The following is a 70,880-nucleotide window of genomic DNA, read 5'->3' on the forward strand; positions in this document are numbered from 1 at the left end:
CAGTAAACAGAAGTAAATGTTTCCATGAGTTATGTGAGCTGTTATAGCAAAAAATTGAATCTGAAGAGGGGGTTGTGGGGACCCCCAATTTATTGTCAGTTGGTCAGAAGTACAGGAGGCCCTGACTTGCAATTGGCACCTGAAGTGGGGTCAGTCTTGAGGGACTGAGCCCTTAACCCAAGGAGTATGCCAGAAGGGGTAGTGTCAGAATTACTTGGTGTGAGGGAAAAGCCCACAATTTGGTTGTGGGAGCACCCGGCTGGTTCAGTCAGTTAAGTATCCAACCCTTGATTTCGGCTCAGGTCATGATCTCAGGGTCGTGAGCCCCGCATCAGGCTCTGCACTCAGTGGGGAGTCTGCCTGAAAGTCTCTCTTCCTCTCCCTCTGCCCCTCCCCCGCAAATAAATCAATCTTTTTTTTTAAAAGTGTTGTGAGTGAAGTAGAGGAAATAAGTGTTTTCCCTTAAAACTCAGAAGTCCTGGGGCACCTGGGTGGCTCAGTCGGTTAAGCCGCTGCCTTCGGCTCAGGTCATGAGCCCAGGGTCCTGGGATCGAGGCCCGCATCTCTCCCTCTGCCTCTGCCTGCCTCTCTGCCTACTTGTTCTCTCTCTCTCTGTCAAATAAATAAATAAAATCTTTAAAAAAAAAAAAACTCAGAAGTCCTTCAACAAAATTAAAAAATTTTTAAAAACTTCAAAGACCTTCAACAGGTGAGTGGTTGAACAAACTGGTACATTCCTACCATGGAATACTAGTCAGCAATAAAAAAGAATACATACTGATACACACAACAATCTGGATGGGTCTCCAGAGAATTACACTGAGTGAAAAAAAAAAGCCAGTCTCCAAAAGTTTATACTGTGCGATTTGATTTATATAACATTCTTGAAACGACAAAATTATAGAAACGGAGAACAAATGAATGACTGCCAGACAGCGGGAGGTTAGGGAGGGAGGGAGGTGGCTGTAGCTATAAAAGGAAAACATGGGGATCCTGGTGTTAAAGTTCTCTATCTTGAGTATATATATCAATATCAGCATCCTGTTTGTGGTATGGTAACACAGACCAGCCCAAAAGTTTTCAATGAAGTGTGTCAGAACCATCTGGGGAGCTTTAAATACACGCACACCCTTCCATAGAGGTCGGGGAGGCTGGGAGTGCAGGTATTTTCAAAAAGCTCATCAAGTGATTTTTTATTCACATATTCCCACATGGCCCCAGGGCTGTAGGCCTTCAGAGACATTAGATAAGGAAGGGTGAGCAGGAGAGATCTGTGTTAGGGGAATGGCAAAATGAAGTATTGGACTGGGGAGGGATAGCTGGGTGGCTCAGATAGTTAAGCATCTGCCTTCGGCTCAGGTCATGATCCCAGGGTCCTGGTATAAGCCCCACATCTGGCTCCCAGCCCAGCGGGGAGTCTGCTTCTCCCTCTCCCTCTGCCTCATTCTCTCTCTCTCTCTCACAAATGAATAAATACAATCTTAAAAAAAAAAAAAAAAGAATTGGACTGGGGGAAAACCAAGCAAGGAAACCTTTTTTTTTTTTTAAGGTTTTATTTATTTATTTGACAGAGAGAGATACAGTGAGAGAGGGAACACAAGCAGGGGGAGTGAGAGAGGGAGAAGCAGGCTTCCAGCCGAGCAGGGAGCCCGATGCAGAGCTCGATCCCAGGACCCTGGGACCATGACCTGAGCCGAAGGCAGACGCTTAACGACTGAACCACCCAGGCACCCCAAGCAGAGGAAACCTTAGGAAGATGTCCCAATAGTGCAAACAAGGGATGATGCAGATCTGTACTAGCTGTGCTAGCTGTGGGGGCAGAGGTCTGTTAGTCAGGTTTACATCATGAAAAAGAAGCTTACTCTCGATACTTTTAACTCACTATTGACAATAATCCCTAATGTCCACAAGTGGATAAAGGATACATTTCTAGGTCTGCAACAAAATAATTACATGTTCTTGCCTTGTGAAATTAGCAGGTGTCTCCACCACATCCATTTCTGAATGATCCATGCACTTTCTCTGAGGCATAGTTAGTTCCAGAAGCACCTGATGAGACTTTTATCAATGGCTTTTCCTGCCCGATCTCCCACATCCCCCATTTTCCCCAAAAAGTACTTGGAACTCAGATTTAAACCACTCATCTAGACAAGGCTGCTAAACAGGTGTTTTTCCCCTGGTCTTGAAGGCCTAACATCCCCCCTGCCTGGAGTCCGGAAGGCATACCAGCATGGGGACAAAGCAGGACACTCTGCTGTGCCCTCTCTGGCTACAGTCTCTCACCAGGAAGTGGTCACCTGTCATGAGCACTATTCAAAACCAGGAACCAAGGTGTGGTCTGAGCTCCTTTAAGCTCAAGAGTTTGGGGGCTCCTGGTGTGTCCCCAGAGAAGAGTCCAGAAGAGGACGATGGAAGGGGGGTGGCCTGTGGAGGGGGAAGTCCTCCTCTACCTCACTGTCAGCCTTCTGCTTCCAGGTAAGATGAGGCAAGAACAAGGAAAGATGGGAATGCTGTTCTGGGCAAAATACAGGAACCCTCTCATTCTGCAGAACTAGAAAGCATCTAAAATAACTGGGTTAAACATTTTCTTTCTCTGTAGGATCTATGTTATGGCTTCCTTGGAAACAGACAAAAACCCCATTTCACTGATTAGTACACACAGCCCCTCTTTCATCTGCCCGCCTAGGCATCTACTGAACTGCCTTTCCATTTGCCACCTCTCCAATGCCACTCCTTTACAGTGTCCCACTTTTCCTTTCTACCAAGACATAGTAACTATGAACAGGGTGGTTTTGGTCCTGGTGACAGGAACATAGCTCTTTTCCCACCTCACTCAGGAAGATCTTGCAGAGGAGGTGATGTAGAGGGGAAAGGACAACATTTTCTTCCCTTGCGATGTGTTTCTCCTTGGTTTGGAGATGTACCTTATGAGTTAGCTGGCACGGGGGAGTAATGGACAAGGCACAAGGACTTGTTGGGCTGTAGTTACAGGAATAAGCACACAGTCATCTGTCGCTGGGATGAGGGTCAGAGGAGCCAAAGGGCTTCTACATTTCATTGCCTGGCTCCACCAAGCACATGGTAGATGATCAGTGAGATCCTCTCAGAATGGTGACCATGAAGCTGGTTCCCATGGGTCTTAGAGGAAGCCACTGAGCTGGAGAAGGGCACAGAGCACAGCACATAGTGGGTAGCCAGTAAATTCACATTCAGGGCAACAGTAAGTCCCCACATATTTCAGGTTGCACTCAGGTTGACTTCTTCCCAAATTTTTCCTTCCAGGAAATGGGAAAACATGAAAGCTGGAAGGGGTAATTAAGAAACAAAATTTTAGGGAAATTTTGTTCAGTGACTAGGAGAATAAGTCAAAATAGAGCTAGAAAGAAAACAGTATGGTCAAACAAAAGCCAAAACTTCAGGGTTGGGACTACGGAAGGACTAGGACTCCCCAGAGAGGCTGTTCGCATACAAATTTGGGGAGGCTTTATATGGGAGTAAAGCACAGGAAGAAAGGTCTGAGCCCTGGTTCAGCTCATCACATCAACTTCCCCCGTTTGCCTACCAAACCAGCCCATGCTCCCCAGTCCTGGCAGGAAGGGCTTGGATTTCAGAAGTCTTGGCCCAGGAAGGAGGGGCTCACGTGCTTCACCCCGTGTCCACATTTTCTTTCTCTGCAGAGAGGCTCTCAGGCTTCAGCCCTGGTACTCCTCTTACATAGGACACACAAAAGTCCTATTCCCATCTCACAGGGTCTCTGCTCTCTACAAGAAGGTCAAACACTTTCACCGTCAATTACTCAGGTTTTGACCAGCACGGGGTGGACCCTGCTGCCTTCCAGACTATATTTAACCAGAAGGACTTCCGTCCGGTCATCAACTACAGCATCCCCACTCAGGTCAACATCTCCTTCACTTTGTCTGCCATCCTGGAAGTGGTGAGTTCTGACTCCTGCATTCTTTCCATTGGCTGCTAGTAGGGAACAAGGAGTCTTCCCCCTGGCAACCCAACCTTCCACTGGTCCAGTGGCGAGCAATCCATCCCCAGATGCTCTACAAGTCAGATGTCCATCCTATGGGATGGAGAGACGTGAAGGGGAACATGGCAGCGACGTTTCTGCAGGGAATATTTGTCCTGAGTTCTGTCCCTATAGGCAGATAAAACATATTTCCAGTGGGCCCCCGTGCTGTCTTTCCCCCTACATTTTCCATGTAACCTGCATTTTTTGGACCCACGTTTCTTTTGAGACTTGTGACTGAAAAGCTGAACAGTCCCATGAGACCACGTAGGAAACAAAGTCAAGCGCTGGACTGGGACCTGATCTCAGGGCATTAATCATCCTGCATGAGGACTTCTTTTTGTCAGGATGAACAACTTCAGCTGCTGACATCATTTCTGTGGTTAAAGTTGGTACGTAAGTCCAGCTTAGTTCTCTTCCCTCTTTTTCCCCTTTTTTCTGGGCTTGTTTGCAAAAATCACATTTGTTGAAATTGGCAGTGCCTGAGGGAGTAGATAAATCCAACCAAAATAGGGCCCATGCTGATGACAAATAGCTTTCTGAGCTGCCAAACAACTTTGAAAGACATAGATGGAAAATGCAGGAAGAAGGGGGAGGTACCGTTGAAATCCCCTAAGTAAGCTCCAAGGCCCAAAGGTATCCAGCACCCAGTTTCCGATTTCCCTTGAGTGTGAAGTGAAAGGCCAACAAGACTTTGTTAGCTAGACAAGGGGGACATTATCACCAGGAGAGAAGAGGAATCAGAGTTTAAAAGGAAATGAGGTTTTAAAAAAAAAAAGTGACATGCATAACAATGTGCAAAGTATGAGTTTATCTATGTAAGTAAAAATGAATGCTGGAACATGTATTAATTTTTTTTTCTAGAAAGATACCCAAGAAACTGTTAATAAGGAGACTGAGTTGGGGATATGAGCTGAATTGGAGTGAACTGAGGAGGGAGAAGCTTGTTTTTTATGTTATACCTTTCTGGAATGGTTAAATTTTATCATATGCCTGTAGTACATACATTTAGAAAAAAAATACATACACGTGTATATATGTATGTGTGTGTGTGTGTGTGTGTGTATGGAAGGGTATATGCTGACATAAACTAGCTCCAGGTTTCAGCCATAACCATCCCTCTGTGCTCTGTGCTCTAGATCTGGAATAACCCATTCATCAGCTGGGATCCAGAAGAATGTGGTGCCATCAGTAAACTCACTGTGACAACTGAGAGCCTGTGGCTCCCAGACATCTTCGTCATGGAATCGTGGGTACCAGGGCTAGGGAAAGCTGGAGCAGAGACCCTTCTGCAAGGGGCAGGCCAGGGCGGTAGAGGGGAAACCCATTCAGTGGGACCACCAAAAACTTATTTCAGAGGAGCACAGTCATGGCTCATCAACCGTCTCTTATTTCTAAAAGATGTTTCTTCTAGAAATGAGAAAGTGATGGGCAGAAAAGATGGCAGAATGGCCATAGTGAGTAATGTTGGGAAGCCCCACCTTAAAAGAGAAGCTTAAGCTGATGTGGAACCCAAAGCATCTGCCTCTCTCCCCTTCTACCACTTAGCATGGATGTGGATCAGACCCTGGAAGGCCTCTCTGCATATGTGACCAATGACGGTCACGTTGTGTATAACAAACCAATGCGGGTGACCAGCATCTGTAGCCTGGACATCTTCTACTTCCCCTTTGACCAGCAGAACTGCACACTCACCTTCAGCTCTTTCCTCTACACAGGTGAATTGAGGTGGGGGTTCCGGGATGGGGTAAAATGAGATCAATGAGTGGGGCAACAAAACAGCACACACAGCAAGGTTATCTTTTTAAATGCCTAAAAAGGGACAGTGGAGTATTTGCTGATCGGGGTGTGTGGGTGGTGGGGTGGGGGAGTTGAACTGAGGAGACAAGACTTCTGAGAAAGCCCAGAATTGAAAGGAGGTGACTGAGGAGCGAGGAAGCCATGTTACTGGGCAGCTAGAGAGAGGGAGCTAAAGCAGTTTTCTAGCTCATCTCTCTGAGCCCCGCACAGAGCAGGGGCTAAACAGTGTGTTGAATTAATGTTTGTCTCCCTCTGCAGTGAAAAACATGTTGCTGGGCCTGGAAAAGGAAGTGTGGGAGATAGTGGACACCTCACGTGACATTGTCCGCACACAAGGGGAGTGGGAGCTCCTGGGCATCAACAAGGCCACCCCAAAGCTGTCTGTGGGCTCCAGTCTTTTTGACCAAATCATGTTCTACGTAAGCCCAGAGACTGTGAGATGTGTCTGTCCCCCTTATCTCCCTCATCAGGTCTTTCTAAATGCCTGAGCCTCTCACTTCCTGTCCCAAGACCAGAAAGCCACTGGGTGCCACAACCCTCACAGCCTTCCTCTCTCCCAAGGCCCCCAGAGCAGCCCCCTTTCTGAACCTGCCGGCTCAGGCATAGGTTTTCTTTCGTGGATATGGCAGAATCTTTTTAGTCATGTGAAGGCTGCTTCTTAACCAGCCCCAGAAAGAGCTCCTATTGGGCTGAGGACACCAAGGGAGGGACTGGAATCATCCCCCAGGCTCCCCTCAGTCCTAGCTTCACCTGGTTCTCTCCTCCCCCCAGGTGGCCATCAGGCGCAGGCCCAGCCTCTATGTCATAAACCTCCTGGTGCCCAGTAGCTTTCTGATCGCCATTGATGCCCTCAGCTTCTACCTGCCGGCAGAAAGCGGGAATCGTGTCCCATTCAAGATAACCCTTCTGTTGGGCTACAACGTCTTCCTGCTCATGATGAATAAACTACTTCCTGCTAATGGCACCCCCTCATCAGTATGCCCACCTCCTCACTGTTGGAAAGTGGAGGGGGGGAATAAGGCAAGGTAGACACTGCTAGACCTGCTCAGACAGCTAAGGCAGAAGGGAGAAAGCAGGCATCTCAGAAAGGGCTCTCTGTGCGAGACAGAGAAAAGGGGGGATTGCTGGTTCTTCTGGACTTCTCTCATGCATGCTCCTCACCCCCATCCCAGGTGTCTACTTTGCCCTGTGTCTGTCCCTGATGGCGGTCAGCCTGCTGGAGACCATCTTCATCACCTACCTGCTGCACCTGGCCACCACCCAGCCCCCACCCATGCCTCGGTGGCTCCACCCTCTGCTCCTCTACTGGGCCAGCCCAAGGAAATGTTGCTCCACTGCACTCTGGAAGGAGAATGTGAGCACCGGCCTCATGCCCACTCACCTACCTGGTAAGGAAAATCTGCACTGCCTATACTGTCTACACTGGGCCCAGCCTACCCAGCCCCCCACTTCCCCAATCCTGTCTCCTTCCCACTTCACGGCTGAGTCTCTGTCTTCCCTACAGGACCGAAGGAGCCAGGGCAGTTGGTAGGGAAGGAGCTGGGACCCAGAGAGGCAGAGCTGAATGGGGCTTCAGGATTGACAAGCACCCAGCTAGCTGACCTGTGGATGCAGTTCAGCCACATGATGGACACCTTCCTCTTCCACCTCTACCTGCTCTTCTTGGCCTCCTCCATCATCACGGTCATCGTCCTCTGGAACACCCAGGAGTTGAATTCTAACGGTGCAAGAGCAAGCCAGTGTTCAGGTTTCTCCAGCTTCAACTGACCATCCCAGACCCCGTTCCTCTGCTCCAATTTGCATACACAGTTCCAGATATGCCATGATCCCTGCTGCAGGGCTTACATAGAACCTCTGCAGACTCTCTCAGAAATAGGACTATATTTCTAAAACATAATGAATTCAGAATTTACACATTTATGTTAGAAATATAACTTTTACTGGAAAAGGAAGGCTTTATAATAAATGACTGCAAGTATTTACCAAAAAAACTAACTCACTGGTATAGAGGAAAGGGATTAAACCTCTTTTTACATATAGGCTAACATATTTATTTATTCTTTTAATAAATACTTATTGAGCACCTACCATGTGCTAGGCACTGTTCTGAGTGCTGAGGGTACAGCAATGAGTCAAGCTGACAAAAATCTCTACCCTCATGGAGGGTGGGTGGAGACTGACTGACAATAAAGAAGATAATAAGTGAAACATAGAGCATGTGCTAAGCACCAAGGGGAAAAAGCAAATTAGGGAAGGAAGAATGGGAGGTGGGGGAGGAGGAGACTGCAAGTTTAGGTGGGTGGCCAGGGAAGGCTTCGTGATAATTTGCTGCCCGGCGGGCTCCTATGCATTACTCCAGAAAAGCACCAGGAGCATAGGTGGTGCTATAAACAGATGTCCCTTGACAGATGGAGACTTGAGGATGAATCAAACACAGCTCTGTCCTCAAAGAGCTTGTGGCCCAGCTGGACAAATAAAATATATATTTTAAATAATTGCAATTAAATGTAGAATCTGTTTTTAAAGTTTTGGGGAGTGCCATTGAAAAGAAACTGCTGTGAAGTTCAGAGAAGAAAGGATTCTTCTAGTGGGAGCAGAACTGTGGTGCTCGATCCTGTCTGCACATTAGAATCATCTGAAGAGACTTCTATTTTTTTATTTTTTTTAAGATTTATTTATTTATTTATTTATTTATTTTTAAAGATTTTATTTATTTATTTGAGACAGAGAGAATGAGAGACAGAGAGCACGAGAGGGGAGAGGGTCAGAGGGAGAAGCAAACCCCCCGCTGAGCAGGGAGCCCGATGTGGGACTCGATCCCGGGACTCCAGGATCATGACCTGAGCCGAAGGCAGTCGCTTAACCAACTGAGCCACCCAGGCGCCCAAGATTTATTTATTTATTTGAGAGAGCGAGTGCACGCATGAGTGGGGCGAGGGGCAGAGGGAGAGACTCCTCAAGCAGACTCCCAACTGAGCGTGGAGCCCTACACGGGGCTCTACATGGGGCTCCACACGGGGCTCGATCTCACGACCCATGAGATCATGACCTGAGCCAAAACCAAGAGTCGGATGCTCAACCGAACAGACTGAGCCACCCAGGCACCCCTGAAGAGCCTTTTAAATAATCCTAGCCCCCAGGCCTTCTCCCAGACCAATTAAATTAGACCTTTGGTGTGGACCCTGGATTTGGTATATTTGAAAGCTCCCCATGAGATTCTAATGTGCAGTCAGAATTGAAACAACGGAGGTAGCAGAGGAGGTAGTGTTAACTTGGACTCTGAAGGGTGACTAATGCATGAACAGATGGAGGGCTTGCTGGGACTGACTAATCACAGTACACCTCTGGGGTTACATTAGTACATTAGTACATTAGAATCACTGCAGGTTGGGCCTCAGGGGGCCAGGGGTTTGTGCAGCAGTAGTTGAACGGCAGGATCCAGGCAGAATGACGACACACTCGTTCTCCTGGTACTCAGATGGTTCAAGTGTCCAGAACAAACTCATAAAATCATCTACCAGAAATAGCCCCACAATAGAACACAAAATAGCATAGACGCTTTGGGAAACAATTTGGCAGCTCCTCAAAGTGTTGAACATAGGGTGACCCTATAACCCAGCAATTCCACTCCTAGATACATGCCCCAGAGAAATGAAAACCTATGTCCACACAAACACTTGTGAGCAAATGTTCATAGCAACATTATTCAAAATAGCTGAAACAACCCAAATGTCTATTAACCGATGAACATATAAATAACACTTTTTTATATCCATGCAGTGAAATATTATTATTTGGCTATAAAAAGGAATGAAGCACTCATACATGCTACAACATGGATGAACCTTGAAAACATTATGCTAAGTAAGAGAAAAGCCAGTCACAAAAGACCACATATTATATAATCCCACTTGAATGAAATGTCCAGAATGTGCTAATCTACAGAGACAGGAAGTAGATTAGTGGTAGCCTAGGACTTGGAGGAGAAAAGGGCAGGTGAATGAGGAATGACACTAAGGGGTATAGGATTTCTTTGGGAGATGATAAAAATGTCCTAAAATTAGACTGGTGATGATTGCATAACTTTGTAAATATACTAAAAACCATGGAACTATATACTTTAAATACGTGAATTTTGTGGTATGTAAATTATATCTCAATAAAGTTGCCAAACAATAACAAAAAATACATAACCCACCACACAATTCTCTGTGCCTACCACTTCCTTCCTGCTTATTCTCTCATTCCCCCGCTCCCTGCTGCCATCTCCCTGACTCTCTGACTCCTGACTCCATATATTTAGTTTTCATCAATGTCTGTCCCTGGCCCTCCTCCACCATATGACTCACCAGGAGCCCACGGACTGCAGCTCCCCACTCACCTGTCAGCTCTGCACGCTTCCTTGATTTGGAAATCACCCACGACTTCAGGTCAGACACAGTTTCTACTCTGAGTCAGACCAACTCAGAGATCCTTGATAGAAGATGGGAATTCAGACATTATGTACATGGGGCATGCCATCAGGCTCAAAGGAGAACTTCTGCCTCTATGGATCATCAAGTCATCTGGTCCCCAGAACAGCACCATGGAATAAATGGAATGAGTGAAGCATTCATTTACTCATGTATCCAATCTTTACTAAGTGCTTATTTATGTGGTAGACATTTTATCTAAGAGCTGGGGATAAATAAGTAAGACAGATACTTGATCTTCTCAAGTAACAAACTGATGATTTCATATACTGATAATTACTCCAAAGAAAATAAAACAGGGTAATAGGACAGAGAGTGACACACAGATTAACAGGATGTTCTAGGAAGGCCTCTCTAAGAAAGTGACATTTGGGGTGCCTGGGTGGCTCAGTCGGTTAAGCGACTGCCTTCGGCTCAGGTCACGATCCTGGAGTCCCAGGATCGAGTCCTGCATCGGGCTCCCTGCTCAGCAGGGAGTCTGCTTCTCCCTCTGACCCTCCCCCCTCTCATGCCCTCTGTCTCTCATTCTCTCTCTCAAATAAATAAATAAAATCTTTAAAAAAAAAACCAAACCAATTAATTTAAAAAAAAAAAAAAAGAAAGTGACATTTGTGCCAGCCAAGAAACAGATAATCATATCATGATGAGATATGTCCTGGGATTCGTACTGATGTATTCATATGGGGAGGCTGGGATGAAACATGACAGACAAGCACTACAATTATAGAAGTAGATCTGGATAGCCAGGGTCTTTAGATGAGCAAGGTGAGAAATTGGAAAGAAGTCCCATATTGATTATTTTGATGCTCCTGTGTAATGTTTAAGGATTGTGAGGGTAAACATTTATAATCCACTCAAAGGGTTTAGAACAGAAACTTTCAAATGGCTTTGATCATAAAAACTATTTTACTCACCCATGCATACGGCCTTACTCGAAAAAGCACTGGTGGTAATATAGAATTAAAAAGGAACAAAATTAAAAGTTGCAGAAAAGTTATTGCTAGAGTTGCTCACTACATACTTACTATATACCATATGAGAGACTGTGAGTTTACCCATTTAATTATAAAACAATGTCCTATAAACTTTAAAGTAGGTAATACTTTTACAACACTTGTCTTGATATTATAAATTATTTAACTAGCTTTTATTCTCTGAAAGAACATCACCAATGCACTGTCACAAGCAGATTTTGAGGGAATTTGTATATGTCCACTTTAACAATAAGATAGACATCTGAAACACAAAGTGAAATTACTTTTGATGCAAATGCATCACAACACCCTGAAGGGGAGAATCAAACAATCCATGTGATGTTGAAGAGATGATGATGATGAAACAAAGCTAGCAGTTGATTAAAGAGCATGAATAGCAATTCGACCACCTCAGACCAATGCTGCTGATGCTCTGATGAGAAAAAGCTCAGGAAATTGAAAGAATCCCAACAAGCCCCATGTTTGCTTGCAGGTAGGAGCTTTGTGACTTTCTCACAGGCTGCAGGATCATAGTAGAATGCCAAATTGGATTCTGGGGGACATTGAGTAATGTGCAAATTTTAGTTTACAAATGCCTCATTTTTAGCAATCCTGAATTAACAGGTCCTTAGTGATGTGTAAAGCTGAAAGGAAGACCTGAAGTGTTTGTGTTTGTCAGTCCTTTGGGAGATCCATACCGCCCTCTAGTGGGCACCCTACTCAGACCCTTCTGAGATTGGTTACCTTAGGATTTGGCAAAAGAACATACTACGGATACTACATTATCCATATTTTCCTGACTAAATTTTGGACACATTGTCAGATGATTTGTAAATGTGAACAGGCCTATAAAAACCTACAAATAAAATTACATTCATAGACTTAGTGAATTGCTTTTATTAAAAAACAGTTACATGAGGGGTGCCTGGGTGGCTCATTTGGTTAGGTGTCTGACTCTTGATCTCAACTCAGGTCTTGATCTCAGGGTCATGAGTTCAAGCCCCACACTGGGCCCCACACTGGGCTCCACACTGGGCAGTGGGGCATACTTTAAAAAAAAAAACAAAGTTACATGAAAGGAAATATGAAAGTTGCAAAAACAAACCAACCAACCAAAGAACACATATCAACATGCACTTGTGGTTTTCATCATTGACCTACTGTTGAAGTTGACAAGTTGATGAACTATTATTCCATCTGTCCTTGTTGAGCAAGAACTCTGCTTGTCTGAGTATTAATGGGTCTGAAGTAAAATAGAGATGTGGATCTAAAACTAATGATGTAATGTATGGTGATTAACATAACAATAAAAAATTTTAAAAAATAGAGATGTGGTGGCTTCTACAGTTTTCATGAAAGATTGTTAGTTTAGGCGTTTCTTTGGTTTGAACATAGAAAAGTTATTTTTTTTTTTAAAGATTTTATTTATTGGGGCTCCTGGGTGGCTCAGTCTGTTAAGCCTCTGCCTTCGGCTCAGGCCATGATCCCAGGGTCCTGGGATCGAGCCCCATATCAGGCTCCCTGCTCGGCGGGAAGTCTGCTTTTCCCTCTCCCACTCCCCCTGCTTGTGTTCCCTCTCTCGCTGTCTCTCTCTCTGTCAAGTTAATAAATAAAATCTTAAAAAAAAAAGATTTTATTTATTTATTTGAGAGAGAGAGAGCACAAGCAGGAGGGTGGGGAGAGGGAGAAGCAGGCTCTTCACTGAGCAAGAAGCCCAATACAAGGCTTGATCCCAGGACCCTGGGACCATGATCTGAGCTGAAGGCAGAAGCCCAAGCGACTGAGCCACCCAGGCACCCCTAGAAAAGTTATTTTAACAATAGCCCTCACTTACTGAGTACTTTTTTTTTGTCAGAGGGAGAGAGAGAGAGAGCACGAGCAGGGGGAGCGGCAGGCAGAAGGAGAAGCAGGCTCCCCACAGAGCAAGGAGCCCGATGTGGGGCTCCCAGGACCCTGGGATCATGGCCTGAGCTGAAGGCAGACACTTAACCAACTGAGCCACCCAGGCATCCCCCGAGTACTTTCTATATGCCAAGTCTATCACATCCATGTCATTTTACCCTCACAACAATTCTATCAGGTAGGTGTTAACATTATTCCCAGTTTGCAGATAAGGACAGGGTACAGGTAGAAGGAAGTTAAGATCCTTCCCCAGGATCACACAGCAAGTAAATGATAGAACCATTTTGAACCCAATTATGTCTAACTCACTTTTATGTTTTAATATTGCCAAGGAATGCAGAAATAATAATTCTTGAATAATTCTTGAATAAACTAAGCTCTAGACTCTGAATCCAGAATGATCTCCACCAAAGGATTCATCCCACCTCACTCTGATAACTCTCAACCTCTGGATGTCAGTCTTCACTGTAGCCACCACCAGCCTTTGGACTTTCCACAGCTCTCATGATCCCCTGGCCTCTCACTGGGACCCTCAGAAACTGATCACACACACACACACACAAATGAATGCATGTTTAACTGGTGAAATCTGAATAAGCTATATGGATCATACTGTTTATTTTTTTTTTTAAAGATTTTATTTATTTGACAGAGAGAGACAGCTAGAGAGGGAACCCAAACAGGGGAAGTGGGAGAGGGAGAAGCAGGCTTCCCTCAGAGCAGGGAGCCCGATGTGGGGCTCGATCCCAGGACTCTGGGATCATGACCTGAGCTGAAGGCAGACGCTTAACGACTGAGCCACCCAGGCACCCCTGGATCATACTGTTTAAAGACAGTTTTTAGAAAGAGGCAAAATCATGACTCTTATACAAATATAAAAAGGAATACATATTGGGGCGCCTGGGTGGCTCAGTCATTAAGCATCTGGCTTCGGCTCAGCTCATGATCCCAGGGCCCTGGGATCAAGCCCCACATCAGGCTCCCTGCTCAGCGGGAAGCCTGCTTCTCCCTCTCCCACTCCCCCTGCTTATGTTCCCTCTCTCACTATCTCTCTCTCCGTCAAATAAATAAATAACATCTTAAAAAAAAAAAAAGGAATACATATTGAAGAATTGATTGAACTCATACATTATGAGAGAACCAGACAAATGTTATAACTGGTTCAAAGGAAAAGTCAAGAAGCACAGATCTATATAGAGTGAAGATACTGAATTGCAAATAGAGGTTATAAGTCCACTGGAACTCCACAGGACAAGGCAGAGTTTGCATATTGACAATGTTGAATTTTACCTGAGCCCTGTGTTCCCAGAAAACACCAACAGTTAAGAAATCTCCCCAATACTTTGCTTTCTGAGATCCCACCACCCTTTTGTGTTCCAGAAATGGCTGATAGAAAAGAACCACCTTTCCCTGAATGACTTAGATAAGACTCACTCACTGTCCATTCTTTCTCATGACTCCCGTAGGCTTTACAGGTGCCTCCCTTGTTTACTTGTGACAAGACCAAACAAACATTTCCCCTTCTGCCTAAACCCACCAGCAGGGCAAGACACAGATCCTCCAAATCCCAGTTCTTTGTCACATGAATGATTAACTGAGATTAGAGCTGTTTATCCCCTAAAACAAACCAGAGACAGAGCTAAACATTTCCTATTGAACTGACTGAGACTTCTGATTGTGAAATACTCCCAACTGTAAATCATTCCACCTATAACTTGTCCACTGCTCCCTATTAAAAGTCTAAGGCAATACTACCCTGCCGAGATACTCTGATCTATGGATCTGGGTGATCTCCCTACTGTAGCAGCCTAAATAAAATAAATCTTTCTTCATTTTTAAGATTTTATTTATTTATTTGACAGAGAGAGAGACAGCGAGAGCAGGAACACAAGCAGGGGGAGTGGGAGAGGGAGAAACAGGCTTCCCGCTGAGCAGGGAGCCTGATATGGAACTCGATCCCAGGACCCTGGGATCATGACCTGAGCCGAAGGCAGATGCTTAACAACTGAGCCACCCAGGCGCCCCCTAAATAAAATCACTCTTCTTAATTGTTTGGTTTTTGTCATTGGCAATATTCATCAGTTACCTGCAGTTTAAAAAGTTGATAAATAGCCCAGAGACAATGAACAGGGCTCTTATCAGAAAGCTGGGACCTGTTATCATAGACAATGCATACTTTCTCATTGAAGTACACATTTTTTTCTATAATCTCTTTTGATGAAAAATAATCTCAAAGGAAGATTATCCTTTTTTTATTTTTTAAATTAACATATAAGGTATTATTTGTTTCAGGGGACAAAGGAAGATCATTCTTGATTGCAAATAAGGCTGGTCTCTAACTTCAGTATTTACACTGGTGCAACAAGAGTGATAATTTGCCACTTAGGCCATCTTAAGCTTGCATTATTGAAAGGCTTCCCCAAAAGATCCCAAATTTGACTTTTAAAAGCCTCTGAGGTTAGATAGTCACACCAAGAACTCAACACCTGAATTCAGCTGTGGTAGCCATTCGGTGAATTTGTCTCTTCTTAAAGTTCCCCAAATATCCTAAGATTCCTGGGTCTGACAAGAAAGTGACCTTACCCACCCAGAAGCTGAGAACCTTGTAAGCCAGATACCAACCAAGTTTCCTGGAAGGGTTTGTAAGCATTGGCTCCATAAAGTCAACCTAGGTCCTTAGATGTGTCTGGCCATGTCTGATTAAAGGAGCATCATTCCCAAATATAACACTCCAGGCAAGGCCTTGGTTGCACACCCAGTGTTTCCAATTATGTCTTGGTAAAAAGGACAGATTCTTACTGAATCTATGCCAATAACTATATTGTCATGAAAATATGGTAATTATATTGTCATGAAATTAAGAATATTCGATAAAAGTTCCCAAATTTTAGAGGGCTCCAGGCAAAGAGAATGAGCTATCATTCACAAATGTTTCATTTTGGTGTACAAAAGCAGAGTCTGAAAAAAAAGCAGAGTTATGATTGTTAAACTGTTATGAGTTATAGCTAGCTTAAGAGGAAAGAAAAAGGGCTTCCTTAAATATCCAGAAAATAGAACATTACGAAAATATCAATAATAGTTTAAGCAAAAACAGTAATCATCCCTCATCAATGCATCAGTCCTATGTAATTAATTCTTGTTTCAGTGGGTCTTGGGCTAGCAGTCTTATGAACCTATTGGCTTCTCTAGAGTTCCAGAAATCCTGGCTCAGGTCACTAGTATGGTCTCAAAATTATTTAAGTGATGCCATCAGAAACCTGTACCCCAAAGTATCTGGCATAGTCCTTTTCCACAGAATTCTGAAACATTCCTTGGTTGAAGACGAAGTACTCTGGCTTATATTTGATTGAAAAGCTTTCAGGGAAGCATCAAATAAAAAACTATCTGTATTTGACAAAAAAAATTTTTTTAGAGTGCGCACGCATGCGAGAGAGAATCTTAAGCAGGCTTCATGCCCAGAACAGGGCCTGCTGCAGGGCTTGATCTCACAACCTTGAGATCATGACCTAAGCTGAAATCAAGAGTCAGACGCTAACCAACTGAACCACCCAGGTGTCCCAAATCTACCATCTTAGCCATTTTTTTAACCACAATGGAGCTCAAACTCTTGACCATGAGATCAAGAGTTGGACACTTACCCGACTTAGCCAGGCAGGTGCCCCTGTATATGACAAAAAATTTTAAATGGTTGTAGTTAGCCTACTAGCTTATTACTGATAATTTTAAAAAATGAAAGAGCGGATAAGAAATCATTACAAGAATTATGCAAAATGATAAGGAAATTTGTTTTTTTCTATGGCATGCAATACAAGATAATAAAGTCAATCTAAGGGTGCCTGGGTGACTCAGTCAGTTAAGTGTCTGTCTTTGGCTCAGGTCATGATCCCAGGGTCCTGGAATTGAGCCTTGCATTGGGCTCCCTGCTCAGCAGGGAGTCTGCTTCTCCCTCTCCCTCTACTGTTCCCTACTCCACCCACCCCACTTGTGTGCTCTCTCTGAAAATAAATAAATAAAATCTTTTTTAAAAAAATAAAGTCAATCTAAGAAAAGCTTTAGACAAAGTAATTATAAATATGATTAACTATTTTCAAAGAAGACAGTGAACATTACATCTAATTTATAAAAATGGATGAACACACTTTTTACAAAGAAAAACTATTGAAGGGCATCTGGGTGGCTGAGTCAGTTAAGTGTCTTCCTTCAGCCCGGGTCATGATCTTAGAGTCCTGGGATCAAGCCCCGCGTCGGGCTCCCTGCTCAGCCGGCAGCCTGTTTCTCCCTCTACCTGCCACTCCCCCTGCTTATGCTCTCTCTCTCTCTGTGTCAAATAAATAGAATCTTTAAAGAAAAAGGAAAAAATATTGAGACACAACATATAATAATCCTGACTTTATATATCATGACTATACCAAGATTTTTGTAAGAATACACCAAGAACATATCAAGAATGTCAAGTAAAGAGATTCAATAAGTCTTGAGTAAGTCCTAAACATCTGTATATTAATTAAACTACATAGATCAGTGATATGAATCCCCAGTTGGAGCCCAGAAGATGTTAGATTCAAATTTAACAAGTAAAAATGTGACCATGCTAATATTAAAAAGAAATAATAACTGATTATGAGCAAAGGCTCCAACCACATAACCAAGAGATCTGCTGCCCTCTCCTGGAGGCCAATACCCCAATTCAGTTCTGGCTTAAAGGAAAGAGGGCACAGGCAGAATGTCTAGACTTACTTTTGCTTTTTCTTCCTTTCTTCCTCTTAAAAAAAAAATGAGGTAAATTCACATAAAAATTGCAAAAACTGTACAAAGACCTCCTGTGTACATGTCACTGGGATTCCTCAATCGTGGATATTTCTAAATCATTGAGAAACAGTTGCAGAATTCATGACCCATTAACCCTGAATATTTTAGTACATATTTCTTAAAAATGAGAACGCTCTCCCATACAATCACAGTACAACCATCAACATCAAAAAATTAACATCAATCCAAGATTCCCATCTAATTTACAAGCCCTATTCAAATTTGGCTTTTGGTCCCAATAATGTCTTTCATAGATGCAGGATTAAGCCCAGAAATACACTGCATTTAGCTTCAGTCTCCTTCAATCTGGAACAGTTTCTCAATCTCCTTGTCTTTCATGATCTTGACATTTGTGAAGAGTACTGCCAGTTATTTTTTGAGGATTGTCCCTCAATTTGTATTTGTCTAATATTTACTTATAATTTATGCATTTTTTGCAGGAATACCCCAGAAGTGATACTGGGTTCTTCTCAGCACATCAAGGAAGTGCACAATGCCAATTTGTCCCTTTACTGATGCTATAACTATTAACATGTAGTTAAATGAATTTGTTGATTAGTAGTTAATTAAATTAGTAGTTAATTAGAGGTTATAATTAGCAGGTATGGCATGCTTATTAATTAATAAGTAATTAATAAGTGTTTTGCAGAAAGATGCTTTGAGACCATGTAATTATCCCATTCCTCATCATAATGATTCTTGTATGAATTACATATTCAGGGATCTTTACAAAATCATCCTTTTCTAATTCCATCAATTCTTCTATGCTTATTCATTGCCACTCTAATGTAAAGTAGAGCTTTCCCTTTTATTTTATTCATTTATATCAGAACATATTCATGGGTCATTATGTTTTTCAAAGAGTTAAATCCACTACTATCAATATTTATTTTGATGCTCAATTGTTTGGACTTACCTTAGACCAACAAAGAAGAAAGCAGTAGTTGACGATATGACAGTGCCAGGAATGTGGGGGAAATGACCATTTCATTTGTCAAGGCCCTTCTGCCAAAGACCACCAGAAACATACATGTAGTTAAACAAGTCGGCTTTACTACTCATTGCAACAAGGCAGAGCAAAAATCACAGGTAACCATGGAATATCTCAGTGAGAGATAATTACAAAGAACCTGTTACAGGACTTGGTCTTCCCTTGGGTGGTTTGGAGAGAGTATAAAGAAGCAAGGCTCTGTTCAAAATTGAATACTGTCAGAAATCAAGGGAATGACTGCATAAGGAGTAATAGTCATTCATTTAGCAAGAGAGGGGATATTTGGTATTTTGTGGTTTTATATAGTTATCTTATATGTGAGTAGACAAAATTATGAAGCAGCCTTGTTTTGTCCATTCTATCATGGTCTCAGGGTAATCATGTCTGAGGCTGGTATTCTGTAAGATTGTTTAGAATGAACAAATGGCCTGTGAGTGTTAGATCACTTTTGGACATCAGAGGCTGCTTCTTCTTCGTTTTTTTTTTTTTTGCACAATATTGTGAGCCGCATTTATTGAAGCATGTAGAGACCACCCACAGCCTGTGTCTTTCAGAGACCAGAGGACACCGCTCAGCCTCCACCTGGGAGCCACGTTGCTGGGCGCCTGCCCCACACCCTGCCCACCTGCAGCAGCTCCCAGCATTCCTGAATGGTGGAGACCCCAGGGCCCCCATGGGGGACTGTCCCAGAGGGATCTATGGTGGCAGGGGGGCCACAAGCTGGCCCCCACACCTTTTGTTCAACTAGCAGGGTTTAAGATGTTTTTTCATTAGTTGCCAACAACTTAAAAATCAGAATACTTCACATAAAAATCTAGCTTTTTGGCTTCTCCAGATTTCTCGCATTAGACTTACCTACATTCCCGCTTTACAGCAATTAGCTACAACGGAAGGACAGCCACCAATTTCAGGTGGGAATCTGTGCTTTGCCACAGTCCCCACCACATCTTATTGTTACTCAAGGCCAGTTGCCATTAGCGACTCAGACTCAATCATGCAAAATATCACAAAGAAATGTCTCTCTATATCCCATCTCCAGGAATAGTGGGAAAAATTAGAGTCGCACTGCAAAGGCCTCACAACTCAAAGGCCTACTTTATTTTTATAACCCACCTGGCCCTGAGGGCATCTAAGTTAGCGATCTGTGCACTAGCCCAAACCTCTCCTTTCATCCACAAATGCTCACTCCACACATACCCCTTTGTGCAGATCTGAGAACAGTAGCCAGACTTCCCAAATCTGAGCCAGTTTGCTCCTTTAGAAGTCTGTTAATTCCCTGAAACCCAAAGAACTAGTAAGTAGGGTGGACACATCAGGCACAGGGTTGTACCTGGGTGGGGTTGCCCTAGGAAAGCCAGATCCAGGTAAAGCTGTGCTGGCACGCCCTCTAGTGGCCAGAAGGCAACTCTCCAGGCCACCGGGAAGACTGAACTAGATTCCAAGTGAGCCTAGGAGTCAACAATCAATGGCCCCCAAACCTGGTTCCCCCTATCCCCACAGGTGCCAAGCTCAGGCTTCCAGCTTCCTCCTGCCCAAAACCTTCCTGATCTCCATCCCACCCATCAGCCACTCTTCTGGGCACATTGGCACCCATCTTAGCCCCCAGGAGGACCAGACCCTTCCCAGACTGTAGCCTCTTCCAGGCAGGCTCCAGCCTCCCCATTCTTCACTCTCCCAGGCTTTGATCCAGGTTTGGCCCATAGCAGCCTGGCAGCATTTGCAGGGGAAAACCTTGCAGAGGTGGAGGAGGCCAATTCCCAGCCCACAGGGTCAGGCAGGCAGGGCACTTAAGTGAGCAGAACAGGCCAGGCGGGTCCCTCAGAGAACGGGAAGTGCACCTCCCAGGAGCCAATGCCACCGAAGAGCCGCTGTGGCCAGACGGCCATTCTTCACAAGATGCTGGGGATCTGGACTTTTACGTGAAATATACCAAGTTTTAAAGGTTGGCTTAATGTATACACTATCCAGGCCAAGAAAACAAGTTGGCAGGGTGGGTCCAGGCCGGGGCCCCAGGAAGACAGCACTGCTGAGGCCCTGCAGCCGACAGAACCTCTGAGATGGTGGGTGTAAGCCAGCGGTTTTCAAGGTTTTGTTTATTTGAGTAGTTTGTAGCCATCATCATGTTTGATCCAGTTGGCCTTCACTGCCTTGATGTCACTCACAAGGTTCTGGGCCAGGCAGACACCAAAGATCTGGAGGAAAGTGGTGCCCACAAAGACCCCAGCCACAACGATCAGGTTGTCCTGCAACCACTTCTCAAACTGGCCCACACAGCCTTTGGTGTGGATGGAGCCCTGCTGCTTCAGCTCCAGTTTGAGCCAGACATCATAGCCACACTGGGTGTTGAGGACATCTTCCGCAGGGTCCCTGACGCAGCAGGAGAAGGGCACCCTGCAGCGCTCCCAGCTCGGGTTCAAGTCAGTGCAGTTGAAATAGATATTGAGGTTCCAGTCATTAGGCCCTCGGGCTCCGCAGCAAGACCAATATTCCTGAGCAAAGTCAATGAGGTTCTGGAGGTCAATGTCGTCCCGATAGGCCTTGACGTTATTGTTGATGAAGAAATTGAGCTGGCCTCGAATCCAGTCCTTGAATACGAAGGCCAAGATCCCTGTTGCTAGCTCCAGGAAGAAGATGAGGCTGTGGAACACTGAGAAAAACTTGAGCAGGAAGGTGTACTCCCGGAGGGCCCCGGTGCAGCCAGCAAAGCCCAGCACCAACATGACACCTCCAACCACTACAAACAGCCACAAAGGGTCGAGGCCTCCCAGATCTGTCAGCGCCGAGATATTGGAGAGAACGCCCTTCTCACCCCAGGCCCAGAGGCCAGTGGCCAGCAGCAGGGCTCCCAGCATCCCAGAGGCTGCTTCTTATTTCTTTCTCACAAAGTGAAAGTGGGAGTGTGTGAGTGTGGAATGACACACCTCAGCATTTAGATTAGCACAGCTCAACTTTCTATAGCCATATGCATCACTGACTTTATAACTTCTCAAAGTGGCAAAAATGAACATGCTTATATTGCCTCTTCATAGCATATAAAGTAAGAAGCAAGGGAGTGTGAAATGGGTGAAGGGGGTCAAAAGGCAAAAACTTCCAGTTATAAAATAAACAAGTCATGGGGATGTAATGTGTAGCATGGTCACTATAGTTAGTAATGCTGTACTGCATATTCGAAAGTTGCTCAGAGAATAGGTCTTAAAAGTTCTCATCACAAGAAAAAAATTTTGTAACTATGTATGTTAACATGTTAACTAGACTTATGGTGGTAATCATTTTGCAATATATCAAATATCAAATCATTATTTTGTACACCTGAAACTAATACAATGTCATATATCAATTACACCTCAATAAAAACAAACAAAGAAAAACAAACATATGGCCTACCTTAACAAACCAGGGGAGGAACTTACAAAGGGGTTTCAAGAGCCTAGCTAGTGGTAGTACTGCCCAAACGAAGAAAATACAGCTTTATGGTTAAGATCACATTCTCCAGGGTCAGACTACCACGGTTCACCTTCCAACTCTACTTCTTACTAACTATGTGACCTTGGGTAAGTTAAAAAGTGGAAGACTAATAGTTCCAGTTTCATAAGGTTGTTTTGAGGACTGAATGAAGTAATTCTCATAAATGTTACAGAACTCTGCACTCAATAAATGTTAGCTCTTATTACAAAACAAAAATGAAGAAGCAAAAATATATACACTTAAAATTATGTTTAGTAATCGGTGTTTCAGTTTAGAAATGACCTAAACATCCAATAAATATTCATTAACTTGATTTAGTGTCAGTCCAAAGCTTTAGGTTACCCAACCCCCTTACAAATCCTCTTCAAGTTGACATACTACAGAACACAGTTACTGTTGAAATACCATTTTCAATAAATATAATAAAATAATAAAATAATTACTGTCAGAATGATGAATCAATTTGACTAAACACAAATCCATATTTTTCATAACCTTAAAAATTAAGTAGAAGTAATGCTAGCTTATTTGGGGAGTATATCTGTATACATTTAGAAGAACTTATCTAAGTAGAATAAAAACATAAGTTTGTATTACACTTACATTAATAAATCAAAAAAATTATTCTTTTTATTAAGCCAAAAATACTAAACTGGACTAATTTGCCCAAAAAATTGCCTAAATCATGTGAACTTGAATTCTTAACAATTCTGTATCTGTTTCCGTAAGAATACTTTTTAAATCTATCACATTGAAAGTATTAGAAGTTCAACCTCCTTATTTTCTGAAATGAGGAATATTCAGTTTATATATGTGCTTATTTCTACAAACCAGTCAGAACAGAGATCCTTAAAGAGACCTTATAATCAAATTTAGTAATGCCACCTGGAGGTAGAAAATATTCCACTTTCACACAATGAGAGGTAAAAACCTTTCTGAACTATAGATATAACGACAGACAAACAAGTGCGAATAGAACTTTGAGCTTAAATTTTAAAATTTCAGCCATAGGTTAAGAGTAGACACAAAATTATAAAACTCCACGGTCCATATAAAGGACTTGTTCTGTCCACAGTGGATATAAATTCTTCATTGATATGAACTCAAAATAAACAAACACACAAACAGAAAAGATAAATAAACCAGTCTCTGACATTTTTCATCCAACAGGGACAAGCTATCTACTGACCATTAACCCATCTACAGAAATCATCAAATTGTCAGACCATTAAACCAAATTTCCAATAAGGAATAATTTATCAGCTAAAACAAATCGAAAACAAAATGAGTAGAAAACAAAATTAAAATTTGGAAAAACGGAGAGTCACCAAAGTCCTATTGCCTCTTTGAATTCACCCCTGGAAGCCAAAAGAAGATGTGCCCAGGTTTACACCACCCATGAGATTGATGAATGTTACCTGGCTCTGTCAGGTGAATCCATTGGGCATCTTGGTGGAATTTCCAAAACTGTTAAAAGACAATTTCAGAAAAAAGCAAAATCATGAATCTCACACAGATATAAAAATGAACACGTGTTAAGATTTTTATTTTCCTTATATGATATGAGGGAACCAAACAGATGTAATAGCTAGTTCAAAAGAACACACATTTGGGGCACCTGGGTGGCTCAGTCGTTAAGCGCCTGCCTTCCACTCAGGTCATGATCCCAGGATCCTGGGATCGAGCCCCGCATTGGGCTCCCTGCTCAGCTGGAAGCCTGCTTCTCCCTCTCCCACTCCCCCTGCTTCTGTTCCCTCTCTCGCTGTGTCTCTGTCAAATAAATAAATTAAAAATCTTAAAAAAAAAAAAAAGAACACACATTTATATGGAATAAAGGAATGTTGAGACGAATTGCAAATAGACACAAAATAGATTTTTCCACAGGGAGGAAGTTCATTGCATCTCTACCAGCCAGGACAAAGTTCACTTATCTATCAGCTACCTACAACTTTCAAGAGTCGCAAAATAGGGCACCTGGGTGGCTCAGTTGGTTAAGCGACTGCCTTCAGCTCAGGTCATGATCCTGAAGTCCCAGGATTGAGTCCCGCATCTAGTCCCGCATGGAGTCTCACATGGGGCTCCCGGATCAGCGGGGAGTCTGCTTCTCCCTCTGACCCTCCCCCCTCTCATGGGCGCACGCTCTCTCTCTCAAATAAATAAATAAAATCTTTACAAGCAGGGGGAGTGGCAGGCAGAGGGAGAAGCAGGCTCCCCGCTGAGCAAGGAGCCCAATGGGGACTCGATCCCAGGACCTTAGGATCACAACCTGAGCTGAAGGCAGATGCTCAACCAACTGAGCCACCCAGGCATTCCAAAAACAACTTTTATTTTTTTATACCATAAAATTCACCTATTTCAAGTGTACAATTCAGTGATTGTTGGTAACTTTACTGTGGTATAACCAATACCACAAATCAGTTTTAGAACATTTTCATCTCCCCAATAAAATCCTTCACACCCATTTACAGCTAATCCACTTTCCACATCCAGTCTCAGAAAACCACTAATCTACTTTCTGTATTTATGGACTTGCCTTTCTTGAACATTTCATATAAATGGAATGATACAATATATGGTCTGCTGTGTTTGTGAGGTTCATTCATGATATAGCATGTGTCTGTAGTTGATTTCCTTTGACTGTGAATAGTATTTCATCCTATGGATATATTACATTTATCCTTTCACGGTTGATGGACATTTAGGTTGTTTCCAAATTTTGGCTATGAACATCCATGTGCAAGTCTTTCTGTGGATATATTTTAATCTCTCCCGGGCAATTGCATAGGAGTAGAATTGTGAGGTAGTATAATAGTTTTATCTTTAACTTCTTGATGAACTTAAATTGTTTTTCAAAGTGGTTTCATCATTTTACATTCTCACCAGCAATGTATAAAGTTCTCAGCTTCTCCATGCCCCCCACACATTGGTTATTGTATGTCTTCTTTATTTTAACCATTCTAGAGGGTATAAAATGGTATCTTATTGTGGTCTTAATTTGCATTTCTCTGATGACTAAGGATATTGGGCCGGGACACCTGGGTGGCTCAGTCGTTAAGCGTCTGCCTTCGGCTCAGGTCATGATCCCAGGGTCCTGGGATCGAGTCCTGCATCGGGCTCCCTGCTCCTTGGGAGCCTGCTTTTCCCTCTGCCTCTCTCTCTCTGTCTCTCATGAATAAATAAATAAAATCTTTAAAAAAAAAAAAAAAGGATATTGGGCCAATTTTTACGCACTTCTTAGAAGTCTTTTTAAAAGAATGAGATTTTCAGGGCTCCTGGGTGGCTCAGTTAGTTAAGTGGCTGCCTTCAGCTCAGGTCATGATCCCGCCAGGTCCTGGGATCCAGCCCCGCATACGGCTCCCTGCTTAGCGGGGAGCCTGATTCTCCCTCTCCCCACAACCCCACCTCCACCCTTCATCCCCACCCCCGCTCATGCTCTCTCTTGGTCTCTCTCTCAAATAAATAAATAAAATCTTTAAAAAAAAAAAAGAATGTGATTTTCTTAAGGATACTGGTCGTGCTTGCACATGCTCCTGCTCACTCTCTTGCTCTCCCTCCCACCCACTGAGAGAGACTTTACAGCATCTCACTTAATGTTGGACTCACACACACACACACACACACACATGAAAACTTAACTCCTATCTCACATATTATTTACACAAGAATGAAATCCTTGATCTAATTCCCTTGGGTAGATATACTGTTGGAATTCAGAACTTTTCAGATTTTAGAATGATAATAGATTGCATATACCATATATTACATAATACTTCCATAGGGGCTTGGGACAGTATTCATAATCAAACACATTTCTATTTCTGCAGAAAAAAAAAATGTATGAATATTTACACTAAGAGGCATAAATACAGATCCTAAACAGCTTCAAGTTAGTTCAGGTTAGATTGTGCTGCCAAATCAGTTCAACCCAAACTAACCAAAAAAAAAATTTTATTTTCAGAACTTTCTGGATTCCAGAATTGTGAATAAAGACCTGTGGGGCTATTTATAATAATGTAAGAGTTGGGGGTACCTGGGTGGCTCAGTTGTTGAGTGTCTGCCTTCAGCTCAGGTCATGATCCCAGGGTCCTGGGATCGAGCCCTGCATCGGGCTCCCTGCTCTGCGGGAAGCCAGCTTCTCCCTCTCCCACTCCCCGTGCTTGTGTTCCCTCTCTCGCTGTGTCTCTGTCAAATAAATTAAAAAAAAAATTTTTTTAAATAATAATGTAAGAGTTGAATAGGCTACCTGACAATGTTCAAGTTATTTGACATCTAATTAAATATTTATTAATTTTGATTTTTCAATTTTCTTTTTACATTTTGGAGCCAAATCTCAACCATTTTTTTCCCCAAATCTCAACCATTTATTTAATTAATTTATTTATTTTTTAAAGACTTTATTTATTTATGTGAGAGAGAGAGTGAGTGAGTGAGAGAGAAAGCACAAGTGGGGGGTGGGGAGAGGCATAGGGAGAAGCAGACTCCCTACTGAGCAGGGAGCCTGACCTGGGGCTGGATCCCAGGACCCAGGGATCATGACCTAAGCTGAAGGCAGACGCTTAACCCACTGAGCCACCCAGGCGCCCCCCAAATCTCAACCATTTAATAGACTACTAGGAATCTCTTGGACTCTGTGCACTGTGTCCCCAGTACAGATAAAATACTCCTGTGGATTTATGCAAACAAGAGAAGAAGGGACTCAGAAACAAGAACAAAAACAAAAGAGTAGCATGAGCTTGTAAGAACAGTAAAGGAAGGTTAATGGCCAGAATAAGTGAGTGCTTGAGAATAATGCTGAAATGAGGAAGGAGAACGTTTACTCAATACCTATGAAATGCCCAGCACTGAACTAACTTTTTTCAAATGCCATCGCTTTCATCACCATCCAAAAACCTATAAAGGGGGTATTATTATCCCCATATTGGAGATGAGATCAAATACTCAGAATTTAAGAGGTTTCCCCAGAATTAAACAGCCAGTATGTGATGGAGCCAGGATTTGAATCTATGTTTTCCAATTCCAAGGTCGATACTCTTCCCACCATAATGTCTTGATATATTCAGAATAGAATACATACAAAGAGAAAGAGTCATCCTTGGGGAAGAGATTTTTGTCTTTTCCATTAGGTAGGATAATTAAGCTGATTGGAGATAAGCAAAAATGACCAAGAGAATTGAATACCAACAAATACAAGGAAAGAGGAAAAAGATGCCCAACTAATTTAAGAGATTTTACATCTTTAAGCCTGATTTTCATCAAAGGTTAACATAAGAGTCTGCAAATGTAATTTCAGAACCAGAGTTAGTAATAGCCACGAATCATGGAGAAAAGAAGGAGTATTTGGCAAATGCACAAACATTTTCCTTATTTCTAAAATTTGGCGGGGGGGAGGTAAATTCCAAAAACATTAGGTCAGTAAAGTTTGACCGCAACCTTGAGCAAAACTTTTAACTGGAATCCTAAACAGATGACTAATAGAGCAGAATATAGTGATCACTATTTCACTAAAACCAGTGAGTATCCCAAAATAAGCCACTCTTCTTTCATATGGTTCTTTAACTGATTCTGAGAAGAGGGTCTTAAGCTAAAGTCCATGGCTTGTGAACCTTGAAATTATATGCAAAATTTAGTGCATGTGAACATTTTTCTGGCTTTCATTAGATTCTCAAAGTTGTAGACGCGGGGCTTTTGTGACCTCATGGCAGTGGAAAAAAATGGGGTCTCCGATCAGCCTGTGCAGGCCCTGTGAGTCCTCTCTTGTCTCCGTGGTGATGTCCTTTTTCTCTTGGTTGCTGGGTGCTCTGATGGCACCTACTGCTTAAAGTCTGTCACTGGTGAATTCTTGGTTAGAGTCTTGGTTCTGATAGAGTTTTCCTTCATTGGCTTGGTTCCACCTCCACAACTACTGTGGCTGTAGACCCCTCTGAGCCTCACGTAGGGCCTCCATTTGGCCTTGACCGTCTACCCCACAGCCTCCACTAGAAGTGCTTCATTCGGCTGAGGAATTTCTGGTTCCCTTCCATATCTCACGGGGACCAAAGGAGATGCAGGATTGCTAACTCAAGCCCGCTCTCTGCCTAACAACTCTGTACTCTGCAGCTTCCACTTACCAGTCTCGGGCCACAGGGAATAGCAATCTCTTTCCTGGATCCCAAATGAGTGACGGGACGTAAGCCTCCTCTGCTTTTTTGGCTTTCTTTTTGGTATTTCTCTCAACCTACCTAGCCCCCTCCCAACCACACACATATGCATGCACACACACAGATATCAGCAGAGAATCAATGTGTGTGTGTGTGTGTGTGTATGTGTGATCATGTGTGAATGTTATCACTTACTCCCTTCCCTCTTCTCTCCTTTGTCCCATATTCTATCAGACCAGAAGAAGAAGGATTTCATCCCCCTCTACTGCAGCAGAGATTTTCTGTAAGTCATATTCTTATAGGGGTAATATTTGCCCTCTCCCAGGTCTATAATAGCAGAAGGGTTACAGAGGAAACTGATTTCTGGGGCTGCAAGGAGGTAGATGTGTGTGTGTTGGAAGGAAACAGTGAGGACTGGAAATTTCATAGGCTTAGTATTTTTAAACATTACCCCATTACACATGATAATTATCTTGAAATATTTGAAAGGTGTGATGCAGAAGATAGAATTAACTTATTCTTTATTCTTTACTGGGCTGAAATTACACCAGTGGTGTAAGCTACAAGAATGCAAATTCGGATTTTTAAAAAACTTTCCAGTAACCGGAGGTTTTGTTCAAACATAAAATAGGATAATATAAGAAATAATGGGATGGTGTCACTGGAAATGTTAATATATTATTCACAACTAATGAATCATTGAATATTACACCAAAAACTAATGATGTACTATATGTTGGCTAATTGAATTTAAATTAAAAAAACCCGTAAGTTTGGATGACCACTGATCAAAGATACATGGTGGGGGGCGCGGGGCGCGCCTGGGTGGCTCAGTCAGGCGTCTGCCTTTGGCTCAGGTCATGATCCCAGAGTCCTGGGATCAAGGCCTGCATCGGGTTCCCTGCTCCGCGGGAATTGTGCTTCTCCCTCTCCCACTCCCCCTGCTTGTGGTCCCTCTCTTGCTGTGTCTCTCTCTGTCAAATAAATAAATAAAATCTTAAAAAAAAAAAAAAAAAGATACATAGGGGAAAAAATCCACCTTGGTTTAAAGATTATAATAAATGACCTCAAAATTACCTAAAGATACAGATTCTCATCTTTTTTTTTTTTCCAAATGAGGTTTTCATCATTTATCTTCTAACATCATTAGCAAGTAGACTGCAGATTTACATGTCTCTGAGTTGGCCATCTACTACTCCCTCTATCTCAGACTACAAAAGGTAGCCAAGACTTGGGGCCAGCGGTAGAGAAGAAAGGTCATATGCAAGGAATTGAAACACCAAGCCTGTGTCATATATTAGTATGGAGTCTAAATTTACACTACTCATATGATGTGGGATTCTTAACACACACACACACACACACATACAAGAAATGACTGGACCTGGTAAAAATCCAAAGGCTATGTCAGAGGCAAATGACAATTTTCTTTGTAGGGAAACTTCACAACCCAAGCACATGAAACTCCCAATGAAATAACCTCCTACTGAAGATGAGTTTACCATCAAGAGTTACAAATCATGAGGAAACAAACCACTTAAGACAAAGTTAGCAAAATAGCATACCAAGAACTAGATGTAATAAAACAATCTGAAAGGAAATGTAAAACAAATATGTTCTATCAAAAGAAAATTCAGGGGCGCTTGGGTGGCTCAGTTGGTTAAGCAACTGCCTTCAGCTCAGGTCATGATCCCACAGTCCTGGGATCAAGTCCTGCATCGGGCTCCCTGCTCTGTGAGGAGCCTGCTTCTCCCTCTCCCGCTCCCCCTGCTTGTGTTCCCTCTCTCGCTGTGTCTCTCTCTGTCAAATAAATAAATAAAATCTTTAAAAAAAAAAAAAGAAAATTCAGAAAGCTCTGCTTAATATGAATATTTTATTGAGCAAGGAACAAACTATTGGAGAATAGGGAGACTTCCAACCCAAAGTAGTTAAGAAACTTGAATCTCAGTAGTTACAGCTCAGTTTATAAAGCATGAAATGTGGGAGTGCATTTTCTATTGTGATTGGTTACTAGAAACTTACACTCCTTTTCACTGCAAGCTTACTTTGTAGCTGAGTAGCTAGGAAGTTTTTGTTTTTTATTTTTGTTTTTTGGGTTTTTTTCTTAAGTAAGCTCTATGCCCAATGTGGGGCTTAAACTCACCACTCCAAGATCAAGAGTCGGGGCATGCTCCACTGACTGAGCCAGCCAGGTGCCCCATGGCTAGGAAGCTTTAAGGTCATGCTGACATGAAAAAGTCTTAATTTTTGTTTAAGGTCAGAGTAAGCATTTTGGGGAAATCAGAACAGTTTTAAGTTTTGGTTGCATGATTATTAGTGTTTGGTCTAGGAATATATTCAAACTGTGGTCTCCATTTTGGTTTTGCTTGAACAGTTCCAAATAATAAAAGATTAAAGAAATATTAGAAACCAGAATGAATGAACAGTACAAGAAAGAGTGAAAGAAAGAGAAAAAGAAAGAAAGAAAGAAAGAAAGAAAGAAAGAAAGAAAGAAAGAAAGAAAGAAAGAAAGAAAGAAAGAAAGAAGAAAGAAAGAAAGAAAGAAAAGAACCAAAAAGATTGGTTTCTTAAAAGAACCAAAAGAACTTAGAGAAACAAAAAATATAATCACCGAAATTGAAAACTCAGTGGACGGATTAGACAATAGTTTAAATATAATTGAGAAGAAAATTTACCTGGAAAGTAGATCTGAAAGAATTACTAGGGACATAGATAAATGGATGGAAAATATGAAAGAGGGGTATGTTAGGCAGAATAATGGTCCCCCAAGGATGTCCACATTCTAATGTCTGGAAACCTGTGAATATGTCATATGGAAAAGGGTAAATTAAGGTTGCAGATGGAATTAAATTGGCTAATTGGTGGACCTTGATATAGGGAGAGTATCCTGGATTATCCAGGTAGACCCATTGTAATCATAGGGGTTCTTAAAAGTGAAAGAGGAGAGAGGAGAGCATGGGAAGCAGAGAGATGGCAGTGTGAAAAAGACTTGCCAATGTTGCTGGCTTTAAAGATGGAAAAATGGGACCATGAACCAAAGAATGCAGGCAGCCTCTAAAAACTGGAAAAGACAAGGAAATGAATTCACTCCTAGAGCCTCCAGAAGGAATGCAGCCCTGGCAAAACATTGATTTTAGCTCTGTGAGACTCATTTCAGACTTCTGGCTTACAGAACTGTAAAATAATAAATCTGTGTTTTTTAAAGCCAACTAAGTTTATGCTTTGTTACAACAGCAGTGGGAAACTAATACGAGAGGTTAAAGAAGTGTAAGGTAAAAGGAAATGATTCAACATGTATCTAATAAGAGAAAAAGTAGAGGGAATATAGTATTTTTTAAATGGCTGAGAATTTTCCAGAATTGAAGAAATGAGTCTTCAGATTGAGAGATCACACAAAGGTCTGAATGTGATACATATCAACTAATCTACAACCACACACATTGTAGTGAAATATATAAGAGAGAAAGTCTTAAAAGCAAACAGAACCTCCAGCATGGGCAAGAACAAGACAACCAGAACTCTCTTTCCAGGAAGGTAACAAATGTCAGTGGTCAACCAATGTTATCAGTATTCAAAATTAGACTCTAGGTGTGGCCTGTGATCTTTTAATCTAGGGATTCCTGGGTGCTGGTACACTTCTGGAGAAGAATTTGGACAAAGAAGATGGAAGGAAGCTGGTTCCACAAAAAGAGATTCCCCTTCTTCCTTGTTCTCAGTCTTCTACTTCAAGGTAAGAAAGGGGCAACAACAGGAAAAAGAGCAAAGACTCTCTGTAAACACCTAAAAACTTCTTACAAATCTCCAACTCCCAGGGATTATCTAAAAGGGGCATTGTTATTTCATAACTTTGTCATAATAATGCCTGAATAGAAGTTCCTTCCCTGAAAGACAGAAAATATCCTTCCAGAGATGTGCCACACAGGAACACTTCTATTTCTCTTCCCATGAACCATCCCTGATTGTCTTCTCTTCCATTTAGCCTAAATGTCCATCCATCTTTCTTTTTTTTTTTTTAATTTTTTTTTTATCCATCTTTCTATACACAGGTATGATTCTTTTTCTCTACAGCTATGAAACCCACCCCATTGTAGCAAAGTGCTCACTTTTAGCCATAACATCCTCATCCACCTACAGGATCCAAGTGCTCTAGGTTAGGTAAGACGCCAGAGGGTAGCAGGTGGAGAGTGAAGATGGAGTGTGTTTCTTTTTCAGGGAGTTAACATGGTAGAGTGGAAAGAACATGGGATTTGGAGACAGATGAACCTGGGTTTGAATCTTGGTCCCTCACTTGGCTCCTTATGTAATCTCGGGCAAATTGCTTGACTTCTCTGAGCTCCAGTTTCCCCCTCTGTAAAATAGGACCTACCTTGCAGAGTTGTGAGGATTCAGTGAGAGAAAGTGAGTAGCACAGTGGCTGCCTGGCATTTGATAGGTATCAATAAATGTCATCTCTCGGGTGCCTGGGTGGCTCAGTCGGTTGAGCGACTGCCTTCAGCTCAGGTCATGATCCCGGAGTCCCGGGATCGAGTCCCGCATCGGGCTCCCTGCTCGGCAGGGAGTCTGCTTCTCCCTCTGACCCTCCTCCCTCTCATGCTCTCTGTCTCTCATTCTCTCTGTCCCAAATAAATAAAATCTTAAAAAAAAAAAAAAAGAAAGAAATGTCATCTCTCCCCTTTGGTTGTCATATAACTTCTGGATAAGGGGGAGTAGGGGAGGGCTGTACCAGAGGTGGCTTTAGAGGCCAGTACAAGAAAGAGGAACAAATTGTACACCTAGTCTACTCAGTAGAAAACATTAGAAATATTTCTCTGGTCACTCATAGACCATGCTTGACAAATGAATATTCATTGCTCATAGAATGATTCAAGGATTTGCCTGGAGAGCACTGTGACTCTGGGAATGGATAAGGCTCCATGTCATTGGCACACAACTCTCTCTTTCATTCCAGGTTGTTGTTTCTCTAACAAATTTCTACCAGTAGAGAATTGGAATATTTATTAGTCGGAAAAGAGGGGAAGGCAACACCTCGAAAGCCTCAAACTAGAAAACTGATAGAATGTTGGGCAGCAAAATAGGGAGAAGGAAGGAAATTTGGGGCAGTGAAGGTGAAATAGGTGCATTCTCTTTGGGCACCCCCCCCCCCATGGAATCCTATCCAATGGCTATCACTGTCCTAGGGCTCGGTTTGCATATAGATTTGGGCATGCTTTGCATGGAAACAGAAAGATTAGGAAGAAGGTCAGAGCCCTAACTCAGCATACCACATTAGCTTCCATCATTTGCCTTCCGGCCCAACACATCCTCCCTGGCCTTGGTGGGCAGCACCCAGCATCTGGGCCTCTCTTGGTGATCCTCCTCCCCCATTCTCTATCTCATCATTGGGGGGGTATGCTGCAGCAGCATCAAACAAATTGGGGTTCAGATCAAGTCCAGTTCCTGCCCCTTAAATATTTGATGTCAGGAATTTAATTCCTCTCATCACATCTCAGTTGACTCATTTATTACATAAGGATAAAAATAATTTCTACCTGTTAGGGGCTTGGGAGGATTAAATGAGGTAATTTGTTTAAAGTCCTTAGGCTATACCTGGCTACATAGTCAATGCTCAATAAATGTTAGCTATCATTATTATCACAGTCTACCCCCAAGATCCTGTCATAGGGCCCTCTCATACAGGCAACATGAGACTTCTCTCCCTCTCCTCACACATTCTGTGTCCACTACAGGAAGGAGCAGTACCTTCATCAACAACTGCTCAGGGTCTGGCCAGCATGCGGTGTATCCCACTGTTCTGGATTCAGTGTTCGACAGGAAGGCCTTCCGTCCGGTCACCAATTTCAGCATCCCCACCCTAGTCAACATCTCCTTCACTATGTCTGCCATCCTAGATGTGGTGAGTGCTAATCCCTCTAGCCCTTAATTTTTTCTCTCCCTGGCAAGGCAACCCCAAAAGCCCTTGTCCACATTACAGCTTCATTTGCCCAAGGGGGACCTCAAAGAAATTGTGTCTGGCTCAGCAGGATGAGATATAACAGCACATAAAAGAGAATTTCTTTTCTTCTCACCCAGTGATTTTTTTTTTTAATTTTATTTATTTATTTGACAGAGAGAGAGACAGCGAGAGCAGGAACACAAGCAGGGGGAGTGGGAGAGGGAGAAGCAGGCTTCCCACTGAGCAGGAAGCCTGATGTGGGACTTGATCCCAGGACCCTGGGATCATGACCTGAGCCGAAGGCAGACGCTTAACGACTGAGCCACCCAGGCACCCTCACCCAGTGATTTTCTACCATGGCTGCACACCACTGTTCAGGCTCCACTCCCAGAGGTTCTGATTGGATGAACCCAGACTTTGGTATTTTTAAGCTCCTCAAGTGATTCTAAGATACAGCCAGGATTGAGAAGTCCTCTTGTGAACTCTCCCATCCATGGCCCAAAACATGTGTTTTAATCAAGCTTTTATCCTTGACCTACATGTCGGCCTTGATCGCAGCACCACTTTGACATATCTTGAGGGTTGGTAAACAGAAGTGGGGAGTGGGAGGAATGGACAGACTTCTTACCAGCATCATACTGGAAACAGGAAATTTATTTTGACAGGATAAACAACTACAGCTCTTGTCATCGTTCCTGTGGCTGGAAATGGTATGGCCAATACTGTTCATTCTCTCCCTTCATTTACAGTCAGAAAGGATTTTAAACAAATATATAATTATGACCTTTATGTACCTAACAACATATCTTTGAAACCCATGATGGAGAAATTGAAAAATCTACAATCATGGTGAGAGGCTTCAATATACTGCTTTCAAAATCAAGTAGAAAAAGAATAAAAATATTGTGATTTTTAACAGCACAATTAAGAAATTTGATTTAGGGGTGCCTGAGTGGCTCAGTTGGTTGAGCATCCAACTCTTGATATTGGCTCAGGTCTTAATCTCAGAATCTTGAGTTCAAGCCTGTGTGTTGAGCTCCATGCTAGGTGTGGAGCCTACTTTAAAAAAAAAAAAAAGGAAAGAAATTTGATTTAATAAAAATCGAACTTTGTGCCAATGAATATGCATAATCTCTTCTGACACAAATGGAATATTGTCCCACACTGACCATATTTTTGGCCACAAAGATCTCAATAAAGTCGAGAAAGCAGAAATTATCTAGACCACAATCTCTGATCACAATACAAGAAAATGAAACTAACCAGAAAAAGATAGCACTCCCCAAGAAAACCTTATTTCTGGGGAATTTAAATTAAACTTCCAAATACTTTGGGCTAAAGAGAAAATAAAACAGGGGCGCCTGTGTAGCACAGTCAGTTAAGAGTCTGACTCTTGGTTTAGGCTCAGGTTGTGATCTCAGAGTAATGAGATCGAGCCCTGCATCAGGCTCGCTCTCAGTTCAGAGTCTGCTTGAGACTCTCTCTCCCTCTCCCGCTGTCTGTCCCCACTGCGTGTGCACTGGTGCGATCTTTCTTTCTCTCTCTCTCTCAAATAAATAAAATAAATCTTTAAAAAATAAAGAGAAAGGGGCGCCTGGGTGGCTCAGTCATTAAGTGTCCGCCTTCGGCTCAGGTCATGATCCCAGGGTCCTGGGATCGAGCCCCGCATCGGACTCCCTGCTCCTCGGGGAGCCTGCTTCTCTCTCTCCCACTCCCCCTGCTTGTGTTCCCTCTCTCGCTGTGTCTCTCTCTCTCAAATAAATAAATAAAATCTTTTAAAAATAAATAAAAAATAAAGAGAAAATAAAACAATTAAATAGAAATTATGAACTAATGAGAAATTACATATGAAAATCTATGAATATAGCCAAAGTATAACTCAGCAGAAAGTTTGTATCTTAAGTGCACTAATTAGAAAACAAGAGGAGAAAAAATGAAAGTAAATGACATAAGTTTCCAATTTGAAAAGCATGGTTGAAGGGAAGGAGAGAGGAGAGGAATAATAGTAATGATCACCTAATCTTCCTCTCAAAGTGTAGTTCCCAGATGGGCAGCACTGGTTGATTGCACCACCTGGAAGCCTAGAAATGCACACAATTTTGGGTGCCACCCAGCATGACCAACCATCCCAACATGCCCAAGACTGAGGAATTCTCAGGACATGAAATTTTCAATGCAAAAACCAGCAAAATCCTGAGCAAATCAGGATGAGTTAGTCACCCAACCTACTGAATCAGAATCTACAGTTTAATATGATCCCCGGGTATTTTATATGCAAAGTGAGAGTTGAGAAGCACTGACCTAGTACAAGTCTTTATTTAATCTGCATAGAGCCCTCTCTTGTGGCTGTGGTTCCACAAACTGCAGCTGCTGTTGAGAGTGTCCTGAGACTGGACAAGCCCACAGAATTAGATAATCCTTGAAAACAGTTTTCAAAGAAGGTTGCCAGACTTGGAAAAGAGAGTTTGGAAAGGTCATCCTAGAGACGAGGGTGGTGCCTGGCACCTACCAAGGAGAGGAAGACCACTAAGTCTCTTGGCTTCAAAGAACCCACTGGCTTGTTCAAGGTCTCCTTGCAATAAAGACCGGTGAAAGGGGTCTGGAAGACATTTGAAGTCATGCTAGATACTAATACATAATACCTATGAACAACATCACAGTTTCAAAATCCATTGATAAGGCTTATTTCATGTGATATCTACTAATCTCCTTATTTCACACTAGGGAAATTCTAGCTCAGAGAGGCTAAGTTATTGATCTTTCATCTCTGAATCTCATTCCTACTGATGAAAGGAGAGGATTTCTCTGATCACCAGTAATTTCTCACAGAAATGGGAAAAGAGAGGGATCAAAATTTATGAAGAAATGAATGCAGAGTGCCTCAATTCTATCTGTAATTCTTATTTCTTGAAAAAAAGCCAAAGTAGGGCGCCTGGGTGGCTCAGATGGTTAAGCGTCTGCCTTCGGCTCAGGTCATGATCCCAGGGTCCTGGGATCGAGTCCCGCATCGGGCTCCCTGCTCCTTGGGAGCCTGCTTCTCCCTCTGCCTCTCTCTCTGTCTCTAATGAATAAATAAATAAAATCTTTAAAAAAAAAAAAAAGCCAAAGTAAATTTATCAAAATATTTATTCCACGAAGTTTAGTGATAGAAATACATGTTTATTTTATTATTTTATATACGTTTTATGTGCAGGAAATATTTCATAACTTTTTTTAAAGAAAAATCAAAGGACAGGAAAAAACAGCCTCGATTCATATCAGGCCCTCACCTCTCCTCCACCTGGGTTCTAGGTCTGGGATAACCCATTTATCAGATGGAACCCAGAGGAATGTGAGGGCATCACGAAGATCAGTGTGGCAACCAAGAACCTATGGCTCCAACACATTTTCATCGTTGAGTTGTGTGTATTAAGGGCTGGGAAAAGGCAGAGGGGATGCCATTTTCGGGAATCAGTAGAATTTACAATCTACCATTGGAGCCACTACAAGTGGTCTTAAATGGCTGAGAAATGACCACAAAGGTAAGAGGAAAAACCATAACACCTGCATCCCACCCCATCTCTCTTACAGCATGGATGTAGATAAGACCCCAAAAGGCCTCACGGCATATTAAGTAATGAAGGTCGCATCAGGTATAAGAAACCCATGAAGGTGGCCAGCATCTGTAGCCTGGATATCTTCTACTTCCCTTTTGACCAGCAGAACTGCACACTTACCTTCAGCTCATTTCTCTACACAGGTAAGTTGCAATGGAGTCTCAGGGATGTGGGTGAATGAGAGCAACCAATAAAACAACAGAAAATCGGGGCGCCTGGGTGGCTCAGGCGTTAAGCGTCTGCCTTCGGCTCAGGTCATGATCCCAGGGTCCTGGGATCGAGCCCCACATCGGGCTCCCTGCTCAGCGGGGAGGCCTGCTTCTCCCTCTCCCACTCCCCCTGCTTGTGTTCCCTCTCTCACTGTGTCTCTCTCTCTCAAATAAATAAATAAAATCTTAAAAAAAAAAAAAAAACAGAAAATAAAATATAAAGAAATTATGAACAAATGGTGACCAAGGTGTGTGGGTAGAGCAAAGATTAAAGATCTACGGATGTTGGGGTGCCTGGGTGGCTCAGATGGTTAAGCATCTGCCTTTGGCTCAGGTCATGATCCCAGCATTCTGGGATCAAGCCCCTGGCTCAGCGAGGAGCCTGCTTCTCCCTCTCCCTCTGCCTCTCTCCCTGCTCATGCTTTCTCTCTCTCTCTCTGTATCTCTGTGTCTCAAATGAATAAATAAAATCTTTAAAAAAAAAAAAAAAAGCATCTACGGATGTTTAAATATTTTCCATAAAGGCAGAACACAAATCTATCTTGCTGATTACCATCCCAAGCTCTTTCAAAGTTTCTGCCATATGGTAGATACTCAAAAATATGTGTTTAATGAAAAGATGGAAAAAGAGAGTGCAGTTGAGTCAACAGGAAACTGTATCCTTGGGAAACTATCTGGATCTCCCTTTCAGTGGAGAACATGTTGCTCGGCATGGAGAAAGAAGTGTGGGAAATAGCAGACACATCCCGGGACATCGTTCAAACCCATGGAGAGTGGGAGCTCCTGGGCATCAACAAGGCCACCCCAAAGATATCCCTGGGTACCAGCCTATATGATCAGATCATGTTCTATGTGAGTTCAGAGGCCTTTGCTTTTTCCTTCCTTCCTTGCTTCTATCTTTACCTAAAATCTCCACCAAGTGGGTATTTCCCAAGCTTCAGTTTTACTTCTGCCAGACCTGAACCTTCTCTCTTGGCTGTCCAGCCACACTCTTTTTCCTAAAGCTCACTGCTCTTGCCTAATTTGCCCGTGGCAGGTTCTGTACTTAATTATGAAGCTGCATTCTGCATATCTCCAGATCTCAGGGTGATATTAGAACAACAAGAAAGGCAGAGGCACAATCACTACTATTCCTGGCAGACTCCAAATCTCTTATCCATTTCCCTCTCTTTCTTCTCCCAAGGTGGCCATCAGGCGCAGGCCCAGACTCTACATCATAAACCTCCTGGTGCCCAGTGGCTTTCTGATTGCCATCGACGCTGTCAGCTTCTACCTGCCAGCAGAAAGCCGGAATCGTGCCCCATTCAAGATAACCCTTCTGCTGGGCTACAACGTCTTCCTACTCATGATGAATGACTTACTCCCCACCAGTGGAACCCCCCTTATCATTATGGCCTCTCCAGTCTTTGGGAAAAGAAGGGTGGGAAGGACTGACTGAACTAGCTCAGGGAAGGGAGATATACTGAGAAAAGGAGACTCTACGCTTGCCAGGATAGGATTGGAAGAGAGAAGTCCTAGGTTGGTGCCTCTGGCCCACATGTAGGCCTACCTTTCCTCCAGGTGTCTACTTTGCCCTGTGTCTGTCCCTGATGGTGGTCAGCCTGCTAGAGACCATCTTCATCACCTACCTGCTATACCTGGCCACCACCCAGCCCCCACCCATGCCTCAGTGGCTTCATTCTCTTCTCCTTTGCTGCACCAGCCCAATGAAATGCTGCCCCACTGCACCCCAGAAGAGAAATAAAGGCCTGGGCCTCCCCCCGGCCCACCTGCCTGGTAAGGGTTCAGCACTGCATACATTTCCTCTTCCCACACAGTCATTTCTCTGCTCCTGTCTCCTTCCCTGTCCCCCTTCCTCCCCAGGTGAACTTCAGGGTCCTGGCTGAGTCTCTGTCTCTCTGTAGGTGTGAAGGAGCCTGTGGAGTTGGTGGGAAAGGTGTCAGGTCCCAGAGAGGCAGAGTTAAAAGGGTATCCTGGGTCAACAAGGGCCCAGCAGGAAGATGAGACTCAGAGGCAGCACTTGGTCAACCTGTGGGTACAGTTCAGCCACATGATGGACACCCTGCTCTTCTGCCTCTACCTGCTCTTCATGGCCACCTCTGTGGTCACCGTCATCATCCTCTGGAACACCTAGGCATGATGTCTATCTGCTCCTGCAGATCCCAGCCCAGAACTGTTTCTGGCTTCCAGAGACCAGTCAGGTTTTTACCTTGTTGAGTATCGACTGTCATAGCCCAAAGATGACCAGCTCCCAGATGCATTCCATGCATCTCAGTCCAGCCCCACTGATCAGTTTCAACTCAACTCCAGACATTTTCCTCTTGTATCTGCATTCTGTAGACTTCCCTCAGTCTTCCTATGTGGCTCTAGGCTCTCCTTATATCTTTTCCATAGCAGTCCCACCTCCTCTGCTTGCTTACTTGTCCCAATAAATCATTCTGCAGAGATCTCTGGTTCTTTATCATGTTTTCAGGTAGCAAATTAACTACTCAGGACTGATAGTTTCAAAATATCACCTGTACATCCCTCTGCCTGTGATAAAATTTTGATGTCATAACAGACTATTCTCTTACTTTCAAGTCCAATGTGACAACAGTCCTGTCTGGGAAGTTTTAATTTTCTTAGGCATTTTATTTTATTTTTTTAAGGTTTTATTTATTTTTATTTTAGAGAGAGAGTGAGCATGAGCAGGGGAGGAGCAGAGAGAGAGAGAGTGGGAGATAATCTCTAGCAGATTCTGTGCTGAGCACAGAGCCCAATGCAGGGCTCGATCCCAGGACCCTGAGATCATGACCTGAGCCGAAACCAAGAGTAGGTCTTCAACCTACAGAACCACCCAGGCTCCCCTCTTTGGCATTTTGAAAGACATATTTCTTACTTGTAGATTCTTTTATTCATCTTTTTCATTACTGTATAGGCATACTGCAAAGATACTGCAGGTTAGGTTCCAGACCACCACAATAAAGCAAATATCACAATAAAATGAGTCAATAAATTTTTTGGTTTCCCAGTAGATATGTTATGTTTACATTATACTGTAGTCTATTGAGTTTGCAATAGCATTATAGCTATTTCAGTCAGTTGAGCATCTGCCTTCAGCTCAGATCATGATCGCAGAGTCCTGGGATTGAGCCCCGCATCAGGCTCTCTGCTCAGCAGGGAGTCTGCTTCTCCCTCTCCCTCTGCTCCCCTTCCAACTCATGCTCGCTCTCAAATAAATAAATAAACAAATCTTTAAAAAGTACATACCTTAATTTAAAAATACTTTATGCTAAAACATGCTAACCATCATCTGAGCTTTCAGCAAGTTGTAATCTTTTGGCTTCGGAGGATCTTGCCTCAATGCTGATGGCTGCTGACTGCTCAGGGTGGTGGTTGCTGAAAGCTGGGGTGCCTGCGGCAATTTCTTGAAGACAACAGTAAAGTTTGCCACATCAACTGACTTTCTCTTTCACAACAATTTCTCTGAAGCATTCAATGCTGTTTGATAGCATTTAACCCACAGTGGAACTTCTTTCAAAATTGGAGACAGTCCTCTCCAATCCTCAGTTTAGTAGTATTCTAAAACCTTTGTTGTCATCTCAACAATCTTCATAGCATCTTCACCAGAAACAGATTACATTTCAAGAAACCACTTTCTCTGCTCATCCGTAAGAAGCAACTACTTATCCGTTAGTTTTATCATGAGATCGCAGCAGTTGAGTCCCATCTTCAGGCTCCACTTCTAATTCTAGTTCTCTTGCTATTTCCACTACACCTGCAGTTACTTCCCCCACTGAAGTCTTGAACCCCTCCCTGTCATCCATAATGGCTGGAATTAACCTCTTCCAAACTGCTGTTAATGCTGATATTTTGACCTCTTCCCATGAATCACAAATATTCTTAGTGGCATCTAGAATGGTGACTCCTTTCCAGAGGTTTTCGATTTACTTTGCCCAAATCCATCAGAGGAATCATTATCTATGGCAGCTACAGCCTTACAAAATGTATTTCTTAAATAATAAGACTTGAAAGTCAAAATTACTCTTTGACCCATGGGCTACAGAATGGATGTTGTGTTAGCAGGCATGAAACAACATCAATCTCCTTGTACATCTCTGTCAGAGCTCTTGGTGACTAGACACTTTGTCAATGAGCAGTAATATTTTGAAAGAAATCTTTTTTTCTGAGCAGTAGGTCTCAATAGTGGGCTTAAAATACTTAGTAAACCATAACAGATAAACAGATGTACTGTCATCCAGGCTTTGTTGTTCCATTTATAGAGCACAAGTAGAGCAGATTTAGCATAATTCTTAAAGGCCTTAGGATTTTTGGAATGGTAAATGAGCCCTGGCTTCAACTTAAAGTCACCAGCTACATTAGCCCTTTATAAGAGATTCAGCCTGTCCTCTGAAGCTTTGAAGCCAGGCATTGACTTTTCCTCTCTAGCTATGAAAGTCCTAGGTAGATCTTCTTCCAATAGAAGGCTGTTCCATCTACCTTGAAAATCTGTCGTTAAGGGTAGCCACCTTAATTAATTATCTTAGCTGGATCTTCTGGATAACTTGCTGCAGCTTCTACATCAGCACTTCACTGTTCCCTGTTGTACATTTATGTTATGGAGATGGCTTCTTTCCTTAAGCCACATGAACCAACCTTTGCTAGCTTCACATTTTTCGGCTGCTGCTTCTTCGCCTCTCTCAGCCTGCATAGAATTGAGAAGAATTAGGGCCTTGCTCTGGATTAGGCTTTGGCTTAAGGGAATGCTGTGGCTGATTTGATCTTCTATCCAGACCACTCACTTTCTCCGTATCAGCAATAAGGCTATTTTACTTTCTTATCATTCATGTGTTTCCCTGTAGTAGCACTTTTCATTTTCTCTAAAAACTCTTCAGAGTTTTATTTATTTGAGAGAATGAGTGCTCAGGGGAAAGGGGCAGAGGGAGAGGGAGAGAAAACCCAGGCAAACTCCACACTGAGCACAGAGCCCGATGCGGGGCTCAGTCTCACGAACCTGAGATAATGACCCAAGCCAAAACCAAGAGTCCAACACTGATCCAACTGTGCCAGGTGCCCCACGAACTTTTCCTTTGCATTCATAACTTGGATAACTGTTTGGTGCAAGAGGCCTAGCTTTTGACCTGTCTCAGCTTTTTACATGCATTCCTCACTAAGCTGAATCATTTCTAGCTTTTGGTTTAAAGTGAGAGAAGTATGACTCTTCCTTTCACTTGAACACTTAAAGGCCATTGGCCTAATTTCAATATTGTGTCTGAAGGAATAGGGAATCAGAGGAAAGGGAGAGAGACGGGGGTATAGCCAATTGGTGGTGCAATCAGAACACACACATTTATTAAGTTGGCCATCTTATATGGGCACAGTTTGTGGCACCCCAAGACAATTATAATAGCAACACCAAAGATCACTAATCACAGGTCATCATAACAAATATAACAATGAAAAAGCTTGAGGGCTCCTGAGTGGCTCAGTTGGTTAAGCGACTGCCTTCGGCTCAGGTCATGATCCTGGAGTCCCAGGATCGAGTCCCGCATCGGGCTCCCTGCTCAGCAGGGAGTCTGCTTCTCCCTCTAACCCTCCCCCCTCTCATGTGCTCTGTCTCTCTCATTCTCTCTCTCTCAAATAAATAAATAAAATCTTTAAAAAAAAAAAGCTTGAAATATTGAGAGAATTACCAAAATGTGACAGAGACAAAAAGTGAGCAAATGCTAATTTGAAAAACAGCACTGACAGACTTGTTCGATGTAGGGTTGCCACGAATCTTCAATTTGTAAAAAAACAAAATCTGTGAATTGCAATAAAGCTAAGTGCAATAAAATGAAGTATAACTGTAAATGAGTTCAGCAAGATTATAGGCTACAAAATCAATATACAAAAAGCATTATATTTATATACATTAGCAATAAATAACCTGAAAATAAAATTAGGAATCATAAAAAATAGGATATTTAGGAATAGACCTAACAAAAGAAGGATGAGACTTATATTTTGAAAACTACAAAACACTGCTGAAAAAATTAAAGAGGATCTAAATAAATGGAAACATACATCATGTTCTAGATTTGGAAAACTTAATATTGTGAAGATGGCCATATTTCCCAAATTAACCTACAAATTCAACAAAATCCTTATCAAAATCCTAGCTGCCTTTTCTGTAGAAATTGACAAGCTGATTCTAAAATTCATATGGAGGGGCGCCTGGGTGGCTCAGTCGTTAAGCGTCTGCCTTCGGCTCAGGTCATGATCCCAGGGTCCTGGGATCGAGCCCCGCATCGGGCTCCCTGCTGGGGGGGAGGCCTGCTTCTCCCTCTCCCACTCCCCCTGCTTGTGTTCCCTCTCTCGCTGTACCTCTCTCTGTCAAATAAATAAAATCTTTAAAAAAAATAAAAATAAATAAAAATAAATAAAATTCATATGGAAATGCAAGAGACTCAGAATAGCCAAAATAATCATGGAAGAGAACACAGTTGGTAGTCCTACACTTTCTGATTTCAAAACTTTTTAGAAACTAAAATAATCAAGATAGTGTGTTGCTGACATAAAAATAGGCATAGAGATCAATGAAATAGAATTGAGAGTTCATAAACAAACCCTAACATTTATGATTAATTTAATGTTTACAAAGGGACCAAGATAGGGGCGCCTGGGTGGCTCAGGTAGTTAAGCGGCCAGCTCTTGATTTCAGCTCAGGTCATGATCTCAGGGTCCTTGGATTGAGCCCTGTGCTTGGGTGGGGGGGGTAGGGGGCCTCTGTGCTCAGCCAGGAACCGCTTGAGGATTCTCTCCCTCTACCCCTCCCCCCACTCTCACTCTCTCTCAAATAAAAAAATAAATCTTAAAAAACAAAAAACAAAGGGACCGAAATAATTCAAAGTGGACAGTAAGGGGCGCCTGGGTGGTTCAGTCAGTTAAGCGTCTGCTTTCAGGGGCGCCTGGGTGGCTCAGTCGTTAAGCGTCTGTCCTGGGATTGAGCCCCGCATGGGGCTCCCTGCTCAGCAGGAAGCCTGCTTCTCCCTCTCCCACTCCCCCTGCTTGTGTTCCCTCTCTCGCTGTGTCTCTCTCTGTCAGATAAATAAATAAAAATCTTAAAAAAAAAAAGCGTCTGCCTTCAGCTCAGGTCATGATCTCAGGGTCTTGGGATGGAGCCCCCCCCATCAAGCTCCCTGCTCTGCAGGGAGCCTGCTTCTCCCTCTCCCTCTGCTGCTTACCCTGCTTATGCACTCTCCCTCTCAAATAAATAAAATCTTTAAAAAAAAAAAAAAAAAACCAAAGTGGACAAACAATAATTTTTCCAGCAAATGGTGGTGGAACAACTAGATTTCAATATGCAAAAGAATGACTTTGGATCCCCAACTCACACCATACACAAAAATTAACTCAGGGGTGCCTGGGAGGTTCAGTCAGTTAAGCCATTAAGCATCTGCCTTCGGCTCAAGTCATGATCCCAGAGTCCTGAACTCAACAAGCCCCTGGTCCAGCTCCCTGCTCAGCAGGGAATCTGCTTCTCCCTCTTCCTCTGACCCTCCCCACTGCTCCTGCTCTTGCTCACACTCTCTCTTTCTCTCGAATGAATTAAAAAAAAAAAAAAAAACTTTAAAAAGATTAACTCAGGGGCGCCTGGGTGGCTCAGTGGGCTAAGCGTCTGCCTTTGGCTCGGGTCTTGATCCCAGGGTCCAGGGATTGAGCCCGGAGTTAGCTCCCTGCTCAGCAGGGAGTCTGTTTCTCCCTCTCCTTCCTGCTCGCGCTCTCTCTCGCTATCTCTGTGACTCTCTCTCAAATAAATAAAATCTTAAAAATAAAATTTTTTTTTAATTAACTCAAAGTATATCACAGACTAAAAGTAAAAACTAAAACTCTTAGAAAAACACATAGAGGGGCACCTGGGTGGTTCTGCCTTCAGCTCTGGTCATGATCCCAGGGTCCTGGGATCTAGCCCCATGTCCTTGGGCTCCCTGCTCAGCAGGGAGTCTGCTTCTCCCTCTCCCTTTGCCCCTCCCCCTGCTTGTGTTCTCTTGCTCACTTTCTCGCTCTCTCAAATAAATAAAATCTTAAAAAAAAAACTGCTTGTTTCTTTCCTTTTGCCTCCTTTCTGTTACAAATCCTCATCTCTTCTCAGGCAGATGCAGGCCTCAAACCAACTATGTTGATGTCATGTATTCAGAAAGATAGAGAAAAAAAGCACATTACTGGCTCTTAAAATATTATCTACAATTAAACTAATATTATGACACAAAGTTTGAGGCAGTGATTCTCAATTTTGGGGTTACAGATTCAGGGAACCAACCAGGGTTGACAAATACACAAAGATTATAGATGGAATAAACAGTATCATATATATGTATATGATCATATGTCATAGGATATACACAGAATATATATATGTTTGTATAACTATTTTCAGAGGTGTTTTTAATTTCCAAATATATGGAGTTTTCTTAATTATCTTCATGTTATTGATTTCTAACTTAATTACACTGTGGTTAGAAACATGCTTTGCGTTGTTGTGAGTTCAAGCCCCACGTTAGGCTTAGAGTTTACATTAAAAAAAAAAAAAAGGCTTTTCTATGGGGTGCCTGGCTGGCTCGGTTGGAAGAGCATGTGACTCTTAATCTTGGGGTTGTGAGTTTGAGCCCCACATTGGGTGTAAAGATTACTTAAATAAATAAAACTTAAAAAAAAAAGGAAAAAGAAAACTTGCTTTGTGTCAAATTTTAATGTACACATGAATCCTCCGGGGATCTTGTCAAAATGCAGATTTTGACCCAGGAGATTTGGAGGGAGGCCTGAATTTTTACAGTTTTTTTTTTTTTTTTTTTAAGTAGGCTCCATGCCCAGGGTGGGCCTCAGACTCAGGACCTTGAGATCAAGAGTCACACGGTCTACCAACTGAGCTAGCCAGGTGCTGCTGAGCTTATACATTCCTTTTTTTTTTTTTTTTAAGCTTATACATTTCTAACAGGCTTTCATGTGATACTGATGTTGCTCAAAGGACCATAATTTTCATGGAAAGGGTCTGTATAACACCAATTCCTTGATATCTGTTGAGATTTGCTTTATGTGTGATTAATGCTCACAAACATTCCACAGGCATCTGGAAATAATGTGTATTATTGGGGCGCCTGGGTGGCTCAGTCGGTTGAATGTCTGCCTTCAGCTTGGGTCATGATCCCAGGATCCTGGGATCGAGCCCTGCATTGGGCTCCCAGCTCAGTGGGGAGCCTTCTTCTCCCTCTCCCTCTGCCTGCCTCTCCCCCTGCTTGTGCTCTCTCTCTCTGTCAAAATAAATAAATATTTATTTAAAAATAATAATGTGTATTAGTCACTTATTGAATGGTGATCTGTATATATCTATTAAATCAATATGGTTAATTGTGATATTCAAGTCTTCTGTATCCTTATTCATTTATCTTTTTGATCTACCAAATACTGAGAGCTTTATTTAAAATCTTTTACTACAAGGGTGGATTTGTCAATTATTTCTTGTTGTTTTGTCAGTTTTTACTTCATAGGCTTTGAAGCTTCATTTTTAGGTGCACAGAATTTGAAACATTTTATCTTCTGGCAAATTAAAGCTTTATCATTACAAGGTGACCATTTTAATTTCTAGTAAAATTTACCAACAGATTTGTTTTGAATAGTATTTGCCTGGTGTATCTTTTTTCATCTTTTTACTTTCAGCATTTCTGAGTCCTTATGTTTAGGTATGTTGATTGTAAACAGCATTTTGTTGAATTTTAGTTTTTGATCCAGTTTTTACATGAATAATAGTATCTTAGAATGTCTGAACTCTAATCATCACCTTCCTGACTTATATGTATAATTTAGCACTTTCTTTTTTTAACCCCCTCAATTTAGATATTAATATTATTTTATATCATCAATATTTGTTTAGATTTACTTACACATTTACAATTTTTTTTACTAGATCTTCCACTCTGCATCTCAGGCCTTTGTTCTGGAATTTTCTCCTTCTGCTTGAGGTATATCTTTTAACAGTGCTATTCAATATGCTGTTCCAAATGGTGGAAATAATCAATATCTGCATTGTCCAATATACAAGCTGCCGGCCACATATGATTATGGATCACTTGAAATGTGGCAAATGTGACTCATTACTGAATTTTTTATAATTTTAATTTAAATAGCCATATGTGGCTAGTGGCTATTGCCCTGGACAGTAGAACTTAAGAAGTTCCATTAAAAATGGTCTTTTGTTGATTAATGGTATGTTTTTGTTGATCTGAAAATGTATGTATTTCACCCTTGTTCCTGAAAGATAATTTCTCTGGGAAGGGAATTCTAGGTTGACAATATTTTCTCTTAACACTTTAAAGATGTTATGCTAGGGGGCACCTGCATGGCTCAGTCGTTGAGCCCCACATTGGGTGTAAAGATTACTTAAATAAATAAAACTTAAAAAAAAAAAAAAGGAAAAGAAAACTTGCTTTGTGTCAAATTTTAATGTACACATGAATCCTCCGGGGATCTTGTCAAAATGCAGATTTTGACCCAGGAGATTTGGAGGGAGGCCTGAATTTTTACAGTTTTTTGTTTGTTTGTTTGTTTTAAGTAGGTTCCATGCCTTCGGCTGGGGTCAAGATCCCAGGGTCCTGGGATTGAGCCCCGCATCAGGCTCCCTGCCCCACATGCATCAGGCTTCCTGCCCTGCATGCATCAGGCTCCCTGCTGGGCGGGAGGCCTGCTTCTCCCTCTCCCACTCCCCCTGCTTGTGTTCCCTCTCTTGGTGTGTCTCTCTGTCAAATAAATAAATAAAATCTTAAAAAAAAAAAAAGTGTTATGCTGGGGCACCTGGGTGGCTTAGTCAGTTAAATGTCTGCCTTCGGCTCAGGTCATGATCCTGGGGTCCTGGGATCGAGCCCTGCATAGGGCTCCCTGCTCCATGGAGAACCTGCTTCTCCTTCTCCCTTTGCCTGCCGCTCCCCCTGCTTGTGCTCGCTCTCTCTCTGTGTCAAATAAATAAATAAAATCTTCTAAAAAGTAGAATAAAATAAACTAAAGATGTTATGCTATTTTCTGGCTTCCATTTGTGCTCTAGTGAAGTCAATCTAATTTTTGTTCCCCTTTAGATAATATATATTTTCTCTCTGACTGCCTTTAATTTTTTTTTTTGTCTTTGGTGTTTTGCAGTTCTACCACCAGTAAGTGCCACAGTGTTGCTAACATCCTCTGGCCCACCAGACTCAGGATCTCCTTCTTGTCCAGGTATTAAGGAACCTCTGGTTATTTCTCCAGGTAGGCTCTTAATTTTTCTTTTTTAAAGATTTCATTTATTTATCTGACAGAAAGAGACACAATGGGAGAGGGAACTCAAGCAAGGGGAGTGGGAGAAGGAGAAGCAGGCTTCCCGCTGAGCAGGGAGCCCGATGCAGGGCTCGATCCCAGGACCCTGGGATCATGACCTGAGCTGAAGGCAGACGCTTAACGACTGAGCCACCCAGGCACCCCTCCGGGTAGGCTCTTTAGGAGGGAGTTACCACAGCAGAACCACAGGCACCTAGTGACCTGCCTCTGTGGTAACCAAACATTTCAGTTTTCCAAGGACTGAGAGTTTCCTTGAGTCCAGGATGCAGGAATTTCAGTGCTAAAATTGGGATAGTCCTGGACAACAGGGACAGTTGGTCACCCTACCTGCTTCCTCTCCTTCACACCACAGCCCTCCGCCTCCAGGAGCACACATGTCCCTTGGCGGGGGACTGAATAAAGAGCATGTCAGGTATAGTGTCACACTGTTCCTACAATCCCTGCTCCACCAGGATTCAAGACTCTGATAATCAAGCTGATCTATTAACCATACTTTTTTTCTCTTGGCAATGCTGTCTCAGGAACCCTATAGGCTCTCTCCCCATTCACAAAGCTCAAGCCATCTTCAAGAAAACTGGTCTCAGGGGCGCCTGGGTGGCTCAGTAGGTTAGGCAGCTGCCTTCTGCTCGGGTCATGATCCCAGTGTCCTGGGATCGGGTCCCGCATGGGGCTCCCTGCTCAGTGGGGAACCCGCTTCTCCCTGCTTGTGCTCTCTCTCTGTCAAATAAATAAAATCTTAAAAAAAAAAAAGGTACCTAAAGAAGTCTAAGGTAATTGCAGAATAGGTTGGTGCACAACACAGCAATGACCTCTAGGGGGTGGTGGTGCCCAACTCTAGCATCTTATCAAGGCCCAGCCCAAGTATTTTATGTCAATGACTATTTTCCCTTTTTTCCCCTCCCTTCTTCTCTACCCTTAAGTTTTTTTAAAGATTTATTTATTTGTTTGTTTTAGAGAGAGAGCCCGCATGCACACGCAAGCAGGGGTGGGGGAGGGGGGAGGGGCGGAGGGAGGGAGAGAGGGAGAGAGAGAGAGAGAGAAGCAGACTCCCGGCTGAGTGTGGAGCCCAACACAGGGCTCAATCTCACACCTAGAGACCACAACTTGAGCAGATATCAAGAGCCAGATGCTTACCATTAAGCCACCCAGGCACTTATTCCCTTAAATTTTTGAGTGAAGTTTCTTTTGAATAATCCCAGTCTGTTTTGTCTGAACTATAGAAGGTTTAGAGGATATTTTTTCCTCAACTCTCAGCTTGGAAGACAAAGAGGATTGTTATACCTATAGAAACTAGTTTTATCACTGAAAGTGATAGTGAAGATTCCAGGGAGGGAAAAAAAAAAGAAGAATGGGAGAGAACTCAGACCTTTAGTTATTCTGTCATTTCCTAAGCTAGGACATGAACAGTAAAAACCTCAGCTATAACATATTTAGAACCCTCAACTTTCAGAACAACAACTCCAGATCCAAAAGTAACTAGAAAAATAAACAACACTTGTGGCAGTGAACACTCGGCTCTAATTACTAAGCCACAAGTAAGCCCAGCTGAGAAGAACAAAAGGCTCTAAGATTTACTGTCAAAGTATTCTGATCCACCAGCTTGAAGCATGCAATTACCAGAGTCCTGACTCTTTTTTTTTTAAGATTTTATTTATTTTGGGCGCCTGGGTGGCTCAGTTGGTTGGGCGACTGCCTTCGGCTCAGGTCATGATTCTGGAGTCCCGGGATCGAGTCCCGCATTGGGCTCCCTGCTCGGGGAGGAGCCTGCTTCTCCCTCTGACCCTCCCCCACTCATGTACTCGCTCTCTCAAATAAATAAATAAATCTTTAAAAAAAAAGATTTTATTTATTTTTTGACAGAGAGAGAGAGACAGCGAGAGAGGGAACACAAGCAGGGAGGAGTGGGAGAGGGAGAAGCAGGCTCCCCGCCGAGCAGGGAGCCCGATGCGGGGCTCGATTCCAGGACCCTGGGATCATGACCTGAGTCGAAGGCAGACGCTTAACAACCGAGCCACCCAGGTGCCCCTAGAGTCCTGACTCTTTAGTAATGCCTAGAAACGGCCAGCTCTTGTATCAAGGGTACCCTGCAGGGGACATATTCTACCATTATTTTGATATCTCTGTAGTAGAACCTATGGAGGGAAAAAAAAAAGTGCCATTTAGAAGTTAAAAGAAAACAGGAGAAAAAACCTCATGACATTGGATTTGGCAATGATTTCTCAGATATGACACCAAAAGTACAGGTAGCAACAACAACAACAACAACAAAAAGATAAGTTGGACTTCACCAAAGTAAAAACTTCTGTGCATCAAAGGACATTATCAACAGAGTGAAAAGGCAACCCATGGAAATGGAGAAAATATTTGCAAATAATATATCTGATAAGAGATTGATATCCAGAATATATAAAGAACTCCTACAACTTAAAAAAAAAATTAAAAATGGTCAAATAGGGCGCCTGGGTGGCTCAGTTGGTTAAGCGACTGCCTTCGGCTCAGGTCATGATCCTGGAGTCCCGGGATCGAGTCCCGCATCGGGCTCCCTGCTCAGCGGGGAGTCTGCTTCTTCCTCTGACCCTCTTCCCTCTCATGCTCTCTCTCAAATAAATAAATAAAATCTTTAAAAAAAAAAAAAATGGTCCAATAGACCATTTCTCCAAAGATACACAATAGACTTCAATAGACCAGAATGCTGGTTGCCAGAGCTGAGGGAATGAGGAGCTATTGTTTAATGAGTACAGAGCTTTAGTTCTGCAGCTCATGAAAAGAGCTCCATGGATGGGCGGTGGTGACAGTAGCACAACAATGAGAATGTCCTTAACACTACTGAACTGTGTACTTAAAAATGGTTAAGACTGGAAATTTTGTGTTGTATTTTACCACAATTAAAAAACAAACCAGGGCGCCTGGGTGGCTCAGTTGGTTAAGCGACTGCCTTCGGCTCAGGTCATGATCCTGGAGTCCCTGGATCGAGTCCCGCATCGGGCTCCCTGCTCAGTGGGGGGTCTGTTTCTCCCTCTTACCCTCCCCCCTCTGTGCTCTCTCTCCCGCAAACAAAAAACAAAACAAAACAAAAGAATGTTAGGCAAGCGGGCGCCTGGGTGGCTCAGTCGGTTAAGCAACTGCCTTCGGCTCAGGTCATGATCCTGGAGTCCCGGGATCGAGTCCCGCATGGGGCTCCCTGCTCAGCAGGAAGTCTGCTTGTCCCTCTGACCCTCCCCCCTCTCATGCTCTCTCTCTCTCATTCTCTCTGTCAAATAAATAAATAAAATCTTTAAAAAAAAAAAAACAACCAAAAAACCCTACAAGCCTCAGCTTGGGAGAGCCTGAAATTACTTTTATTTATTTGCTCAAAGTTGTCTCATCAGACTCTCACTTACTGACTAGCAACAACCCATCATTCATTCAGCAAATATTTATTGAGCATGTGCCATGTGCCAAGTATCCTTCTAGACACCTGGGATACAGTAGTGAATAAAACAGATGGAAAGCCCTGATTTTCACAGAACTTACATTCTAAACTGATTGATATTCAAGACCCATTTTGAAACTTTAACGCTGATATATTAATTTACAAAAAGAACCAGAACTGATAGTTGACCAAAGAAATACAAATGGTCTTTTAACATGTGAAAAGATGTTCAACATTTCTCAAAATAAGGGAAATGAAAATTAAAAGTGCACTTCTTTTCCTCTATGGATTGGCAGAAACTCCGAATTGTTGACAACATACTCTGTTGATGAGGCTGTAGGGAAACGTACTCCCATATATTGCTGTTGTAAGGACAAAAAGACACATTTTTCCATGGATAGCAATTACGTAATAATTAAACATCTAAGCCTCAGAAGGCTTCCCAGTGAGTTCAACAGCGTTATCATTTGCCATGGGAATTGTATCCAGTTTGAACCAGTCACTCTCCTTTAAGAATGAATTCTAAGAAGTGAATGCAATTTATAAAGATATCAATATCAAGGATGCTTGTTGCAGCATTACCTGTTATAGCAAACCTGCACACACACAAAAAAAAAGTCTGAACATTTATCAACACATACTCTCTTTCAAATAAATAAATAAAATTTTTGGAAAAGAAAACAAAAGAAAATTTTTTTAAAAACAATAACTCCCCATTTCCTTGTGCCAGTCAGCCCCTAGCAAACACAATTCTACTATCTGTTATGACTCTTCTAGGCACCTCATATAAATGGAATCATACAGTATTTGTCTTTTTGTGACTGGCTTATTTCATTTAGCATAATGTCCTCAAGGTTCATCCATGCTATAGCTTATGTCAGAATTTCCTTCCTTTTTAAGGCTGAATAACATTCCGTCTTTTTTTTGTTTGTTTATTTGTTTGTTTTGAAGGGCTGAATAACATTGACATATGTATATCTCACATTTTGCTTATCCACTTATTCGTCAATGGATACTTGGTTTGCTTTCCATTTTTTAGCTATGGTGAATAATGATGCTATGAACATGAGTGTATAAATATCTGAGTCCCCGTTTTCACTTTTTTGCGGTATATATCCAGAAGTAGAATTGCTGAATCATATGGTAATTCTATGTTTAATCTTTTGAAGAACCACTGTCCTGTTTTCCACAGTGGCTATTCTGTTTTACATTCTCACCAACAGTGCACAAGGATTCCAATTTCTCCACATCCTCACTGACGCTTGTTATTTTCTGTTTTGTTTTGTTTTGTTTTATAGTGGCCATCCCTAAGTATGTGAGGTGACATCTCATTGTACTTCTGATTTGTGATTCCCTAATGTTTAGTGATGTTGAGCATCTTTTCATGTACTTTATTGGCCATTTGTACATCTTTTTTGAGAAATGTTTACTCAAGAACTTGACTCATTTTTGTTTGGATTTTTGTTGTTGTTGAGTCGATTAATTTTGAAACAAACATTCTCTCTGAGACCCATCTGAATCCCATTAAAAACCTCATCTAGGGGCACCTGGGTGGCTCAGTCGTTAAGCGTCTGCCTTCGGCTCAGGTCATGATCCCAGGGTCCTGGCTCTGCGGGGAGTGTGCTTCTCCCTCTCCCTCTGCCCCTGCTTGTGTTCCCTCTCTCACTGTCTCTCTCTGTCAAATAAATAAATAAAATCTTAAAAAAAAAAAAAAAACAACTCATCTATCCAGTTGCCTGTCTACAAAATTAGAAGGACTGGATTTATCACTCACCACCTTCCTGGGTCGCAAGAGTCATTTAAAAATGTCTAAAACTGGACCTATTTTCTATATGCTTCACCACCACCACCATCACCATCATCACCCCACCTCTGTGTGTACACGCACCCGCAAATCACTAGCCCAATTTAGTCATCCTTTTTTCTCTTTCTGCCTATGGATTTGTAGGACAGTAGAACAGCATTCTCTTCAATGTACATAAATTCAACTGAAAACTTTTACTGAGTTGCCTTCTCTTTCCTTCTCCAGGCTAAATTTTCCAAAATCCTTAGGAAATGGTGTTTGCCCAGCGCTCTCATTCACTAGTATGGAGAAGAAATGAAAGATCTCCCTGGTCCCACGTGGAAACAACAAATCTAAGCCTTCTGAACCTCAAATCCCAACAAGCAAGGCGGGCATGGGTGGAAACGTTTGCAGAAACTTTGCAGGATAAGCGGATCGTGGAATTCGGGCAGTTCTGGGCAGAAAGGGCGCGCGCGGTGCCTTGCTGGAAAGCTCCTGACCTACAAATGCCGCCCGAGCTGCGTTGCCTCGCTTCCACCGAGTCCCACCGAGTCTGGCTCCTCAGCAGGCCTGGTTTTCTCCCCGCAGCCACCGCCTTCTTCCCCAACCCTCCCACATCTCCCGAGCCTACGGCTTTGCGCCTCTGTGCTCGCAGTTCCTTCCGCCTCCAAGGCTTCACTCCAGTCCCCCCTCAACTCTCTGGTCACCCCAACTCCACTCTAAGACAGAGTAGGGTTTCAATAAATGCTGATAGGCCGAACGAACGAAGAAATGAAGAAATCACAACACAGTAACTTTTATCCCCGCTTAACTTGGCAGAAAGACTGGAACTATGAAGTGGGACAGATTCGGTTCCAATACCAGTTCTTCCACTTAGTAGCTGGGGGAAGTTCACCCCTCTGAGAGTTCAAGAAACCAACGAATGAATAAGACGTTCTCGCAGAAATGTGTGAAGAATTAAATGACTTAATGTTTGTATCGTCCCCTGGCCACCATCAACGCTCAACAGAATTACTACTCTCCCTACTATATCACGTTCTGTATTGAGGTAGACTGTGAGTCCCCTGGGGGAAGGGGATGTCTGAATGGGTTCCGAGCTCCCCAAGGTGCCGGGTCACATTTACGTGACTAGAATGTAGATGGAGGACTACAGTTGTTAACATGCTCCGGGCAAAGGAAGATTACATACTCCGAATGGATCTGGCTCCCTCGCAGAGACCCCAAGTCCTACCATCCCTCAAGAATCTCGGCTTGCTCGCGTACAAATGAAGGCCTACTGTACCTGCAATTCGAGTCTGTGGTCCATTGGACTCCACCCCACCCCGCGCCTCAACCCGCCGAGCCAGCCCGCGGCGCACGGTTTGCTCCTCCCAGCTCACACCTCCGCCGGTGCCCGCGCCGAGGGGACACGCCTGCGCACTGCTCTCCCCCCGTCTCCTCCCTCCTTCCCCTTTAGTCCATCGCGTTTCGAGCGCTGGGTCCTTTTTGTCCCCTACTGCGAGCGGTGTCCGTTTCCGTGCGGAAGTGGTGGCCGTGAGGGAAGAAGATGGCGGCGACTGCGCCTGGTGCGGTGGCTAATCGGGCCAACAAGCGAAGCGGCCCTGGGCCGGGAGGCGGCGGCGGCGGCGGCGGCGGCGGCGGCGGGGGAGCCAAAGGGACCGAGGAGGAACCGCCGCCACCCCTGCAAGCAGTTCTGGTGGCAGATAGCTTCAATCGCCGCTTCTTCCCTATCTCCAAGGACCAGCCTCGGGTGAGGGCCGCGCGCGGGAGCAGCCAGAGGGCCCGAAGGTGGCCGGGCTAGGGCAGGTTATCCTTTCGGCTGCCTAGTGAGGCGTGCTCTGGCAGATGGGCACTCGTAGTCCTGGCCACCCGAGGTTTGGAAGGCGTGCAGAGGGTTAAATGTAGAAGCAGTGCTTATGAGAAGCCTTTACATGGGGATTCAGTGCTTCAGACGGAGGCTGTAATGCCTTTAACTGTGCAGTGGAAAAAGATCCTTGGGTGAATGGGAATAACACTTCCTTTCGCCTGCAAAAGGGTGGTCATATACCTAAAAAAAAAAAAAGCAGACTGTTAACAGTCTAATCCCATAGTAACAGCCGTCTTGAATCTTGGAGGGTGTGCTTTTTTTCTTTCCAGGTTTTAATGACAGCTGGTGCCATCTGTCAAAAGGAGGACAGAGCAGGTTTAGTGGCTGGTTGCCAGCAGACCCAGTATTGTCTAGATACTGGGGAATTGGACCGAGTTAGTTTTAGGGATTGCTGGGTCACTCAGCGGTCCCCAGTTAAGTCAAAGACAGGGAGCTGCATTCAGTTCAGGAAAAATCCTAACTCCCCACTCCTCCCAAAAAACCTAAAGGTAGTTCATTTGGGACAAGTGATTGGGGTGGCCAGTCTCTGACTCCCCTTAGAAAGGTATCAAGGAAGGAAATTTTATGGGGGAAATTGACTTATCATTACTTAAGTTTCTGGAGATATGATTGATTTTTAGTATTTTCCTTTGCCAAGGTGGCCTGCTGTTCTGTAGCAGCTATGTCCGGTGCTAAGCAAGCAGATTCCATGCTTACTATTAGATTCTCACCGTAGATTCTTATGCTTAGAGGATGCCATGAACATCAAAGGCAGGGGCCTGATTACTTTTCACTTGAGAAGATAAAGTAAAACGATGGTGTTTGGAAACACTGGTAGGGAAGTGAAAATTGTGCTTAAGTGGAGGAAAGAATAGTACCTAGAGGCCCTTCGTGGATTCAAGACTTCAGACTTTTTTCATCTTCTACCTTCCAGGTCCTCTTGCCCCTGGCCAATGTGGCACTAATTGACTACACTCTGGAATTTCTGACTGCCACAGGTGTACAGGAAACCTTTGTCTTTTGTTGCTGGAAGGCTGCCCAAATCAAGGAACATTTACTGTAAGGCTCTGCAACTTTTCTTTCCATGTTTCACCATTTTTTCCACTTCCCTTAGGATGGTTATAACTAAATAAGGGGAAATTGTGAGGGGAAAAATATGTCTATTTGGATTCCATCATAAGAACTAAGGGCTTTCTCTTCACTTATCAGGAGGTGAGCAGCTAAAGTTGTAACGAAGATTAAAGAATAGCATTTGGATTTTTTCTGGATCTCACTTACAAAGTTTTGTCCCGTAGGTTTTGTTTTTATCTAATGGCTCCGGTATGCAAGTTGCAAGACTAACATCTTTGTTTTTCCACTGAGCTTCTAAATATTGAGCTCTTTCTCATCTTTGTATTCCCAGTGCCTAGCTTCGTAAAAGTACATAGTAAACACTGTTAATTAACAAATGTTTGATGAAATCTTCTTGAAAAAGAGTGAATCTCAGGATTTATGGAAGTTCAGGGAATAAAGACTAGGATATTAGCATGGTGTCCTTTAGACAGTTCCTAAGTTTGGTTTGGACTTTGATGGAGAGAAGTGGCATGAAAAGTGTGTTCCCAGGATATTTTGTATACTCTAAATCTCAGCAGGATTTTGAATTCAAATCCGTGTTGGGGGATAGGTGTCAGGGTATGGAGAAGAAATAACCATGTTTCTCTAAGCCATAAAACAAGACTGGTGACACAGGATGCTGAAAACATTAATTACAGTTCATAAATCTCTTTGAAGTAGAGGATGCTGGCAGGAACCCCAAAAAGCCATAGAGAAGGGGTGTGAATGTTGAATGGATGAGAAAAATAGGGAAGCTCTACATGATCTTTATGCTTGATTTGCTCATTCTCCTCATCCCCTTCCTTTAGGAAATCCAAGTGGTGCCGCCCTACATCCCTCAATGTGGTTCGAATAATTACATCAGAATTATATCGATCACTGGGGGATGTTCTCCGTGATGTTGATGCCAAGGCCTTGGTGCGCTCTGACTTCCTTCTGGTGTATGGGGACGTCGTCTCAAACATCAATATTACCAGAGCCCTGGAAGAACACAGGTCAGGATGGGAAGATGGTAGGGACAAAGGGTGTGTGACCAGCAGAGCCCTAAGACTGCTGTTTTGCTGCTCTCTCCCTCCTATACTTTATAGATTGAGGCGGAAGCTAGAAAAAAATGTATCTGTGATGACAATGATCTTCAAAGAGTCGTCCCCTAGCCACCCAACTCGTTGCCATGAGGACAATGTGGTAGTGGCTATGGATAGTGCCACAAACCGGATTCTCCATTTCCAGAAGACCCAAGGCCTTCGACGGTTTTCTTTTCCGCTGGTGTGTGGGTATCTGGGTCCTTGAGGTGGGAGAGTGACAGGCTTCAGCAGGAGACAGGTTAAAGTCCTTATACCAGGCGCCTGGGTGGCTCAGTCAGTTAAGCGTCTGCCTTCAGCTTAGGTCATGATCTCAGGGTCCTGGGATTGAGCACCACATCAGGCTCCCTGCTCGGCGGGGAGCCTACTTCTCCCTCTGCTCCTCCCCCTGTGCGCGCGCTCTCTCTCTCAAATAAATAAATAAAATCTTTTTTTTTTTTTTAAATGAAGTCCTATACCTTCTCCCCACAGAGTTTGTTCCAGGGCAATGGAGATGGAGTAGAGATTCGCTATGATTTACTGGACTGTCATATCAGCATCTGCTCTCCTCAGGTGAGCTTTTCAGGGCCAGGGTTGCACATCCAAAGAGTAGAACTCTGAGTTCCACAGTAAATAGGTGCTGTCATCCTGACTCCAATATCCCATTGGGAACCTTTTTGGGATTCTGGCCCTTGTCCAGCTATCATAGGGTCTGATAGGTCTGTAGGGACTTATTTTTGTTTCCAGAGAATAGCACTCACCTTGGCCCCACCCAACTTCCCCCCCACAGGTGCCTCAACTCTTTACAGACAACTTTGACTACCAAACTCGAGATGACTTTGTGCGAGGCCTGTTAGTGAATGAGGAGGTAAGAAGGCTCCCGGGCCTCTTTAGAAGAGGACTATGATATTATCCCATGCTGATGATAACTTTTGGTCCCCTTTTGTGTTTTATGGAGCCTTAGGATGAAGGAAAAGAGCTGCAGGAGAGAGGGAATCAGACACAAAGAAAAATTTTAGCCATTTGGCTATGACATTGAGGGGCAGAGGGGAACTTAAGGTTAAAAAGAGTTGTACCTGGGTGTGTTCTTCCTCTCTTACTTGCTTGGGCTACCTCCCTTTCCTTCTTCCCATTCAGATCCTAGGAAACCAGATCCACATGCACGTGACAACTAGGGAATATGGTGCCCGGGTCTCCAACCTGCACATGTATGCGGCAGTCTGCGCTGATGTCATCCGCCGATGGGTCTACCCTCTCACCCCAGAGGCGAACTTCACTGACAACACAACCCAGAGCTGCACTCATTCCCGGCATAACATTTACCGAGGGCCTGAGGTCAGCCTGGGCCATGGCAGCATCCTGGAGGAAAATGTGCTTCTGGGTTCTGGCACTGTCATTGGCAGCAATTGCTTTATCACCAACAGTGTCATTGGCCCCGGCTGCCACATTGGTGAGCACAGTGGGGAAGTCAGGATGGTCATTCTAGGAGCAGGAACCTGGGGTGATGGGGGGCATGTAGAGAAGGATACAAAGGGATAAGTCCCTGAGAATAAGGAACTAGAGTGGCTACCTTAATAAAGGAGGGAATGGGGATGTGAAATTTGTGGCCTTTAATATGTGGCCTGTGAGCCTCTTACTGGGTGACTCTTCACATTCCAGAGTACCCTATTCACATTCAGGACCAAGTGGATAATTAACATGCAATAATAACATCTGTTTGGTGCATTGCAGTTTACAAAGGGCTTTGGCATACATTGTTTCATTTATCCTCACAAAAACCTTGTGAAGTAGGTATTATTTATCTCCAGTTTATAGCCAAGCAAACAGGTTCAAAGAGTTTGTCTCCCTCAGGGTCATAGGTAATGAGAGGTAGTGCTAGGACTTGAATCTAAGTATTCTAAGTCCAGTGTTCTTTTTACTCAACCATAACTGCCTGGTTGGCCTCTTGGTAACTCACTTTGGTTGTAGGAATGGGATGCTTCTAATGGAACTGTCCTTTAAAAGAACAATAAGATTCTAATTATAAAATGTACAAGAAGAGGGGTGCCTGGCTGGCTTGGTTGGTAGAGCATGCAACTCTTGATGTTGGGGTTGTGCATTTGAGCCCACGTTGGCTGTAGAGATTACTTAAAAATAAAGTCTTTAAAAAAATTAATTAAAGTGTACAAGAAGAGATGGGAAATTTTAGTTCTGCTTCTAGATGTGGATATGATTCTAATAAGGTTCTTGAGTTCAAAGGGGTCCCCAGATATCTTGAAGGTTCTCAGGTTCTTAAGTCCGGTATATAGTCTGTGATTGTTGTAAACCTGGTGGAGGATGGTCATGCTAAGCACTGTTCTATCCTCGGGCTGGAGTGTAGAGGGGGAGAGGGTGATTCTGGTGAATTGGGGGTGGAGTATCAGAGCTGGATGGGAACCATGCTGGTATCAGTCAGCCCTATCCTCCAGGAATGGCCCTGGTCTGGAACCCTGAGTCACCAGGAGTACTTCCTGTTCTGAGCCAGGTGATAACGTGGTGCTGGACCAGGCCTACCTGTGGCGGGGTGTCCGAGTGGCTGCTGGAGCACAGATCCATCAGTCTCTGCTCTGTGACAATGCTGAAGTCAAGGAACAAGTTACACTGAAGCCACGCTGTGTCCTCACTTCCCAGGTGAGACCTGCTCCATACTGCACAAAGACCCCAAACTGAGTGGTGGTCATGCTGAGCCAGAGGGGCCTTATGTCCACCCATGATCCAGCCTGAATTGAGAGTCCAAATCCAGTGGATTCATTTGTCTTCTAGTTAGCTTAGTAAAAATCACTCTCGTTGTCAGGATGTACCTTTCCCCAACACACTAATGAAGCTGTGTCACCCACTCTTTTTGTGTCCGCTAGGTGGTGGTGGGCCCAAACATCACGCTGCCTGAGGGCTCGGTGATCTCTTTGTACCCTCCAGATGCAGAGGAAGATGAGGATGATGGCCAGTTCAGTGACGATTCTGGGGCTAACCAAGAAAAGGAGAAAGTGAAGCTGAAAGGTGTGAGGCTAATTAGGTGTGGGGCATCTGTGTGTCTCTCTGCCCCATGGGAAAACCAGTGTTTCTTCCTGGAGGGATTGTGCTTCTCCTATGCGTTCACTAAAGATCACTGCCTTTTCCAGGTTACAATCCAGCAGAAGTCGGAGTTGCTGGCCAGGGCTACCTCTGGAGAGCTGCAGACATAAATGTGGAGGACGAAGAGGAACTACGGCAGAATCTGTGGGGTGAGCGAGGCCTTATTCCTGTCACCCCCCCTTCCCAGGTCAGAATATTCTGATGAAAAGTGAACACTTCAGAATCCGCCTTCTCGTTCATTACTTTATACATTCAGATAGGGCAGATATATTCCTCTTTGTCAACAGCTCTTACTTTTCTTTTTTCTCACCCTTATGGGTTCTCAGGACTCACGATCAACGTGGAAGAAGAGAGTGAAACTGAAAGTGAGCAGAGTGTGGATTCCGAGGAGCTAGATAGCCGAGCAGGCTCCCCACAGATGGATGACATCAAAGGTGATTGGCCAGGGGAGCAGTGTGCTGGGACAAAAGAAGAAAACCGCCGAGTTTGTTCTTTGTCTGGATCAACTAGCCAAAGACTTGTGTTTCTCCCAGAAGGGTTTGGTATAAAGTCAGGACTAGAGAACTTAAAGCATTCTGGAGTGTTACTGGTTCATGAACTTACTCGTGCTCTGATTTCAGTGTTCCAGAATGAAGTCCTGGGAACACTACAGCGGGGCAAGGAAGAGAACATTTCTTGTGACAATCTAGTCCTAGAGATCAACTCTCTCAAGTAAGACCAGCCCTCCCTCTTTCTTCTCTCCTCCGGGTAATCCCAGGCAGGTAGAGGTTCTCTCCTATTCCTTTCCCAAATAGGAACTGATTCCCTCAGCATCCCAAATGGACAATACCAGTAGCATTAGGAGCAAGGAGAGCATTAGGTTCCAGCCTCAGCACAGACTTTCCCCTGCCAAAGCCCTCCTCTTGCATGTGGTTCCAGCCGACTTTTCCCCCAGTGTCCTGCCAAAGTCATAATCCTACAGCAGGCTAAAAGGGCCAGTGAAGACCCTGGTGTCACCTCCATCTCCCCACAGGTATGCCTACAACATAAGCCTAAAAGAGGTGATGCAGGTACTGAGCCACGTGGTCCTGGAGTTCCCCCTGCAACAAACGGATTCCCTGCTGGACCCAAACCGTTACGGTGCCCTGCTGCTTCCCGTGAGCAAAGATCGGGGCTGGGTACAAGGGACTGGGTGGAGGCATATCCACGTCCTTGCCATGTTTCACTTTAAAGGAAATAGGGAGTAGAAGGTCTTATTGTGGAATATGTGTTACTTGTGGTTCCTTTCTCCTTGCCTTTGGATGCAGATTGGGTACTAGAGCAAACTTGGCTGGTCCAGAGAAGTCAAGTTAGGTTCAATACTGAGTGCTCTTTGAGACTCCAGGATTCAGACCATACTAGACCCCAAAGGTATGCCCAGAATAGACCTGGACTTTTATATTCTCTGACTGAAATGATTTGACCCAGAATGAGATCCTTTAGGCTGGTAATAGGTATTTTGAGGCAGCCTATAGCATCTGACCCCCTTTCACTTTCCCTGGGAAATCTTTTCTTTTTTGCCAGCCCTGACTGCCAGGGTTGACATGATTCCTCAGGCCTGTATCATCTCCCTCTTGTTTTCTCATATCCTGAAAGTCCCATGTTTTCAGTATTGACTTTCTTTGCTATCCGGGTATAGGTGCATGCTTAGGAATATATTGCAGCTCCTTGCTCCCTTCTCCTTTCTTCCATAGCTGCTCAAGTCCTGGAGCCCTGTTTTTAGGAACTACATAAAGCGTGCAGCTGATCATTTGGAAGCATTGGCAGCCATTGAGGACTTCTTCCTGGAGCATGAAGCTCTTAGTACTTCCATGGCCAAGGTGAATACCACCTCGCCCAAGTCCTGGATTTGCTTGGAAACAGGTCTTTGGCTACCTCCATGGAGACACAAAACAGGCCGACATGAATCCAGTATAGGATTTGATTAATAGCACCGTTCCACCCCTATTATTGTGCTGATTGCTGGGATAGTACAGCTGGGAGCCAGGCTAGTAAGGCAACCATTTGGGGATTATCCTGGCGACCCAGCACTAGTTCCAGAAATTATACCTGTCCCAGTAGCAGAGTGAAAAGCTCATTTTTGTCTCTTTTAAAAGCAACTGCTTGGTGTTTTAAAGGAAGCTGACAGTCTGGTAGAGAGAGGTGCTAAGATCTTGCCTCCTCTTCCTTTGTTATCTATTATATCTTGCTGGACTCTGCAAGGTCCCTGAGAGCTCTCCTTTTGGCCTTGTGCAGGTACTCATGGCTTTCTACCAGCTGGAGATCCTGGCTGAGGAAACAATCCTGAGCTGGTTCAGCCAAAAGGATGTGACTGACAAGGGCCAGCAATTGCGCAAGAACCAACAGGTGAGTCAGGCCGCCCTCCTGTCACCACGGTGGTTCTCTGGTCCCCTGGCTCTTGGCCACAGACTCCAGAGTGATTGGTCCCTGGGACTCTGTGGCTGTTAAAGATGTTTATATGCCCCTCCCTCAGTAGCTCTCCACTCTGCTTCCTTACAGCTGCAGAGGTTCATCCAGTGGCTAAAAGAAGCAGAAGAGGAGTCATCAGAAGATGACTGAAGTTGCACTGCCTGCTTCTGTGGGTGTGGTTGATAGCCCTCCTGGCTTCTGGGCCAGAGCAAATGAGAAGCTAGTTGCAGAAGGATGAGTGACCGCCATCCAAGCAGAGACTTAAAGGAGCAGACGCTGGAACTACAGTATTCTTCCCACCGCCAGCAACCACGTGCCTCCCATCCTGACCGCAGAGTTGGGAAAAGGGAAGTTGGGCTGGAACAGAGCTCTGCCCAAGGAGGAGCAAAGCAGGCCCTGCAGTTAGAGGAAGCCCAGGGGAACACTTTTGTGCTCTGGCTTTCTCAGGGAACAGCAGAGAGCAGCTGGCCCTTTCTGCTGCTTGTATTTGTTAATATTAAAAAAGAGAGAGAGGGGTGTATTTGGTTTCTCTCCAATTCTGACTGATCAGCTCTTGGTGTAGGTGACCAAAGAGTTCTGAACCTGGCAGCTTTTCCCTAACACTTAGGGGAGAGGGAGAAGTGGCGTGTTAACAGCCACTAGGTGGTACTGTGGTGCCTTGCTAATTGACCATTGCTCATGGGTAGTCAGAGGCTTAGATTCTTTTCCAGCCTCTGTGGACCAATTTGTGGTCCTGGAGTGGTGTGCCTGAGCCTGTTTCCATAGAGCCCTAGTCCAAACACTTTCCTGCCAGGGGTGATGATCCAAGCTATGTAAAGTCCATTAACCAACTGCCAGTCCCTCACATGCTTTGTCCAGTTGGCCCAGTACTACTACCAGGGAAGCTGGGATATTCAACATCTTCAAGATAAGGAAGTTTGCTTAAGGTCTCAAGACTCTTAAGAGGGGTAGAGCCAAAGACTTGAATCTCATAATCAAGAATTCTTTCCGTTTCAGCATATTCAGTGTCTCAGTGAAGGGAAATTGCCTCCAGAGGCAAATATAACCCCAAGGCAGCAATGGGTATCCTAAGAACAGAGGAAGATCCTATGAAATGGGCTTTCCCCTAATATTGAGAGAGTGTTTACTGTATGATAAGCATTTTGCTAAATACTTTTCATGTGTTTAACTAAACTTCACAGTAGATGATGTAGGTCTTATCCCCATTTTCAGATGAGGAGCCTAACGTTCAGAGATGTCCCATAACTGGTCATTGATAGAGCCATGCTGGAGTTTGCCATTTTGCTATATAGTCTCCTTTAACTTCAACTATGAGACATGCCCTTCTGTCTCATCTTTTTTAGCTCTTTGTTGTCGTCCTAAAACCTTTACCCTATTGACACTTAAACCATGGCAAATGTTACTGGTAATGAGTGGCCCTCCTGAACATCACAGATAAAATGGTTGCCAATGTTCATTTTATTTGGGTAGAAAGGAGTAAGCTAAGGAAAATGATACTGATTTGTACTCGGATGTGAGGGGCATTACTGAGTATTTCTAAAGAGGAAAACACAGGAGCTTAATTTACTTTTCTTATTCAGTAAATCTCAGTTTTTGCTTTTCAGATACAGGACCTAGTGCCTAGAGGGCATATAAAGGTTATGGCATGGACTACTAGGAGCAGTTAAATACAAATAACTTATAGGGCACCTCTGATTTGTACCTAATGGGTGGCAGGGATCAGAGGGTGACCAAAGAACTTTATAGAAGGAAGAGATTCCTTCCAGTAGAGTAATTAGGGAAGGCTTTTTTTTTTTAAAGATTTTATTTATTTCTTTGAGAGAGAGCACATGAGAGGGGGGAGGGTCAGAGGGAGAAGCAGACTCCCCGCTGAGCAGGGAGCCCAATGCGGGACTTGATCCAGGGACTCCAGGATCATGACCTGAGCCGAAGGCAGTCGCTTAACCAACTGAGCCACCCAGGCACCCGATTTAGTAATTAGGGAAGGCTTACAGGATTGTGACACCTGAGTGGCCTAAAAGTAGAAAGGGGTAGAAGGGGACTTTAAAAGCAAAGCAAAGGGTGGGGAACGCGGAACGACGGGAAGGCTGGACCTTTGAGAGGAGCACTGCGGGCTGGACCACGAAGGGGCGAAGGGGCGCGTGCCCGAAAGCAGCGGGTCGGGTCGACTGCCAGAGGGGCCATGGCCTTCGCGGCGCTGGGAGTTTCTGCTCACGCTCTGTGCTCTCGGAGTTGGCTTCTGGGAACATGGCAGACACAGATTAGAGACACCCACCAGCGAGCTTCATTTTTGTCCTTCTGGGGGCTCATTCCCATGAGAGCAGAACCTCTGTGAAAGAAGAAAAAGGTAGATCCTAAAAAAGACCAAGCAGTAAAGGACCGTTTGGAAAAAGAGGATCAGACGACTGGAGAAAGCTAGCCAGGAGCTAATTCCCATCGAAGATTTTATTACACCTGTGAGGCTCTTGGATAAAGCAAGACAGCAGCCTCACATGGTGCTTTCCTTTGAGAGTGAGCAGAGAGCTCTGCTCCTGAAGAAGTGGTCTCTGTACAAGCATCAAAAGCATGAGAAGGAGAGGGATGCCATCAGGTCCATGCTTGAGTCCCAGCAGGAAGCTCTGCAGGAGCTGCAACTCCTGTCCCCAGAGCTACATGTGGAGGCCACCAAGCGGGACCCCAATCTGTTCCCCTTTGAAAGCGAAGGGCCAGATTACACGCCACCAATCTCCAACTACCAGCCCCCTGAAGGCAGATACCATGATATCACCAAGGTATACACACAGGTGGAGTTAAAGAGGTAGAGTGGCAGGCACCTGTCTGCAGAACACACTGCCCTTTAGAGCCAGAATGACCAGGGCTCAAGCCTGCTTGTCACAGAGTCAGGCATGCTGTAAATAAATATGTTTAATCAAGAAAAAAAAAAAAAAACAAAGCAAAGGGTTTCCATTTAAATATGGCACATTAAACACGTGGGTGTTTTTTTTTTTTAAAGATTTTTTTTTATTTATTTGCGAGAGAGAGAATGAGAGACAGAGAGCATGAGAGGGAGGAGGGTCAGAGGGAGAAGCAGACTCCCTACTGAGCAGGGAGCCCGATGTGGGACTCGATCCTGGGACCCCAGGATCATGACCTGAGCCGAAGGCAGTCGCTTAACCAACTGAGCCACCCAGGTGCCCCAACACATGGGTTTTTTACTTTTTCCCAAACCCCATTTAAATGCTAAAGGAATTCTTCAAAAAAGTCCCATAACTCAGTAAGAAAAACCTGAGGTGATCACAATGCATGAGAGACACTGACATTTTGAAAAATGAAAAATAAATGAAAGAGTGAAAGTTGAACAGAGCAGAATGAGATGGGTTCTGTCTGCTGAGGTGGTTTTTAACAAAAAGCAAACCCAATGTGCCCTTTTAGACCCAGAAAAGGCGCAGCAGAGGGGATAAGGATTTGTTGCTAACAGGGTGGGGTGGAGAGGAATCAAAGATCTATATAAGAAAAGGCCTCCCAGGTCTCTACCTCATCCAATTTAGCCAGGTGATTAGCCCTGCTAATCTTGCGAGAAGTGGGAGATTTAGTCTCTGGAGAAATGGTGGGAGGAAATTATCAAAGAAATATTTATGAAGTTTTCCTAAATCCAAAGGTCTTGAGTTTTCAGACTGACAGAGCTTATGAGTGCCCAGTAGAATGAATGAAATTTCAGAACCTTAGGGAAGAGGTACTGGAGCCTCTGGACTCAAGAGCAGACATGGGGGTGGGGGGAGGGGCTAGATTGGAAATGAGGGATTAAGTGAAAGTATATGAGGGCTCTGAATATCAGCACATACCAGGCAAAAACAAACTGAAAAACGGGGAAAAAAGAAAGCCTTTAAATACTTATATTTTTTGTTTCCTCAAAACAAAAAGCCATCATCACCCCCACTTGATCACCCTACAGTGAAACCTGTTAGTTAATAAACCCTGTATGTGGGGGCTGGCTCAGTTGGTGGAATGTGCGGCCGTTGATCTCGGGGTTGTGGGTTCAGGCCCCACTTTGGGTATAGAGATTATTTTAACAAAATCTTAAAACAAAAAACAAAAAAAGCCCTGTACATGGACAGCTTCCAATCAGCTTTTTAGTATCTTGCTCTTAAATGTGAATAGACCGCCAATGGCCATCGAACATTTAAGGAAACTTCCAATGTGACAGGTGGGGACCAAAACAAAACTGAAATGAAGGAAACAAAGAGAAAGTAGGGAGATTTTTGAAAACCTCAAGGCAGCAGGGAGCTATAATTATTCTTAAAATTCAAAGAGGGAAGATACTGTGTCTATGAAGAAAGTACTATGAAAAGGGAGAACTGGATAACAAGGTTTTTAAGAATTAAAAATAAGTGAATTATTTCCTACTGAGAATTGGAGGACTGCATACCTGAATAGGATGGAGACTACATCCATCCTTAAGTAGTTGAATTTTGAATTGTGAACATTTTACCTATCCAATTGGATAGGGGAAAGGTTGGAAATGTCAAGAAAAGCTCCCAAAAAAGGTGCAGTCATTTAAAAATAAAAGGGAATGTATGATAAAGGAGGGAAAAAAATAAAGAATCAATCTAGAAGGTCCAGCATCTAACAGGAGTTATAAAAAACAGGGAAAATGGTAGTGATGTTATTAAATAATTCAAGGAAATATTGTTGAATTTCTAGATGGAAAGGGCTCACCAAGTGCCTAGCACAGTAAATTAGCACCAAGACATAGCACCATGAAATTTTAGAACCCCGGGAAGCCTAGGTGGCTCAGTCAGTGGTTAAGCGTCTGCTTTTGGCTCAGGTTGTGATCCCAGGGTCCTGGGATGGAGTCCGAGTGCCTCATCGAGTCCTGCATTGGGCTCCTTGCTTGGCGGGGAGCCTGCTGCTCTCCCTGCTTGTGCTCGCTCTCTGTCTGACAAATAAATAAAATCTTAAAAATAAATAAATAAGTAAAATCTTTAAAAATTTTTTCAGAACCCCAGGAATAAAGAGAACTTCCTAAAGACTTCCAGAGAGAGTAAAAACAAGTAATGTGCAAAGCCTTAGGAAAAACAGAGCTCAAACTGACTGCTTAATAGCAACACTGGATGCTGGAAGACAATGTAGTGATACCTTCAAAATTCTGAAGGAAAGTTACTTTCAATCATATTTTCAGATTTGCAAGTTCTTGAAAAGGGTTTTATTTCCCATGCTTTCAAAGTAAGCCACCCAAGGGTGTGCTTTACCAAAGCAAAGGAGTAAAATATCCAGGAAATGGGGACCCAACAGGGAGGAGAGGTGATGGGAATTCTGAGGATGATGCAGAGAAGTTCCAGGATGACAGCCGTGCATAGGCTGAGACAGCCAACAGTGCAGACCAGAGCAAGAGAATGGAAGGCTCCAAGGGGAAAAAAATGGTTGGATTATCTAATATATTTGACAGTGTAAACAAAATATACATTGAGAAACTATTAGAATATATGGTAAGACTTAATGGTAGATATACTATTTTAAAAAGCAAATGCAAAAGTAAAGCAATGATTAATGCCAGGAGAAATGAAAAGTTGTAAAAAGGAAGCATTTACTCATAGGCAAAATGTCAATACTAAAAACTATATTGACTTAACCAAAAAGTATGATTTCACTATTTTAAAAGGTTAGGGGGAGGTGGAAGAAAGATAAATCCATCAATCAAATTTGGAAATAAATAAGCAATGTCCAGAATGCATAAATCGATAACTAGTATGAGGTTTAAAAATATGTATGTACTGGGTTGGGGTGGAAAATGGGACAGAGAACTGCTGTTAAGAGCTTTCTTAATATGCACATATATTTAATTTAAAAAGTGAAGAGAAGGGTATGAAATGAAAGTACACAAGGTATGTGTAGGGGCTAGCAAATAGGTTGATTTGCTGAAGTAAAAAATTTAGCCAGGATATAATGAAAAAATAGCTGTAGAGGTAGGTAATTTCGATTATGGAGAGTTTTGAATATTGTGCTAAGACTATTTGGAAAGCCCTGGGGAATGTGGAGAGATTTCTGAGCAGAAGAGTCGTGTGGAAGAGGTACTTTGAAAATGCTAATTTGAGAGGCGCCTGGGTGGCTCCGTCGTTAAGCGACTGCCTTCAGCTCAGGTCATGATCCCAGGGTCCCGGGATTGAGCCCCACATCAGGCTCCCTGCTCAGCGGGAAGCCTGCTTCTCCCTCTCCCACTCCCCCTGCTTGTGTTCCCTCTCTCTCGCTGTGTCTCTCTCTGTCAAATAAATAAATAAAAGAAATCTTTAAAAAAAAAAGGAAATGCTAATTTGGCAACTGTACAAAATGGAGTGGGTAGAGCCCATACTTGTTCCTGTGGCCTTAAAGGACCTATGTCTACCTCTCCAGCCTCATTCTACCACTATCACTATAGTCACAATGGCCTTCTTGTTCCTCAAATTGGGAGAGTTTATTCCTGCCTTGAGCCTTTATACCTGGCTGTGCCCTCTGCCTGGAATGCTTTTCCCCCCACACTGGACCTTCTAGCTGCTGCTTTTTCCATTCTATGTCTTTGCTCAAATGGAAGAGGC

At 43.4% G+C, this 70,880-nt stretch overlaps 5 protein-coding genes and 1 pseudogene across 5 annotated transcripts; 4 read left to right on the forward strand and 2 right to left on the reverse strand.

The window, feature by feature from the left end:
- The first annotated feature begins 2,408 nt into the window (after positions 1-2,408).
- On the forward strand, positions 2,409-7,582 carry LOC118000739 (5-hydroxytryptamine receptor 3C-like). Its single transcript, XM_034990596.1, is given in 9 exon segments — positions 2,409-2,475; positions 3,801-3,934; positions 5,155-5,508; positions 5,580-5,733; positions 6,074-6,234; positions 6,587-6,809; positions 6,885-6,905; positions 6,988-7,203; positions 7,320-7,582. Coding segments are annotated over 9 exon segments (1,593 nt in total).
- An 11,426-nt stretch (positions 7,583-19,008) lies between these two features.
- LOC118006881 (tetraspanin-17-like) lies at positions 19,009-22,226 on the reverse strand. The gene has a single exon (XM_034999698.1). It carries the CDS (start codon positions 21,813-21,815, stop codon positions 21,057-21,059), a length of 759 nt encoding a protein of 252 aa, XP_034855589.1. The 5' UTR covers positions 21,816-22,226; the 3' UTR covers positions 19,009-21,056.
- LOC118000746 (tetraspanin-17-like) lies at positions 21,057-21,815 on the reverse strand. Its single transcript, XM_034990606.1, has one exon. The coding sequence runs from the start codon at positions 21,813-21,815 to the stop codon at positions 21,057-21,059; it is 759 nt and encodes a 252-aa protein (XP_034846497.1).
- Positions 22,227-32,228: 10,002 nt separating the features above from the next.
- Positions 32,229-40,436, forward strand: LOC118006883 (5-hydroxytryptamine receptor 3E-like). Its single transcript, XM_034999700.1, is given in 9 exon segments — positions 32,229-32,295; positions 34,292-34,458; positions 37,789-37,898; positions 38,068-38,105; positions 38,108-38,236; positions 38,994-39,154; positions 39,486-39,688; positions 39,861-40,078; positions 40,207-40,436. Coding segments are annotated over 9 exon segments (1,323 nt in total).
- Positions 40,437-56,307: 15,871 nt separating this feature from the next.
- On the forward strand, positions 56,308-64,852 carry EIF2B5 (eukaryotic translation initiation factor 2B subunit epsilon). Its single transcript, XM_034999701.1, has 16 exons — positions 56,308-56,566; positions 57,597-57,721; positions 58,564-58,749; positions 58,843-59,020; positions 59,308-59,388; positions 59,606-59,683; positions 59,953-60,265; positions 61,319-61,464; positions 61,689-61,830; positions 61,953-62,054; positions 62,232-62,339; positions 62,526-62,616; positions 62,918-63,041; positions 63,618-63,743; positions 64,159-64,269; positions 64,423-64,852. Exons 1-16 carry the CDS (start codon positions 56,363-56,365, stop codon positions 64,480-64,482), a joined length of 2,175 nt encoding a protein of 724 aa, XP_034855592.1. The 5' UTR covers positions 56,308-56,362; the 3' UTR covers positions 64,483-64,852.
- A 1,374-nt stretch (positions 64,853-66,226) lies between these two features.
- Positions 66,227-67,239, forward strand: LOC118006888 (annotated as a pseudogene).
- The last annotated feature ends 3,641 nt before the right edge of the window (positions 67,240-70,880 follow it).

The sequence above is a fragment of the Mirounga leonina genome, unplaced genomic scaffold (assembly GCF_011800145.1).
Source record: "Mirounga leonina isolate KUSES-001 unplaced genomic scaffold, KU_Mleo_1.0 Mir_115, whole genome shotgun sequence".
Taxonomy (NCBI): domain Eukaryota; kingdom Metazoa; phylum Chordata; class Mammalia; order Carnivora; family Phocidae; genus Mirounga; species Mirounga leonina.

Bases quoted from the DNA above. Each gene is read 5' to 3' on its own strand.
- LOC118000746 (XM_034990606.1), bottom strand. From the start codon at position 21,815: ATGCTGGGAGCCCTGCTGCTGGCCACTGGCCTCTGGGCCTGGGGTGAG.
- LOC118006881 (XM_034999698.1), bottom strand. From the start codon at position 21,815: ATGCTGGGAGCCCTGCTGCTGGCCACTGGCCTCTGGGCCTGGGGTGAG.
- EIF2B5 (XM_034999701.1), top strand. From the start codon at position 56,363: ATGGCGGCGACTGCGCCTGGTGCGGTGGCTAATCGGGCCAACAAGCGA. The intron at 62,340-62,525 runs GTGATTGGCCAG...CTCTGATTTCAG, and splicing joins ACAGATGGATGACATCAAAG to TGTTCCAGAATGAAGTCCTG. The intron at 62,617-62,917 runs GTAAGACCAGCC...ATCTCCCCACAG, and splicing joins CTAGAGATCAACTCTCTCAA to GTATGCCTACAACATAAGCC.